At 37.1% G+C, this 72,089-nt stretch overlaps 2 protein-coding genes and 2 long non-coding RNA genes across 9 annotated transcripts; 2 read left to right on the forward strand and 2 right to left on the reverse strand.

Annotated features, from left to right (window-relative positions):
- Nucleotides 1-7,537: 7,537 nt before the first annotated feature.
- On the forward strand, nt 7,538-15,098 carry LOC114294757 (uncharacterized). Of its 6 annotated transcripts, none has more exons than XR_014342794.1 (6): nt 7,538-7,713; nt 9,053-9,251; nt 11,115-11,224; nt 14,069-14,138; nt 14,217-14,279; nt 14,361-14,820. XR_014342794.1 is itself a non-coding variant. In XM_082892656.1 (5 exons), the coding sequence occupies exons 2-5, from the start codon at nt 9,128-9,130 to the stop codon at nt 14,553-14,555; spliced, it is 300 nt and encodes a 99-aa protein (XP_082748782.1). In that variant the 5' UTR covers nt 7,538-7,713; nt 9,053-9,127; the 3' UTR covers nt 14,556-14,820. The 6 variants fall into 6 exon arrangements, 1 of the variants encoding a protein (XP_082748782.1); XR_014342792.1 differs by lacking the exon at nt 14,361-14,820 and adding an exon at nt 15,065-15,098 and having other exon boundaries at nt 7,542-7,713; nt 14,059-14,138; XR_003640600.2 differs by having other exon boundaries at nt 7,542-7,713; nt 14,059-14,138.
- A 6,730-nt stretch (nt 15,099-21,828) lies between these two features.
- LOC145800789 (uncharacterized) lies at nt 21,829-25,662 on the reverse strand. Its single transcript, XM_082890531.1, has 5 exons — nt 25,387-25,662; nt 24,667-24,835; nt 22,128-22,664; nt 21,948-22,040; nt 21,829-21,850 (listed from the first exon to the last, which is right to left on the reverse strand). The coding sequence occupies exons 1-3, from the start codon at nt 25,660-25,662 to the stop codon at nt 22,405-22,407; spliced, it is 705 nt and encodes a 234-aa protein (XP_082746657.1). The 3' UTR covers nt 21,829-21,850; nt 21,948-22,040; nt 22,128-22,404.
- LOC145801761 (uncharacterized) lies at nt 22,824-23,920 on the forward strand. Its single transcript, XR_014343408.1, has 3 exons — nt 22,824-23,038; nt 23,177-23,242; nt 23,606-23,920. It is a non-coding gene; the product is annotated as an uncharacterized LOC145801761 (long non-coding RNA).
- A 17,317-nt stretch (nt 25,663-42,979) lies between the features above and the next one.
- Nucleotides 42,980-47,712, reverse strand: LOC145801387 (uncharacterized). Its single transcript, XR_014342796.1, has 2 exons — nt 47,327-47,712; nt 42,980-43,651 (listed from the first exon to the last, which is right to left on the reverse strand). It is a non-coding gene; the product is annotated as an uncharacterized LOC145801387 (long non-coding RNA).
- Nucleotides 47,713-72,089: the final 24,377 nt, after the last annotated feature.

Here is a 72,089-nt window from a genome sequence, read left to right on the forward strand (position 1 = left end):
TAATACGAAAAAGCTGCAGAGGATATTTGTGTTGTGTATTGCGTACGTCTATTATGGAGAAACAAAAGGTAGATAGTATTCCTATAGTCTAAAATTTCCCAGATGTATTTCCCGATGATTTGCCATGGGATTTGATTGATAGGGAAATAGAGTTCACTATTGAGATAGTACCGGGTACACAGTCGATTTCCAAGACTCCGTACCGAATGTCGACTACTGAATTAAAAGAGTTAAAAATTCAATTGCAAGAGTTGCTAGATAAGAAATTTATCAGGCCTAGTACCTCACCATGGGTGCTCCAGTCTTATTTGTGAAAAAGAAGAATAACTCATTGAGACCCTACATTGACTACCGTGAATTAAACAAGGTGACCGTGAAGAGCCAGTATCCATCGCCCCGCATTGACAACCTATTTGACCAATTGCAAGGGGGACAAGTTTTCTCCAAAATTGATCTTAGATCCGAATATCACTAATTGAAAGTCAAAGAAAAAGATATAGAAAGACTGTTTTCCGAACAAGGTACAGCCACTATGAATTTCTTGTTATGCCCTTCGGAGTAATTAATGCACCTGCTGCATTTATAGATCTAATGAATAGAGTCTTTAAGCCGTTCCTAGATGAGTTTGTTGTTGTTTTTATAGACGACATTTTGATTTATTCCAAAAGTTAAGAGGAACATGAACGTCACTTGAGACTTGTTTTGCAAACTTTAAGAGAGAAGAAATTGTACGCCAAATTGTCTAAGTGCGAATTTTGGCTCGATAATGTGATCCGCAAAAGATAGAAGCAGTTGTCAATTGGCCTAGTGTAGACACCCCATTTTTGACCGCCCTTAAGACTTGGGCGTTACTGATGGTTTACTTGGTGATGAAAGATGTGCAGGGCAAAGGTTCAATTTCTTCGACAAGAGGAGAGTCAAATCCCAACTTCACACCCCTTTTTGGACCAAAAGTATTTTGAATGGTTTGTAGACCTTAAAACTCTCTCTTTCAAAACATTTTTGAAAATAGGTTCCTACGATGTCCCGACGCTCGTATGTTGTTAAATGTCACGCTTTTCGATAAACCGAGCAAGGACAAAGTTGAAATGAATGAAAGAGAGTTTAAATCTTTGAAAAATCTTTCAAAACACCTTGCTTAAGGGTTTGAAGTTGAAGAAAAGAGGAGAAGAGGGAAGAAACCAAGTTGGAGAAGAAGATGGGCATGAATCGCTAAGAGAGGGACGAGCAGTCCTCGCTAAATCAGGTCTATCTGTCTATGCACTTGGATTTAAAGTATGAGACCACCACCGTTGGAAAGGAGAATTTCGGGGCTTCATTTTTCAATCAAGAATCTCCTAAAGCCGAGTCCGGATGGAGGAGATATGATTGGTTGAAGTTGGGCATCATTCCGGTTGAACCGAAACTGAACAATCTTCAATAAAAGAGGCATAACTTTTTACACAGTTGGAATTTTTGTGCAAGACTGCCACCATTGGAAAGCTTACTTCCAGGGCTTCAGTTTAGACACAAGAATGACCTGAAAAGAAGTACATATGAAGGAATTATGCCCATTTGAAGTTGGACTTGCAGAGCAGAATTTGCTACCGGCCACAAATATGTGCTACCGGCCACAAAAGTAACAGATCGGCCAAAAAAGTAGCAGGCCGGCCATAACAAGTAGCAGGCCGGCACTAAAGATGGCTGGCCAGCCAAGAATGACCCAAACTCAGCTTTTTTGAAGATATTTCATCTCCAGCTGTTTTCAGCTTGCTCCAGCTGTCCCCAGCTCAGATATTTCCGACCTTAAGTGTTGCTTTTGCTATATATGATGATATATCTCCCATTTTCCAAGAGAGAACTTCCAAAGCAAGTTTTGGAGCTTCTCACTCTAAAAGGTCCTCTCTCTCTAGAAATTTCAGACCTAAAAAACCTCTGCCTCTCTCTCTAGAGCCTCTCTCCATTGCCCTTTTATGCATAGAAGTCCATAGAGGTAGAGAAATACTTCTTGTTTGCATATACATCCTTCATCAAAGTTAACCCCCATTGGGCTGAGGTTCTTTGAGGATCATTTTGAGCTTCAAAAGCTGGTCTTAGCTCAGATTTTGGGCTGATTTTGCAGTTGTGCATCAAGAGTAACATCTCTCTCCATTTTAGCTTGTTTTGCATACTAGCTTTGCCATAAGTTTTTGAACTACTTTGAGGCTATTTTTGGAGTGGTGTTGAACTACAAAAACCCTTGTTTTTCCTCTGTTTTTCAGTCCTAAAAGTCTTGGTTTGTGCCTTGGTTGGCTAGGGGGTTGTCCTCCCTTTTGCTCTTTGGCTTGTAAAGCCTTTTGAGCCAACTTCCTAAGCTTTTGAAACCAACTTTTCGTGGCCTTTTAACCACTGAAATTTAGAGGATTTTCAGTGGTAAAAACCCTATTTTGAAGGCCCAAATGGGTGGGGGTTGTCCCCCCTCCTCTTGTCTTGTTTACTTGTGTTGATGGCCCTCCAAAAGAGCATGTGTTTCTACTTCTTGGAGGCTTTGTTTAGCCTCATTTTTGTGACTTTCCAGACCTGCCATAAATCTATTTTGGGCTGTCTTGCTCATCTCTTGCATGCTTATTGCACTTGTAGTGTAAATCCCCTTTGCTAGCCTTGTTAGCCTACCAAAGTAGCATGTTTGTTAAGCATGTATGGGCTCCATTTCAGCATGTTTTTGGTCATTATTTTGCATATCATAACTCTATCTAAAGTTGGTTTGATAGCCCCTTGCATGTATCATGCACTTGTAGTGCATTTCCATGAAATTGCCTTAACATGCTTTGTGCTTTGAGCCTTGTTTTTAGCATGATTTTGGCTTGACCCAAAGAATATTTTAGCCTTGTTTTACCATGATTAAGGTCTGTTTGGTGTTATTTTGGTCATGCTTGCATTGTTTTGTATAGCCATGGTTCAACCTAGCTTGTTGGCTTTGAATGTCGAAGTCATTAGTATGCATTGCTAGGACTATTCTTATGATTTGGCATCATTCCATATGATATATCAGTGCATATTTCATGGTCGTACACTTGTATTTGTCACTCTTGCATTGCTTTGAAGAGTTGTTGTTTTGTGCTTCAAGAATGGACCATTATGCATGCCTTTATGCTTAGGCCTTTAGGATGCCATCTCAGTAGGTTTTTGGGCTTATTTTGACATGTCATAACTCTGATTTTCATTAGTTAAGCCATGCCATGTTTGGTTGTAATAGGTGTAGTGTAACACCCCTTTGTTGGCCTTGCATGCCTCATGTTTTGTGTTCACCTTTCTAGCATGTTTTGGCCTCATTCCATGCATGTTCTAGCCTTGTTTTGGTCTACCTTGGGACTGTTTTGGTTCACCTTGGCCCTTTGGGGCTTGGTTGATGTGGCCTTGGTACAAGCTCCTTGGCTAGCTTTGAGCTTTAAGTCCATTAGCATGCTATGCTTATCCTATGTGCATGATTCGACATCACTCTTGACATGATTTCAGAGCTTACTTCATTGCCACATTATCATGATTGTCCCCCCTTTGCTCATGTTTGGGTGTTGTGTCTTTATGCCTTAATTCTTGGGCCATTGCATGAACATGTTTGTCTCGCATTTCATGTCACCAATTCATTACTTCGGCCACTGATTTTGGCATGTTTGAGAGCTACCCATGTTAGTGTAAGTCCATCTCACTATGTTGTTGTATGCTTGTTTCATTTTGCATGTTGTTGCATGTTATACATGTTCACATGTTTAGGTTATATGCCTATTGCCTATTGCATGCTTGTGTTGCTTTGTTAAGTTCATTATACATGTATTACATTGGTCTAAGTATACTTGCCTTTGCATGTTATTAAATGTTAGCCTATTGACATGTTGTTGCATGCTCATCCATCTTGCATACTTGTTAAGTTACATGCTTGTTTGAATGCTTGTCTTTGCATATTGTTATATGTTAGTTGCCTTGTATAGCATTGTTGCTTGCATGCTCACGTTGCATTAGTTTGCTTGCATGCTTAGGTTGCATAGCATTGTGTGCGCATCTCTTGCCTCTTGAATCAACCATGATAGAGGTTAGGGCCCTTATGTGTTTTTGTGCATTTCATTTGATATCAAATTGCACACTTGACGCCTTTGGCCATCATGCATTGAAATACGTGATTGGTGGCCCGAGGGTCGAGAACCAAACCCCCTTGAGTTCATAGCATGATAGGGAGGATGGTCGTGCACACATTGTCTTGTAAATTCCTTGTCATGCACTGCCTGTCCTCTGCTGCAGGAAAAACAGAGTTCTGCAGGAACAGATGGCCGGTCAGCCCTCTTTAGTGCCGACCAACTACCAGAGTCCAGCCGATGGCCCCACTTTTGGTCGGTGACCACTTCTCAATGGCCGGTGGTCCTATCTTTTGGCCAGTGACATCCCACAATGCTCAGGGAGTAATTCAGAGGTATCTCAAGGATTTTCACAGTTCTCAGAGGTGTAGAACAGTACAAATAGAGGCAACATGTGGCATGACAACGGGTTTCCGAGCGAGGCAAATCGAGCATGCATGCATTTGACCGTCTTCTCGAGACAGCTTTACTGCTTTAGTAGCTTAATTAATTTGTTAATTAATTAAGGTTTTATAATATTTAATTAGCTAGAGTAGTTAATTATTTATTTGGTTTGTATTATTCTTTCGGACTCTCCGTCGAGAGGGCAAATTTGTAATAAGTGTGCGTGCGTGTGTGAATGTCTTCCAATCCCACGTCTTTCTCCCTTTTATTTACTAGCTTTTGATGTTTAGTTTAGGGCATGTTTCAATTAGCATACTTATGGTCGCATGCTTGCATCCATTCATTCGTATTGCACGCACCGGGCTCGGCGCATCATAGTAACTGCATTGTATTTCAATTCCTACTTGAATACATGTATCAAGTTGCATTTCACATGACATTTTAGAATAGCCGAGCCTATCTTAGTTGCATTTTGTATGTGTTGCATTAGCCATTGCTAACATGAACTAGGATCATGCATTTGATTACTAACTAGTTTCCTGTTTTGGCTCAGAGTACTAGGTAAGCATTTATGCTTTAGCATCTTGCATGTGTGTGAGTGTTAACATGACAGCATGCTTGCCATGAGGCTAATTGCTTATGTGATATAACTGCTTGAATGCCTGTGAGTGAAGGTTGGGTTGCTTGAGTTGGAATAATTCGTCGAAATCCGTGTTTTAGCCTACTTGCGAGTAGCAAACTTCAATTTATTTTCAAAACAAACAAATATGCGATACTTTGTTCCAACTTAGGCAATCCAGTCTATACTTGTATACTGTGTGCATCACATAGTAATTCTAGGCTAATAAACCGAAATAAGAGCACATGTGTTTTCAAAAACTCGATATCATGCTTAGTAGTGGCCAATCCTTGATCGGGCGAGCGGGGGTGCTCATGAAATGACCTTCCCCAATCGTACCCAAGTTCCCAAGCCGAGACAACTTTAGTGATGACGGACACGTGGCCTTAGGCAACGAGTCAGGGTCTCCTAAATCCCCCCAAAATAAAATATTTAGGTGGCGACTCTGTATCTGGCCAAGCAATCCATGTTTGGCACTTCTTTCTTAAAAATCTGTTTTCCAAAACGATTTGTCGGATTTGGACTCTTTGGTGATTTATCCGTCTTGCATTGCACTTTGCGAGACTAGATTCAGAACCGTGACTATTTGAGTCCGAACTGTAGCATGAGGCCCACGGGCGCGTCTACACCTAGACTGACCAATGTCATCGAAGTCTGAAGTCTCTTGGGTTTGGTTGGATATTATCGCAGATTTGTAAAAGATTTCTCCAAAATTGCCCTACAGCCTACTTAGTTGACACAGAAAAGGGTATCATTTGATTGGACTGATTTGAGAGAATCAACTTTTCAAGAATTAAAGACTTGGCTTGTGACTGCCCCAATTCTCACCTTACCCTCAGGTACGGATGGTTTTACTATTTTTAGTGATGTGTTTTATAAAGGGTTGGGATGTGTGCTGATGCAAAATGGAAAGGTAATTGCATATGCCTTTCACCAACTCATGATTTGGAGCTTGCCGCCGTAGTTTTCGCATTGAAGATTTGGTGCCATTACTTTACAACAAAAGTAACCTATGGTGACGAAAAGTAGTGAAGAAAATAAATTTCATCACTAAATAAGAATAATCTGTGACGAATTATAAAATTTGGTCACATATAATAAAAAAATAAAAATAAAAGGTGACGAAATTTATTTTTGTCAACAAATACTTCTTTTTAGGTGAGGAAAATTTAAGTTTTGTTACCAAAAGTTTTCCCGCTAATTTTTTTTTGTGGCGCCAAAATTTTGAGACTTTTGGTAAGAAAAAAATTTGTCACCAATTATAAAATTATTAGTGAGGAATATATTTTTGTCACCAATAATTTTGTGTATATTTTTTTTGAGAAACTTGATTTTAAATATTTTAAGACCATTTGGTGAGAAACATATTTTTGTCCCTAATAAATCTTAATATTTTTAGACTTTTTAGTGAGCAAATTATTTTGTCACTAATTTTGGAGGGAATATTTTGACATATTGGGCGGTAATGGAAAAAAATAGACTACTAACTTTTTCCTCCCTTTTATTTTTGTTTATCAATTTTCCTCTCTCTTCCCCGCTTTCTCTCTCTCTCTCTCTCTCTCTCTCTCTCTCTAAACAAAACACAAGTTAATTAGCTTTCTAAGTAACCTATGATGACGAAAAATAGTGAAGAATATAAATTTTGTCACTATAAGAATAATCCGTGACAAATTATAAAATTGTCACATACAAGAAAAAAGTAAAATAATAGGTGACAAAATTTATTTTCGTCAATAAATATTTCTTTTAGGTGAGGAAAAATTAAATTTCGTCACCAAAGATTTTCTCTCTAATTTTTTTGGATGGCACCAAAATTTTGAGACTTTTAGTGAGAAAAAAAAACTGTCACCAATTATAAAATTATTAGAGATTTCGTCACTAATAATTTTAAATATTTTTTTTTAAAAAAATTATTTTTAAATATTTTGAAACTATTTGATGAGAAATATCTTTTTATCGTCAATAATTTTAATATTTTAAAATTTTTAGTGACAAAATTATTTTATCACAAATTTTGAAGAGAGAACTTTGAGATTTTGGCGGTAATAAAAAAAGAACTCTACTAATTCCCCCAAAATCCTTTTTTTTTTGGTGTTTTAGTTTTTCTCTCATCCCTCTCTTGCAAAACAAACATTCTCTACCTTCAGCCCTCCTTCAGCTTGTTCTCCTCCTTTAGCGCTGCCACCGACGTCACCCGTTCTCCTCCTTCAATATCGCCACAAGTAAGACTGGGTAACGGATGTGCCAACTAGGCAGACCCGTCCGACTCGACATGTTTTCGACATGTTTTGGGCGGATGCATGACACGTGACAAGCAAATACGGGTCCAAAATTTTTAATTTCACGGGTTCAAATTGCGTGACGGATTGTTCGTCAATTTCAATCTCGTACCCGACCCGAAAACCCTCATTTTTTCTTTTCTTTTCTTTTTTTTTTCCTCCACCTATTTCCCCATTTTTCCCCTGTCTCACCCCCATTTTTTCATTTCACGTTTTTCTTGCCCTAGCTTCTTCCTTCGACAACTCTCTCTCTCTCACCTCTGGCTCTCTCACTTAAATGGGGGCGAGCAACGATCGGAGATTGGCAACAGTGGCGGTGAGCAGCGATCGAAGCCTCAATTGGAAGGTATTCTTCTCTTCTCTTCTCTTCTCTTCCTCATCTTCTTCTCTTCTGAACCTGTGTTCTATGTTCTCAACCTTCTCTTCTTCTCCTATTCTTCTCTTCTGAACCTATGTTCTGTGTTCTCGATCTAATCACAAATTCCTTTTTGATGGAGTGGGCACGTGATTGATAAAACTATTTGTAAGCTAATTGATAAAACTAGCAATTGAAAGCAATTGATAAACCTATTTTTAAAATCGGGTTTTGCAGATTTCAGTTCTAGTTCTTCTATCATTGATTTGGAGCTTTTGCAAATTAAGCTAATCTTCTTTCTTCAATTTTATTGTTTGATGATGATGGTGATGATTTCTGGGTTTTTCATTTGTTAATTTATTAGTATAAGAACTGTGATTTTGAATTTTCTGGGTTATTTGTGTGAATTGCTGGTTGTTCAAGTAAAGTTTTTTATCAAATGCAAAATACTTGTTTTTTCGGGATTAATAAGAGTTAACACTCTGTTCTTTTATTCTTTTCTTTTCTTTTCTTTTTTTTTTTTTTTTGTTTTTGTTTTTGTGTGTGTTTTGTTTAGTTAACACTCTGTTCTTTTATTCTTTTCTTTTCTTTTTTTGTTTTTGTTTTTGTTTTTGTGTGTGTGTTTTGTTTCCAACCTAATAATTAAAAAGTTAATGACTTGATGTCAATGAGAACATAGAAATTTGTTACTAAGAAACTGTGAATATATCGTTGTCAACAATTTGTAATTTAACTTCAGATTTGTTGTCAACTTGTGATTTAACTTCAGATTACAATGTGAATGTTAGAAACACAAAACTCAAAATAATTTCAAATATAAATAATTTCATAAATTTTGGGCCTGAATTAAAACAGTGAAGAACTACTTGAAAATTAAGTCAAAAAATGGCCCAAAATAGTTTAAATTAGAAAAGATTAACTAGCTCCTCAAATCCTAGAATTAGAATCTTTTAAGTGATTATACAATAGGATTTCACATACCCACTGATTGTTTGATGAAATGTTTCAAACTAATAATAATGAACAGAATACAGAATGCAAGAACAATTGTTTAATGAAATCTATTTGATGAACAGAATACAAATGCAAGTGTTTTTTATTTTGGTTAGAACTTATGTGTGAGGTAGGAATAAGAATTATCTATGCAAGTGAAAAATTATTTTGACTGGGAATAAGAATTATTTATTTTACATATTTATGTGTGAGTTTTTGGTTAGAACTTTTCTGGTTCTGTAATGGAGTTGAAGCTAGGAGACTAAGCTTCCTAATGCCTCGTAACTCGTAATGCCTCGTCAACTCGTAATGCCTTGATATGTTTATTTTTTTGCAGTTTTGTTGCTAGGATATTTGATCATGCACTTGAAGACTCAAATTCAAAATCAGGCCTTGTACACTCTTTATCTATATGTATATCTTTGTTGGATCCAAAAAGATCAATTCCTTCTATCATTCCTTCCGTAGTCAACACATGTACGAGTCACCTACACCTGTTAATCCTGAGACCGTTGGTGCAATGCTGCCCAAGCTTGGTAAGTGTGTCATAAAATTTTTGTATGTTTGCTTGTGATGTCAAGGTTTCTTTCTACCTTATTTTAAATTTGTTTCTCTACCCACTTCAGATACTTATAATATGAATTTATGGCTATAGCTTGTGCACAGATTGGATGTTTATGTACTTGTCTTAAATGGGAAACTTTTTTCCCCTTCTTTGTTCTGAAACTGATATTTCTGAGTTTCTCTTCTTTGGTTTGAGGTTACTTTGCTTTGCTCTATGTAATATCATGAGCTCATATGTTATGATAGACCATCTGCATTCTATTGATGTGAATTGGTGGTGGAAACTGTTGAACATTGTTTTAAATCTTGTTTTTGTTAACTTTGAAGTTAATTCGTGAATTAAAACACATGATATCTACACTCGTTACCGACATTGGTGGCAAGTTCCCTATACATTGATGGTTTTTGGGGACTAGCCTCCCACTTTTTTTTATGATGAGGATGAGATTATTACATAGTACAAAACGGAAAGATATAAGACAATCAAGAAGAAGAATAAGAAAATCGATGCTCTACCATGTCCCTTCTCATTTGTTGAGTTCATACATATTTATATATGCACTTAAACATGTAAGGTATATATTGAAACACCTTAACTTAGAAACTTGATTAGTTGAGCTAAGTTATTAGGATAGTGCCTTTGGATGACAACTTAATGCTGTGACTTTTGGCCAAAAAAATAGTGGTCTATTGAACATTGAGGGCGTGCCCCCTGGTCCTGACTGTTAACCAAGCTGTCAAAGTCCAGGAGTTGTGCAACAAACCTGAAAGACAAACTAAATCGAGATAAGTTTTACTTAAGATCCTTTTATTAAATTTAAGTTCTTCAAAAAGACAAAATGAACAAATTTTCTGAAGAACAAGTTGACCAAAAACCAGCAAGGTTGCAATTCCTTATTTCACATTCATTCTAGCTCCATTGAGAATTAAAATAGAAGCTAGCTAAATGTTTTCACATATTTTATAAGCTACTGTAGGCTAAGATTGATTGATAGCTAGAAAGCTTAATAAGTGTTGCAAACTCTCTTAAATAGGAAGTTAATGAAAGAAATCTACTTGATCAGAAATTAAAGTAAGATAAGATAGGGAAGTAAAGAATTGTCATAAAATTAATTTTCTTAATTATGATAAACTAGTAACGTAGACTTAAGATCTATTGTGACTCTGGGTAAACACAAACACACACACACACACACACACACACACACACACACACACAAACATCACATTTAGGACATGCTATTGGCATTTATCTTAGCTTCTTGTACTCCACATATTTGAGTCCCAAAGAAGCCAAAAAGCACATGAGAAGTGGATCACAGGATGCTAAAGTGGAGTGCCAATAGGGCAATCACATGCACACAGACACTTGCAAATTAGTCTTAAACTTATTAGTTGTGAAATGAATTAAACTCAACATTCAGCTTAAGTAAAGTGGTGCTCCATTCTGTTTTACAGAAGATAGCGGATTATAAATTTAGAGTTTCGAATCTTACTACAATAACTCTAAGAGCAAGTGGTTTTATTTTAGATCTCAATTTTCTTCTTTCTTCCTTCCTTTTACGTAGAAAAGTCAGTGTGAAAATTGTTATAATTCTTTCCATTTCAATCTGAAGAGGACATGCCCTCAAGCCAGCTTTGACCATAAGTAACTCCTTTTGCTCAATTTGCTGAGTAAAGTAGTGGATTCAATCCTCAGACTAGTTATGATGATAACTATAGTTGTCTAGTACTACTGTTATTATTATTGTTCTACTTTCTTTTCTTTTCTTTTCTTTTTTGGTGATGAGAGGTAATATAGTTTGACTTATTCTTTTTTTTCCCCCCTGATATAGAAAGTACGGGCTAGATGACAATACAGTTGACTTTATTGGCCATGCATTGGCACTCCATATAGATGATAGTTACTTGGACCAGTGCCATGGATTTTGTGAAGAGAGTTAAGGTGAAACATTTGGTTCCTACTTAAGTTATTTGTTTTATTTTTCCCAGTGTCTCCACTTTGAAAATCTTGAAATGATTTCTACCCTTTATACACCAATATTGTGTTTGATCTGTTCAATGCTCTACTATTTTCTGTGTTTCATTTCATATGGTGGTTTAAAGAAACATGGGTCTCATGTTACATTCCATTCTATCAATGGTCATAATCTTAGTTAAAGCACAAGACAACAGGTCTTTCTTTATAATCTCAATCCTAGTTAATTTAATTTGATGAGGTAATACGAGTTGGGAGCTGTAACAACCCTCATACTGTTTATCGACTTATGACTGATTGATTACCGATAACCATCGATTATCGTTAAACTGAATTGATTATGACTGATAATTGAACTGATTAAAGTACTGAACTGACTGATTGAAATTGGAAACCGAATTGATTGAGTATATGTTAGTTAAATTGCATTCTATCTGTTTGACTGTATGATTATCTGTTCATGCTTATATGTTTAAACTGCTAATTGAAGGCCTTATCGGCGGCCGAATTAGAAACCGATTGATGTTCCATGACCCTCGTAATTAATGTGATTTTATGGTGTATTTACCTGAAAACTGATTGGGTATGATTAAATTAGATTAAAATAAGCTAATTATAGAGTTTGACGTAATTGCACTTTTGCCATCTAGTGGGGCCTTTGTTTACTCATATTTGAAGCCTTGTGTATGCTTTATCAAAACATTTCATCAACCATTTCTTCTTGTTCTAGCCGAATTTAGAGAGAGAGGAAGTGAGAGTCTTGAGTTCACTTGTAGAATTGTTTGGAAATTGAAGAAATTGTTAAGGAGATTGCATATTTGAGCTCCCTTCTTGAACTACAAGACTAAAGGTAGCTTCATTGTCTTCTTGTTCATGTTTTGAGTTGATTGTTGCATGGTCCAGGTTAGATTGTAGAGCTAAGTCATGATTTGGGTCATTAATGGTGAATTGAAGCTCATTTCATGCATGCATGTTTGAATTAATGAGTTTTGAGTTGAATTCATGGTATAATGGTGCATGCATGTTCATAATTTTGTGGTACCCCATGAGTTAATCTTGTTTTTGAAGGTTTAAGCTCTTTTGAAACAGCATTAAAGCTTTGAAAATGATTTAAGATCATGCATGTTGCATGTTCATATTGTTCTTGGAAAATGGTTTGAAATTGGGTTTAAATATGGTTTTTATTGACTCACCTTTGGGGCTTGAATTCATAAATTGAGCTTTGAAACTTGTTATACATTGAATTTAGTTATGTTTTCCAGAATTTGGGCCCAAGAGGTCGAGTTTGGAGTGGTAGAATGCTTGGTTTGAGCTTGGGAGGCAAATCTGGAAATTCCAGATTTGGCTTCCTCGCTCGAGCGAAGGATTCCCCGCTCGAGCGAGCACCTTTGTCCAGGGCTCCGCTCGAGCGACCATCGAGCGACCATCGCGCGCAAAATCACAGCATCCAATATTTTTACTGTTTCGACAGACCGCTCGAGCGAAGGATTCCTCGCTCGAGCGAAGCCTTTGATTTTGGACTTCCGCTCGAGCGAAGAAAGTCTCGCTCGAGCGAGGCTCCTATTTTCAGCAAAGTTTGCAAAATGTTTTCTAAGTGTATTTTTGCATCCTCATCCCATCCTAGGCATTCTTAGGCCTAGTTTAAGACATCTTGATGAGGATATCGTTGTAGAAGAACACACCAAGGCAAATTAGGGATTAAGTTATGATATTTCCCAACTGTGTAGCTTAGTGTGTTCAACCTGTGAACTGTGTAGGGTTGGCGACTGGGGAGACACGCTCTAGCATACCGTAGCCCAAACTCTGTGAGTAACAATTGTGTAAAGATATGTTCAACTGATATCTTTTGAATACCGAACTGAACTGTTTACTGAACTGGTATTACTGAATGAATGTATGTCCTTTATTTCTGAACTGTACTGTGGCATCCTTAGTACCTACTGTTTACTGTTACTGTTACTGTTACAGAGATCTCTGTCGGTTCCCTCATGGAGCCACTACTGTTTACTGACTGATGGCCATCATTACTGTTCGGTCTTTTAAGACCTACTGTTATTGTTATGCTAATGGATGTACCACATATGACTGTTTACTGTACTGAACAACTGAAATACTGATTGAATTGAACTGTTTTCATTACCGTAAGGACATTCATTCTAAACCTCTTTACGCATTATGTTATTCACTGGGCTTTAGCTCACTGTTTATATATATATGTAGGTGCTCAGCCACCAGATCGGAGCTAGAAGCATGGGTTAGACTCCAGTTTTGTCAAGCCAGCCTTTGTGCCTCACTGCGAGGTTCCGAGTTGCCATGCTATGGCTTTGGGGTGTTTTGTTTGTTTTCCCCCGTCTGTCTCCCTACTGTTTGGATTACTGTATAGACTGTCAGTTGCTAACTGTACTGTTATCAAGGGATTAGGTCCCTGTACTGTGTGACTGTAAATTTTGTATAGACTGTACTGTTTGTATATGTATGAATGCATGAAAAATCTTTTTGGCATACAGACTGTCACAGCTCATTGGACATTGTTTAATCACTGTATTGGCTTCCGCCAGGCCCTGTACTCTGTTTTACTGTATTACTGTTAAGCAGGCCTTCGGTAATCTCGGATTACTGGCCGGTTACGGTGCTAAACCCATAGGGCCGGGTTTGGGTCGTGACAGGAGTAGCTCCTCTCTCCTCGTTTTCCCTCCTTCAAATTGATGTGAACAGTGAGTGAGGTTTTCCTTTTTGCATATTCTGTTTACAACAGTCAGTGTAATGACCAGCTAATTTACTCCAGCTTTGTTTTTGAAAAGCTATATGCAGAATCTTTAGCTCGCTTCCAGGGAGGATCTCCTTATATTATCCACTGTATGGACTTGAAGAACTACCTCAGGTGTGTTGTCATTGGAATTGCAAGAACCTTTTAGGGGCTATATAATTTATTCTCAACTTTCTCTAACATTATTGATAGGCATTTGCTCGTTTGAGTGCCATCTATGGTGGAACTTACATGCTCAACAAGCCAAAATACAAGGTAAATTTTTATGATTCTCTGATATCCTTGAAACCATATAAATAGCCTTGTTGAGCCTAAGTGTTTTTTACTGGATTGAAGGGCTAAAGGCAGCATCAAGTGAGTGATTCTTTCAACTGGAGAGGGAAAAAATGGATCATTCAGTTAATGCCAAAGATTAAATAAATTCTTTAATTTCCTACCGAGCAATCAGAAGTTGAAACTGATAGTTTTCATTATCTTTAAATGATTCCCAACAAGTAGCAAAAGAGGAAGAGGATGTTATGCATGGAATGAAAACAGGATGGGTAAAAGGACAAGTGCTTATGGATCATCAAATACCTTGCAAATTCAAGGAAATTTACAAGATGGCTGCACCAACAGGAGGCTATATAGACTAGCCAAAAACACAAAATAATCTGCTATTTCTGTAAACAAGTGTGGTTGATTTGAGGACCTGAGATGAATGTGTGGCAGCACCACATATGATTGATTAAGAAATGGTTATGAGTTGGGTTGGGCAAGGTGTTTAACAAAATGGGTTAAGTGGGTGCTCAGGAAGGTGGGTTAGAATGTTCATCACAAAACTTTGAACTGAATTATATATATGTATCAAATAAAATAAAAAATTGTGGAGTGTTCAATTGAACACCCAAGGGTGGCTGATGAGTTGCCCCTGCTCAAAACCAAGACACAAAATACATACAAATAAGCAAGAATTTTTTATTCATCTATATTCTGTATTCTATTTTGCGTTTGTAGCAGAACTAATCTATGTGTTTTTCTTTGATGGATCAATCAAGCAGATGTATTCAACAAGTTTAAAGATGAGAAAGGAAACTTCAAAGAGTCCTTGATTGGGGACATGATGGGCATGCTAGGCTTATATGAAGCCACACATCTATTGAAGCATGGAGAGACTACACTTCAGGAAGCCATGACTTTCACTACTACTCACCTAAGTCCCATTGCCATGGCAAATGATGACTTATTAAGTAACACTCTCACACCACAAATTATCCATGCACTAAAGCAGCCTATCAGGAAGGGCTTAGAAAGGCTAGTGGCAAGACATTACATTCCCATCTATGAACAAGATGGTTCACATAACACAGCTTTGTTGGAGTTTGCAAAGTTGGATTTCAACCAAATTCAGTCATTGCACAAGACAGAACTAAGTGACATATCTAGGTAATTAAGTTACCATACCATGTACTTAATCAATCTAATTAATTTAAGGGTTAGTTATAATTGTGCTTCTCAAATTATGCACTTCATTTTATTTTAGTTCTTAATAGTTTAATTGTGTAAATTTCATTATCAAAGTTTTTATGCATATGAAAGTGGTCTCCACAGCTAACACTGGTATCAGAATTATGAGTATTTAAAAAAAAAAAAAAAAAAACCTTACGTCCTTGACAAAAACAAATTAATTAGACTTTTGGTTTCTTAACTATCCACTTTGGGTCATTTTAATCTTCAATGAGTACATTATGATTTTTTTTTTTTTTTTGTTTCTTTTCTTCCAATTAAAGCTGTCAAAACTTTTATATTGGTGTTTACTTCTATTTATTCATTTTTTGATCGTCCATATTTGCCTCAAATCATGTTTGTCGACACTGCAGCTTGTCCCACTGAGCATATACTATCTTCTATGTTCTCTGAATCAGCCTGGCACTTTGCACGTCAAAGAAATCTGTTAATTTCAGCTGAAAATTGTGCATCCAATATAAATAAGGAGAGTTGTTGTAGTCCACAGCAGTTAACCTGAAAACCCAAACAATCATTGGGTAGGGTATACTATGAGGCATCATAAAAATATAGGCATTGATCATTGCTTGCACCTTTTAGTTAGTAGCATTTTTCCCCCCTTCTCTGGTTTTTTTTTTTTTAATTTTTATATAACAAAATTTCATGTGTTAATGACTCAACTGACCAACCCTCATTGGATTATTGAGTGCATAAACTTATTGCACACTGTTTTGTTGTCATGGGGAACATTAGATCACAACATATGTTGAATGTTAACTGTTGACTTGCAGACTCTGATTGAAGAAAACCCAACTTGATTTTCCTTGAATTCTTCAGAAAACATAGTTCAAGGTCAACAATAGAGTGGTGGATGGGACTCTGTTTTTTTATATATATATTTTAGCAACACATGTAGGTGGTTCATAGACCTATTATTTGGCTTTGGTGTTCTATATAGCTGGGTTATAGTGCATTAAGTAGGCAGGGTGAGCAATGAGCATATAAATTGTTTGGGTTAATTACAAATTACCCCATTTGTAGTTTTATCTAAAAACACTATACCCCTATCAGGTTTAAAAGTATACACATAATCTCCTTGGTTCTTGTTGGCATTAGTGCTAGTGATACATGGTATTTCTGTAATTTTTTGGCATCCTCTGTTATCCGTGTTGCTTATCATCAAGGATCACCTCAACTCTTTGAAGTTTTGGATTGTTATATGCATTTTTACTAAATTGGTTTATAAAATAAAATTATTTATATATGAGTTTAGATGTAATTGATAATATATTAATATTTTCCTTGTTTATTTTCTTTGCAGATTGGTTTTTGATGACATTTGGAAGCATACTTTTAAATGACGATCAACTGTTGAATTTTTTTTCCTGAACTGATACTTAATTCTAGTTGTAAATCAAGATCGAGTGTTATTTATATATATTTTTTTGTACTCAGCGTTAGTTCATTTTGGAATTTTCTATGATGTTTTTTTTTTTTATTATTGTACTTAATGGATTATTATTAAATTTGTTTGATGGATATATTTTCATTTATAATGTAAATTATTTAGTGAATTTTTTTGTGGAATGGTGTATAACAGCTACTGGATTCTTAGTACATTTAAAAGGCTATTGAGATATGAGCAAGGATATTTGTGAAATAATAATTTAAATTGAAATATAAAATATAGAACACGTTCAGTGACGAATTTTTTTCATCACTTGTACTTGTTATTATGACAAAGTGATTATTTGTACCTAATAAATATTTTTTGTGACAAAATTTATTGCAGTTTATATATGAAATATTTGGTTGATTTTGTTGTTTGGTGACTTAAAATTTTGTCACACATATACATCTTTGCCACGAAATATATTTCGTCACCCATGTATGACTTTTGGAGGTGAAAAATGTCGTCATCTTTACATCTTCTTGTGACGAAATTATGAAATTATTTCCTCATCAATGATTAACATGTGTGAAAAATTTATTCGTCAACTAAAATTATAAATATAGTACTGAATAATTATTTGGTGACGAAAATGAAGATTTTTGGTGACAAAATATTGTTTTGTTGGTGATAAAAAATTTCGTCACTAAAGTAATATCATTGGTGACGAAATTATTTTTCGTCACGGTGGTTTTTAGTAACAAACATTCAATGATGAAACTGGTGACGAAAATATTTCCTCACAAATATTTATAGTGACGAAATTAGCTCTTTGGTGACAAAAAAAAAATTCGTCATTCAAGACCCAACTTGTTGTAGTGTTGTATGGGGCGACATGTGAAGTTTATATGGATCACAAGAGCCTCAAATACTTTTTCACCCAAAAAGAGTTGAATATGAGACAACAATGATGGCTAGAATTAATCAAAGATTATGATTTACAAATCTTGTACCACCCAGGAAAAGCGAATACTATTGCAGATGCCCTCAACCGAAAATCAATTGGGAACTTGGCTTGTTTACTCATCGGACAAAGAGAATTGCTCCAAGAGATGGAAAAACTTGAAGTTGAAATTGTTTTGCGGGAACAAGGCGGGACTTTAGCTACTATTACTGTGCAACCGACACTCATTGAAGAGATTAAGGAGAGACAACAACAAGATGAATTCCTAAAGAAAGTGCTTGAGGAAAGAGAATCTAAACCAAGACCGGGTTTTATTTTTGAAAGTGGGGTATTGAAATTTCAAGGGAGGTTGTGTGTACCCAATGATGTTGACTTGAAGAGACAAATTATGCAAGAAGCCCACAGTTCAAAATTTTATGTTCATCCGAGGAATACGAAAATGTATCAAGACTTGAAGCTCGATTTTTGGTGGCCGGTAATGAAGAAGGACATTGCCGAATTTGTGTCAGCGTGTTTACAATGCTAACAAGTCAAAGCCGAGCATCAACGACCTGCGGGACTGCTCCAGCCACTTCCAATACCGGAGTAGAAAATGGAAGCACATTACTATGGACTTTATTGTTGGACTACCTTGCTCTACTAGAGGTATGGACTCAATTTGGGTTATTGTTGACCGTTTAACCAAATTTGCTCATTTCTTACCTGTGAAAACATTTTATAATGCGGATAACTAGTTACAATCTATATTAATGAAATTGTGAGATTGCATGAAGTTCATGTGTCCATTGTTTCAGATAGTGATTCAAAATTTACTTCAAGATTTTGGCAAAGCTTGCAAAAGGCATTAGGAACTGAATTGTGACTGAGCAGTGCGTACACTACAACAAGTTGGGCCTTGAGTGACGAAATTTTTTTGTCTTCAAAGAGCTAATTTCGTCACTATAGATATTTGTGAGGAAATATTTTCGTCACCGGTTTCGTCATTGAATGTTTGTCACTAAAAACCAACGTGACGAAAAATAATTTCGTCACCAATGAAATTACTTCAGCGACGAAATTTTTTGTCACCAATAAAACAACATTTTGTCGCCAAAAATTCTCATTTTCGTCACCAAATAGTTTTTCAATACCATATTTATAACTTTAGTTGACGAATAAATTTGTCACGTATGTTGATCATTGATGAGGAAATAATTTCGTCACAATAAGATGTAAAGATGACGAAATTTTTCGTCTTCAAAAGTCATAATTTTGTCACCAATAAAACAATATTTTGTCGCCAAAAATTCTCATTTTCGTCACCAAATAGTTATTCAGTACCATATTTATAACTTTAGTTGACGAATAAACTTGTCACGCATGTTGATCATTGATGAGGAAATAATTTCGTCACAATAAGATGTAAAGGTGACGAAATTTTTCGTCTTCAAAAGTCATACATGGGTGACGAAATATATTTCGTCACAAATATATATATACGTGACGAAATTTTTAGTCACCAAACAACAAAATAAATAAAAACTTTCATATATAAACTGCAGTAAATTTTGTCACAAAAAAAGTTTATTGGTGACGAATAATCACTTTGTCATAATAACAAGTACAAATGACGAAACAAATTCATCACTAAACTTGTTCCATATTTTATATTCAATTTAAATTATTATTTCACAAATATCCCTGCTCATATCCCAATAGCTTTTTAATTGTACTAAGAAATCCAGTAGCTATTATACAGCACTCCACAAAAAAATTCACTAAATAATTTATTTTATAAATCAAAATATATCCATCAAACAACCTTAATAATAATCCATTAAGTATCACAAAAAAACCATCAAAGTAAATCCCAAAATAAACTAACGTGGAGTCCACCAAAAAAAATCAACACTCAATCTTAATTTGCAACTACAACTAAGCATCAGTTTAGGAAAAAAATTCAACAGTTGATCTTCATTTGCAAGTATGCTTCCGAACGTCATCAAAACCAACCTACAAAAAAAATAAACAAGGCAAACATTAGCATAGAATGTATATATATAAAGTTTATTATAATAGCAAAGTTTTATTATAAACTTAAAGCCAAATATCAGAAACTTAACAAATATACAGAACTGTTCTCAAGATCACAAGCTTGAAGTTATTTGAATAGAAATTAACAGAGATTAACTAAAAAGATGAATACCATGCTCATTCCCACCCATGGGCTTTGCAATGATCACCTTAACATGGCAATTCACTGTATCCCTAGAATTATGCTCGGATCAAAAACAGGCTGTGACCCACGGACAGCAGCCAAACCAGTTATAACACTACAACATCTCATGGTAAGAACCAAAGCATGCAGTCAATGAGAATGGGAAGGAACAAATATTGTGGCTGCTGCACAAATGGGATTTAAAAAAATTTTGAAGAGAGAGAGAGAGAGCAACAACCTACAATGCAAAAAATGGAAAACTGGACCATTAGCTCGGTGAGTTGTGATAGCAATGACCAAAATGGATGTAGATAATAAGCTTATTAATTTTAACATTAGCATTAAAAGGCCACGCACAAAACCTAAAAACAGCTCCCTTCTAAATTTAGAAAATAATACACACTGCTATACGTATTATTTTGTTTTAACATTGATTGCTTCCTTTTTTTTTTTTTTTTTGATCAACAAAAACTTTATTGATGAAAGAACCTTACAAGAAGGAGAAAATACATCAATAAAGGGGACAAGAAAGGACAGGGGAGAGGGGGATGATGCACAGCACCAAAACCAAACTGTTGGTGACGGACCAACAAGAACACAAAAAACACAACAGACAGCAAGATAAAATGCACACAGCAAGCTACCCATCCCAGCAAAGGTATATAGAAAATATACATCACCAGGCCTACAATTAGATTCACATCCAAAACTGAAGCAAAACTGAAGCAAAATTACCCAGACCAGCTGCCCAGCAGATCTGTCCACTCACACAGCATAGAGATACAACCAGCAAAGCAGAATGATACCAACAGCAGAGCATACAGATACCAACAGCAGAGCATACAGATACTTGTGACTTAGGCTATATAGATACCAACATCCACAGATAGAAACACACCTAACAGCAGGCTATTATCTGACTTAGTTTTGTCTCTACTTTGGTTCGTGTGTATTTTAACTAGAGTCATGCTAAGTAAGAATTTTGATAATGAATCTATTTTCATTAAATACATCTTCAAACTTGTTAAATCTTAGTTAATAAGTAGTCAAACTATTGTACTTTAACTAGTATATACTAACCAACATGAGAAAAATAAAATGATAAAGCAAGCGAGACTTACCAAAAAGGCGATGTACGAGTGCATGGGATACCTCATCCTCTAAATTGTCCTTTGAAACCTTGCTTCTTAAGAAACTCCATGATGCTTGATGTGATCTCAAAATGCTCGTCAATCGACCCATTCATCTTCCCTATCTCTTTATTTTGTGCTTGAATTTCCTCTCTTTGTACTTGAATTCATGTTTCTGTGCTGTAATTTCCTCTTTATGTGACTGAATTTCCTCTTTTTGTGACTGAATTTCCTCTTTTTGTGACTGAATTTGCTCCTTTTGCTCTTATATTTCCATCTCTAGACGCCTCACATAGTCACTGTCAGTCGAAGCACTGGTAGTCCTGACAGAGAAGGAACGCCTCAACCCGAGTCCTTTAACATATCCCGACCTTGGCTTTAGCACCTTCACAGATAGCTCCTCCGGAGTAATTGGAACCACACCAGGTCGGGAGCAATGTTCAGCTTGGATCTTTATCATATTATCCTGTCATTTAAAAAAAAAATTAGAAAAATGAATAAAGATACAATTAAAATTGCAATCATCCTAATACAAAAGGTAAATATACATACATAATTCTCTTCGCACTCCGGAGAAATCCACTGCTTTGTGACATCATTAAAGTGTGTTGATTTGTAAACACATGGCAACTCTGACAGTTGGCCCCCATTTGCAATTGTCTGATTTTTTTTGTTCAACTAGTAAGTTAAATAAGAATGATGGTAGTAGAATCATCTTTAAAAAAAAAAATCGAAAAAAAAATTAAAGAAGACCCACCGCCTCGTGTACCCTAACTGGGAGAGATTTTGACCCACACCTATGCTTCGTCTTCAATTGATTTCTATTGTCAATGTTAGCATTTGATTGCTTCTACAAGGGGGAAGTTCCAATAGAAAAATATATATATTAGGAAGACAAGGTAATTGTCAACAATAAATAAACATAAGAAAAGTTTACCAGCCAATTGGCATCATTCCACTTCTTGTCAATCAAGTTTTTCCATTTCTCGAGGTCACATTCAGGCGGTGGGTGGCTTCTAGCATACTCCTCTCCCTTAGCACTTTTAAGGTTCAGGTATTTTTTTCGTAGTCTGTAGGTGTAGCTGCTCAAGCTCCGTCCACACTTTGTTGCCACCGCTTTGCTAACATTTGTGGAGTCACCTTCTATGTCAAATTGATCCTAGCAACAGCCACAAATCTTGTAAGTCATAATTAATTATATTACATTAATTCAATCAATTATGTAAAACTTTTACCGTTAGACGCTGAAACATAGGTGCCGTAACTTCTTCGTTGACATGTTTCCACCTGCGAATGCTAAAGTCTGGCAAGTGTGTTCGGACCTCAACACCAATTTTGGAGACTAATTGAGAGGCATGATCCCCCACTGGTGCACGATACTCCTGTGGTATAGGAACTTTGAGCTTTCCATCTTTTTGAACCATTGCTTGAACCTTCAACCCGCGTGTCAAGCCACGAGGGTGTCTAGTAGGCACTGTTTTAAAGACATAACATTGACTGGTTAGCAATTAATTAAAGCGAAATCATAAAAGCAATATAAGTAACTTTTTTTACACATTGAACGGTTCTACACAAATACAAGAAAAAGATTGCTAAGTTTGCATTAAAGATAATGTGCTTCTTAGGTACGTAGAGATGAGAGGTTGTCTTCAGCTTTGAGGCAGCTCCCCGTTCCTGGTTCTCAAGCCTCAGCAGATGAGCAAATAAAACTGTATCAGATGTCAAGTGGGGTTTTGAAGAGAAAGGAGCCTGATGGTGGGTGGGATGGAGATAGGATTAGCTACAAACAACCCTCATGGCAGTAGGACTACAGGGTTATGGAAAAATTTGTCAATCTTTTAAGGCCTGGTGAGCCATCTATTCAAACTTCTGTTACAGTAATTGAACTTTGATGCTGATGTAGTTTCACATTATGTATATATAGGATGCACTCCAAAATCTTGTGAAAGTGAATCTTCAAATGTGTTTTTCTTGTGACACATGTAGGCATAAAGTGCTATCTACTAGACTGGGGCTAATTCAGGAAAAGGGGCCATCAAATTACACATGATTGTAAGAATTTGAAACTGACAATGTTTTAATAGGAATCCTATACATGCAAAATGAATGATGCTTAACTGTTTGCGAAGGCAAAATGGTGTGTATTTGAAAGCCATGCCAAAATGCACAAAATATTATCATTGTTTTTATGGGGGTGCACGAGTGTGCTATGCATTTAAGCCTTTGTTATTTGGCAATTGTGGGAACTGTTCCTTTACTCTCTTGCTTATTGTCTGAACATGCTTTCTCCCGTGTGTACTGTGCATTTTGTTTTTAGAAAGCAGCAGTAATGTCTCTGTTTCTAATTCTTGCAAGTATTGGGGTGACAACGTTGCTTTAGAATTTTTATCCTTGACTCGATGAACTCTTTTGCAGCTGACAAATCCTAGCAGTGTTCAACTAACTGGTCAAATTTTGGCCGTCAGACGAGAAAAAGAGCTCCTTGTCCTGAACCAATGAAGGCTGCTGGAGTCCTGAAGGAGTCGTTATTGCTTGAATCTGTTCTTACATGGCAGTCATTGCTGATCAGTTCCTTGTGTAGATATCGACTTTCGAAAAGAATATGTGGTGGTGGTGGCCTTGGGAAGTATGGACTTTGGGCCGGCTGGTGCACTTGAAACTCAAATCTGTATCCAATCCTTTTAGATATAAAGAGAGTATTGAGGGTCTGAACTGCCCAGGCACAGTATCTGGTTTCTCATCTCTATCGTGTATCAGTATTTTGATGGTGTGGCAAAAGCAGCAACCGCTTTTGCTGAAGATCACAATTGGCTTTTCAGCTCCCAAAGCCGACACGGTAGCCATTGTTGGGAAGGTGTTGGATGAGAGATGGTTAAAGAATGCTTGTAGTGAAGAGAGAGTTGAGATTTGGCTGTGAAGAACTTGAGGTATGATGAGAAGCTATATATAGAGAGAGGACTAAGGTGGTGGGAAAAATATATTCTAAAAGATAGATAGTTCATTATTAACATTTCCAAAACAGTAAAGCATTTATCATTGTTTGAGAGTGACCTCACATATGTCCATGTAATATCTATGTACATGGAATAGCAAGTTGAACATAAGAAGATCCTTAATATATATGATAAACGTGATCATCATGCAATGGTTTTACATTCTCAAATGGCACCATTTAACACTGATTGGTGACGAGTACTATCACATAACAATAGCATGCTATACCCTTTTCTATACCCAATAATTTCTCCTTCTTCAATGTTTTTGTTCAAAGAACTAGGAATGCTTGAAAACTAAGAGCATCTCCAATAGAGATGTTAACTTTGTGTGTTATATGACAAAAAATTACAAGTGAGACCAAAACTAAAATAAAAAATAAAAAATCAATCCCTATGAAACAAATTGCTTGAAATTTTTTGCACCATAGAATTATATTAAAACAGAGAATTTGTTTAGCTTAGTAAAATTCAGTATCTTACCGACACTAGATTGGGGGGTTGCCTCCCTCGGTGCCTCCATATCGACATCAAGTGGCTGTGAGTGTTGGGTATCCACATTGTCATGTAAATCCCCATTTGGAACAACAATTGCCTCGTGCGAAGGTTGAAGAGATGACTGCGCCAATCGTTTTGGTGGCATTGGTAAGCCCTAAAAAACATAATACAAAAGCATAAACAATAAATACATAAAAATGGATAAGTAAAGATATGTATATGGAAACCCATCAAGGCCACTGTTGATATTTGTAATATGATCCAGTCCACTCCTTTTCTTCCCAAGACTGGTCCTGACAAGTGGTTGCTTTGAATATTTTTAAAATGGTCAGGTAAAGGGTGTTGTCACTCAAAAACCTGTAGGCAAGTTGAGTGGTTGAGTGGTTGTGAGCTACCAGTAGTTCTAATATCTTTAATTGGCTTTTCCTAATTGTGTGCTTTGCAAGTTGTCAATCTGGTGTTTCCAACATGGTCAAATTATGTCTTATTTCGTTATACATTTGTGTTCCAGCTAACTTACTCCTATAGTTTGTTTTGGTATGCATATTGTTGTATGTAGGATGTATATTTTCTAGTTTTATTTTATGACTTATTCATCCAATAAAGTATACGGAAATATAAAGATAGTATTAACAAAGCATCGTTAACAAATATATAGCTATCGGTGACATAATAAAAAAAAATGAATGGCCATACATATAGTACCTCATCGTCAACACTTTCAAAGGACTCAGCATCAGTGTCATCCTCATGATCTGACGGTATGTAGTCATCATCATCTACCCTAATTTTCTTACCCTTTTGATGAACACGATTGGGCTGAGTGGCACCCATCAAAGAAGTTGCTATACGCTTCAATTGTAGAGCATCCATTTTCTTATTATTCTTCTTGATTGTCTTATACCTTTCCATTTCGTACTCTGTTCGCTTCTGTTTCGCTAGAAAACCTGGTTTGATCCATTGTTTCTCCCCTTTGGCCATTTTGGTAACTAAAAAGCATAAATTGATATCAAACATGAAATATAAAGCATAATTTTACTTGAAGAGACGCAACAAAATATAGCATAACCATGTAATGCATTAAAAACATATGTCCATATAGAAACCTAAAAAAAACAAAAACTACATATCGTAATCCATATCAGGTTCAAAAACTACATTATGTTTGAATTCATTTGTGGCCGGCACAAATCAAGGCAACGATATCTAATAACATGCATTTGAGACCTTTCAATCAGTATCGATGAGAGAATTACACATCAAAATTCACACGCACATGGACAAGGTGAGGGGAAGTCCTTTTGCAGTTTCTACTCTCTGGAGAATTACAAGCGTTCATAGACAGAAGATTATAAATTTCAGCACGCAATGAACAAAATCATCTTCATAACCTGAGCATATTTGAGGCACCATACAGAAATTTTGGTAGGAAAGTCTACATTTGTGGGGAGAGAAATGATCTTGTACTAAAAAAAGATACCTCAGAAAGTAAATTTTCCCCAACTATCAATTCCATCACCAGTAATGGTCCGCCCAATGCAAGGTTTCAGCAAATACGAAACACCAAAAACCTTACAGAATCTAGCAGCACCATGACACGCTAACAATAATAAAGCTGAAAGGCAAACTCCAAAGTTTGATTATTGCTTGTGTAATTTAAAAGGATATGTGTGAAATAATTAAGTTTTTAAAGGACTGATTTTTCAGGAGATTGGGGGGCAGGGGCATCTAAGCAATTCATACTACTAAAAAGAAAAAAGTAACTAACATGCTCTTATACTTTGGATAAGTATCACCAAAAACAGGCAATCAGTAGGATGAGAAGGAATTGGGTCATTCACTACCTCTATGTTCTTTCTTAGTTTCAAAAGAGGATGGAACATAAGGGATCTTTAAGCTTGAAGTAACTAAAGATAAATTAAAATAATTAAAAACTTAATTAGCATTATAAAATAGGATGTATTTCTCTGTCCTAGACTAACGGCAACTTAGTAAAGCATCACCTCACCATGGCCAAATGCCAAACATAAAGGATTTCTTAACCTAGATAAGATCAATTTGAAGCTAGCTACCTTAAACGGATTTCCTCTTTAACAGAATCTTTTACATCATCTGCAGTAGTAACCAAAAACTTTGATGGCAATTTAGATCTCACAGCATTCAACAGTTGAACATGCTCTCACAGCATTCAACAGTTGAACATGCTCTGCAGCAACCTGCCATGCACAGCCAGAATAACGTTAAAATAAAAAATAAAAAATTGGCAAAAAGACTAGCTAAATGGTAGAAAAAGTAAACATATCACATTCCATATGTAGAATAAACAACATAACAAGCTACATTGAGATAGACAAAAGAGTAGAAAACTGATGCATTCCAGTTGCAAAGCATTAAATTATTTGAGTTACTTATAAATTAGAATTAAAAGTCCAATTTGTCAATGAGATGTAGCGTATAATGCCTATTGTATGAGCATGCATTCAAGGTTAGTTAGAAGGCCAAATGTAGATGCTCTCACTTCTTCCTCCCCAAAATATGGTTGCATTATTATTTTTTGTTTACTCTACGTGCCAAAAAGTGACGACCCAAATTCAATCATTTATCTTCTTCCTCTATATATGCTATATGCATCTTTAATAATGAGAGCAAGAGAAGCAAATGAAATACATCCTTCATACTAGATCCCAAATTTTCCAAAGATATAATCAGAAACACCTGATGAATTGACAGAGCTCGTGATAACTTACAATCAGCATTCCAATGAGAGTGCATCAGGTTGATACAAATTTGAGGATGGTGAAACACCATAAAACTTTGATGGTCATCAAAAGAACTTGGCCACACTTGGGCAGCATACCATGACCTGAGTTTGGGAAAGAAGCCTTATTTTGTAACGGAATGAGCTTGAGCTTGGGCAAGTTATATCTACTTCAGACTGATCTTGGTTTTTCCAAGGCTGCATCAGTCCTGCCTGATTGACAGGCCTACTGGTACCAATACGTACCATAAAACGAGCAAAAACAGTACAATGACAGGTACAACTGTGCAAGATTGATAACTATGGTCTTAAATCATAGTACCATTTAGTCCATTTCTCTATTACCTTCCCAACAAACTATTTGACTGTGAATATCAAACTTCAAGCTCAACATGGGCCTACAATATCAGAGACAAAACTAACCCTACCTACATATCTGAGGGGAAGAGAATGCCCATAAAAAACTAAAAGGCCATTTGTCTTACACAAATGCGAAAAATAGCATACTCTTCTATTAGTTAAACCAACAATTTAGTGTTTTTAACAAAGCAAAATTGCCTTACCTCTATCATCCCAGTCTTCATTTTCTTATTAACTGACTCACTGGGCCTAGGCCGAACAACACCTTCCACAGTAATCACAAACTCGAGCCTCAGGTCATTAAAAACTGAAATGAATCTCTCAAACTTATCCTAAAGAAACATATAAATCATGGAATGGGTACAAAACAACACATTATTCAGTTATTTATTTTTATTTTTAAATTATTCAATCATTCCAAGCATGTACAAGGATCAGGCTTGTACAAGGATGATAAATTTAATTTCAATCTATATTTGTTTCAATAGCCAAATAGAACACATTTGAAGATTTTCCTAGTTTAGAGCAACTCCAACCACACTCTTTATTTTTCACTAGCTAAAGTACAAAAAAGGGACACTCTTTATTTTACCTAATTAGTTTAGCTATTGTATGTTTCAATCATACTCTTTATTTTAACTAGTCATTCAAACTAATTAAACCAATTTTCAAAACAAAAAATGCCATATATATTACTATCTTTTTCATAAAATGCCACATACGCACCAAACGCTAATATGATTGCCAATGTGACATTTGCGATAATATTTTTAAAAATAATATTCTTTAATATTAGTTTTAAAAATATTATAAAAAATAATGTTAAGTAATATTTAATTTTTTTTATAAAATTTATAGTACGTGAATATATACCAACATATGAATTTTGTGAAACCATCTTGAAGAGGAGGGGAGGGGAAGAATAAAAGAAAACAATAAATAATTTTTTTTAAAAAATAACAATACAAAGGAAGTTCTTCAATAATTGTAATTTATCAAATTAAATTAAGAACTGAAAGAACACAAAATAACTAATCAAAACCTTACAAAGGTCAATGAATAAAATAAATAAAAAAAATCATAAATAGCAAAGTTAGGAATAAACTTCAAAATAAATAAACTATTTCTAATTCAAGTTGTTACAAATCTCCATGTAGATGTCACAAATGCTCAACTAGGTCTGCTTGGAGTTGAGAATGAGTTTGTCTATCTCTGATGCAATGATGATTTTGAATGAATTCATAAAGTTCGGGTGCACGCTCATGTGACACTGCTAGACGGAGACTTTCTTCGATTGCATCATAATTACGGTCTATATTTTGTTCATTTCGCTCATCTTCAACAATCATGTTATGCAATATTATACATGCCTTCATAATAACTTTGAGGGTTTTGTTGCTGACTCATCTATAGACAAGGTAAAGAAAATTATAGCAACATATATTGGGTTGGAGAAATGACTAAGATTCGCAATTGGGGGCAAATTAATTAATAAATGGAGATCATGCATGCTTGTGTCTGTGTTGACATGCAAGTACAGGCCATTTGTACTTCATATGAAGCTAATATGTCATTCATACAGCTGTGCTTGCATGTGTTTGGACGTTTGTGTCTGTCTCTCACATTTAACTACATTTCCAATTCTAGTTCTTGTGAATGTCAAAATTGACATGTTTATCAACATACCTTCTTTTTAATGTTACTCATTTTTCCATTTCATTGGAAGTAGGTGAAACTCATGCACAATTACTGCTACCTATTTGAAATCCTATGTATCTAGGAAGCAAGATCCAAAAGCAAAAGCCAAAAAAAAAAAAAAAAAAGCACAGATCAGCAGACCAACACAGACATTCAACTAGGATAGACCAGCAGACAGCAGCAAACTCCCCAGACCAGTAGCCAGAGACCATCCCAGCAGACGACACTACACTAGAGATCATCACAGCAGGCAGCTACACACTAGCTCAGCCACCATTTGTAAAGCAAAACTAGACCTAGTCTTAAGTATGCTGTGCAAAATCAGTGGTTAATATCATAACTCCAGCCACACATGAATCCAACTTGAGACTAAGGCCAATCTTGTCACAGTAGCAGAGCTTAGCAGACTAACAGATCCCAACCTCAGAAGCAAAGTTAGCACAGAATTATCAGAATCAGCACAGATAGATAGGGAAACAAAGAACCAACAATCTGAGGAAAGACTAAGACCCAGACCTCCTTATAAACCTCAGCAACCTGATGCTAATACACACTCTACAGCTTCCTATTTATCAACCACCAAACAGCAATGAAAACTTGAACTTCATTGTGGACCCAACAACACTTTCTAAAGTAATGTTTTCTAGTGGTTATATAGCATACTTTGTGATGTGAGGTCTCATATTCAATTGTTATTAATAATTTGTATGAATGGCAACAAAAAAAAAATGTCCCTTTGCTTTTTATAGAAAACAAAATAAAAATGATCCACAAATGTAATTGTTAGTGCATTTTAATGTTTGACTATATATAAGGTGTATCAGAAAAATCTATTGACAAGTTTTGGCTAATGGCATAGAGGAAGTACCCTTGATCATATGACACATCAGAAAAATGCAGTGTAAGAGTGACATTGTGTGAGACAATGAGATTCAAGATCCTATAAGGTGCAATGAGAGAACGGTGAGAAAGTGAAACACCAGGAATCCAATTATAAGGAGCACCTAATAGGGTATAGGCAATGAGATTGAAATCAATTGGGATAGAAGCATAACACTTATCTTGGGGATAGTCACACACAAGAGGCCGTTCGCGACCAAGAATATTAGCAACAATATCCGCATTAAACTCAAAACTTTTACCCCTCACATACATCCAAAAAGATGATGAATTAGAGGATGAATGTTGCAATAAAATTCTCGAACCCAAGACCTATTCACTATGTCATCAAAATTCAACACAGCATTACCACCCAAACAATCAAACCAATTCCTAATAGAAAGCTCATCAAATGTGTTGGGTTCAACATTTCGTTCTAGTAACACTGCGATCAGTGAACTGTGCATTACACAGATTTTAATGGTCTTTAGAGCGAAAGGAATATGAATCAAAAGAGCCTTTTTTAGCTGATTGCTTGGTTTTCTTTCTAGAAGAAGATGAAGCCTTGAAACAAAATTTTTAAAACTACTGAGATGGACGAGACAAAAAATACCAAAGAAACAAGAAAGGAACTAAGAAATTTACCACCTACAAATGATATGGAAGAGACAAAGATATGGAAGAGACAATGATATTTCTTAGTTCATATCAGCTACTAAGAAATTTTTATATCATAGAGAGAAACCTATTGTGTAGATATAGAGGGAGGGAGAGTGAAGCATTGTCCATATTGTTTCCCTGCAATTATTACTAGAGTCTAATTTTCAAGGCAATATCACAGCCAAATCAATATTCCTCGCAGAAAATCATTTTCCTAACTCATTGCGCTATACAATTACACACTCTCTCTGTCTCTCTCTCATACGAGAGAGCAACCTACCTAACCAACATGTTCATTTGCCATGAAATTTCAGTGAATTGTAGCTCTGCGGGTCTTTATCTAAGTTCAATAGTGACTGCATCCTAACATCTAACCCCACCATAAGTTCGTATTGACAACACTACTCTTTCTAGCGGCCTCATTTAAGATGAAAATGCAGTGTTGCTATTTTGAGCACTTATCTGTAAATAAAAAAATATGTGATTTTAGAATTACTGATTTTGCAGAACAAAATTGCATTGCTTTGACCCATAACTTCACATCTTACTTATCTTAAGTTTTAGTCTACTAAAGTGACTTCTGTTTGAGTTTTATAAACTTGACTGTTAAAATAATGAGATTTTTCTAGTAAAATTTGATAAATTTAATGTTTTGGGATTTTAATACTTGATTTGGTGTGGCAGGAGGTGCATGTGGGTATGGCAATTTGTATAGCCAAGGCTATGGCACTAACACCGCAGCACTAAGCACTGCTCTGTTCAACAATGGCTTGAGCTGTGGAGCATGCTATCAAATCAAATGCAACAATGACCCACAATTGTGCCTCCTTGGGACCATCACTGTGACTGCTACAAACTTCTGCCCACCTAACCCTTCTCAATCTAATGACAATGGTGGATGGTGCAACCCTCCCCTCCAACACTTTGATCTGGCAGAGCCTGCTTTCTTGCAAATTGCTCACTATAGAGCTGGAATTGTTCCAGTCTCTTTTCAAAGGTAAGGGTTGCTCTCTAATTACCCTCACAACTTTGCTAGTTGCACTGAACACAGATAAGGGTGTGGACCCAACACCACTCTCTATGTCTCTCATGTCATGTAGAACTTTTTATATTTATTTTTCTGCAACTAGTATTATGTACATATGCCCTCAACATTCCTAAAAGTCAAACAAATTAGACAGTTTAGTTGAAGAAATTTCATGTAATTATTAGAATAAAAACATTAGACAGATCACACAAGCTTTTCTTAAACTCAAGTTAGAAAATATAAGTTCCCAACACAAATTCTTTTAACATTGCTCCATTATGTTATCTGGGAATGAGAAGCAGAAACTTATTGGTCTATAATCAATAATCCTCTTGGGCTCTTTAAATGATGACATGGGACAATTCCACTGAATAACGATGAAATTTCTTTTTGAATGGGTACAGATTTCAATGGTCTAACTCAATAAGCTCAAACCAGAAAGTGTATTTCTTTTATTGAATGCTGTTTGACTGATGAGAAAATTGAAGAAAGGAAGAATTGGTCTTCCATGACTATAAATTAGGCACACGAAGTTACATGGTCTTCCATGGATTATTTACATGGATTAAATACAGCATTAATTCTGAAAATTAATTTCAAAAATTAGGGAAAACATTAATTTTGAAAATTAGGGAAAACAAAGATAGAAAAATAGAGAAATTAAGTGAGAGAGAGAGAGAGAGAGAGAGAGGGAGAGAGAGAAAGAGGACCCATACCTGATGGAAGAGAACACAAAGCAGTAAAGGAAATACGACGTCTGTAGCGACAATGAAGGAGGAGAACAGGGACTTTGGCAGCGGCGTTGGAGAAGAACACACTGAAGGGACTTGTGTTTTGAGAGGGAGAGGGAGAGGGAGAGGGGGGAGAGATAGAGATTGAAAACTGATTCGTCAATAAACAAAACACTCAGCCCTTGTGTTTTGTTTTGAGAGGGAGAGACAGAGATATACAAAAACTGATCCAAAAAAAAAAAAAAAGAAAGAAAGAAAGAAAGAAAGAAAGGAGGGAAAAATAATTTAGGAAAACTGATCCCAAAAAAAAAAAAAGGGAAAAATATTAGTGATAAAAATACATTTCTCACCAAATGGTCTTAAAATATTTAAAATCAATTTTTTCAAAAAAAAAAATAGATTATTGGTGACGCAAATATATTACTCATTAATAATTTTTTAATTGTTGAAAAAAAAAAATCTCACCAAAAGTTTCAAAATTTTGGCACCATCAAAAAAAATTAGTGGGAAAAATTTAGGTGACGAAACTTTTTTTTTTCCTCACCTAAAAGTAAGTATTTATTGACGGAAATAAATTTCGTCACCTATTATTTTTATATTTTTATTATACGTGACAAAATTTATAATTCCTCATGGATTATTCTTGTTTAGTGACGAAATTTGTTTTCTTTACTAATTTTCGTCACCATACCAATACAGAGAATAAGAGAAAGAGACACTACAAAAAGAGCAAAGAGAAATCACGTACCAAATCACCGAGTGAAGAAGATGTGGCGGTTACCGACAAGCCAACTAGTGGCGGCGTCGATCGGCAAGGCTAATAGAGGCGACAATGGTGATCGGCGTGGTGGAGGAGCAAGAGGTAAGACAAATAAATACGCTATTTTGAGAGAGAGAGAGAGAGAGAGAGAGAGAGAGAGATAGAGATGATAAACAGAAAAGGGGTAAAAAAAAATTAATACCCTATGTTTTTTTCAATTGCCCCTCAATATATCAAAAATTTCCCACCAAAATTTGTGGCAATATTATTTCCTCACTAAAAGATATCAAAAATATTAAAATGTTTTGGTGACGAAAATATATTCCTCACAAATAATTTTATAATTAGTGACAAATTTTTTTCTCACCAAAAGTCCCAAAATTTTGGCGCCACCAAAAAAAGTAGCGGGAAAATTTTTGGTGACGAAACTTAATTTTTCCTCACTTAAAATGAAGTATTTATTGATGAAAATAAATTTTGTCACCTATCATTTTCATTTTTTTATTATATGTGACAATTTATAAATTCCTCACGAATTATTTTTATTTAGTGACGAATCTGATTTTCTTCACTAGTTTTCGTCACCATAGGTTACTTTTGTTGTAGTGGTATCATCCACAGACCGATGGGCAATTTGAAAGGACAATACAAACGTTGGAGGATATGTTACGTATGTGTGTGCTAGACTTCCAAGGAAATTGGAAGACTCATTGGGAGACTCATTTGCCCCTAGTCGAATTTGCTTATAACAACATTTTTCACTCAAGCATTGGCATGGCGCTTTATGAGGCTTTATATGGCAGAAAATGTCAGTCACTAATTTACTGGGCTGAGGTTGGAGATAGACCTTTGTTGGGGCCCAAAATTGTGTAAGAAACAACGGAAAAAGTGAAGTAGATTCATCAACAGTTAAAAATAGTACAAAGCCGACAGAAAAGCTACTTGGATGTGCGTAAGCGGGATAGAGAATATGAAGTGGGCGATCATGTTTTCACAAAAGTGGCACCGATAAAAGGGCAAACTCGTTTTGGAGCTAAAGGCAAGTTAGCACCCCAGTACATTGGGCCTTATGAAATCATTGTGAAGATTAACCCAGTAGTGTATCAAATAGCACTCCCCCCAAGTATGGAGCACATGCATAACCTGTTTCACATGTCCATGTTATGGGATTATCTTCAAGATCCTTTTCATGTGATTGAGCCGACTCACGTTCTTTTGACTGATGATTATACATATGAAGAATGGCCCATTCAAATTGTTAACCGCCGGATCAAGAAATTGAGGAACAAGGAAATACCGTTAGTGAAAGTGGATTGGCAAAATCATTGTGGCACGTATGCAACCTGGGAAAGAGAAGATGATATGAAACAAAGATACCCGGACATCTTTCCATTGGACCCTACATTTTTCACGAAAGAAAGTATTTAAGTTTGGGGGACCAAACATCCTAAGGAGGGGAGAATGTAACATCCACCTCCGTAATTAATTGTTAAATCATGTGATTTGCCATAATTATGTGTTTATTATGTCAAATTATATGTCATGTGTTATGTGTGCTACGTGTTCATTGTATTGAATTAGTGGGAAATAAACCTGTCTGAATCAGTAAACCATAAAATTAAATTAAAGATTTGACATAGGCAACTAGAGTCTGACTCACAGTAATACGTTTCAATTTAGTGTTAATTTAAGAGGCTTGTAATGAGAATTGAGTTAGAAAGAGAATTAGACCTAAACAAGGCCTAACTATACTTATCAAATAAGAGGTAAATAGAGATAGATATTTTGGAAGAATTCTAGAGACAAAAAGAGAAAGAAAGAAAGCTAGGGTTCAAAGAGAAGAAAGGGGGAATTAACCAATCTTCATCAAATCATCAACTTGAGGTAAGAACTTTTCCCTCAATCTCACGAATTTGGGTTGTCTTTATCATGAAATTAGAGAATCTAAGTTGAATTAAGAAGTGGAGTGGTGTAATCTTGTTAGTATGAATGCTAAGGAGGGAAAATAGAGGAACTAGTGCAATATATGAATCTCCATGGCATTCTTCATGTTTTACCACTTGCTTTTGCATGGTTTATGAGCTATATGGAGGAAAGTCCATGAATTAGAACTAACCCTCCATGTTTTATGAATTCCATGTTTTTCATTTGTGATGACTTAAGTGTGAATTGGTTATGATCCATATTGAGGTTAGATATGGTGAATTCAAGTTGTTTTGATACATTTTGGACCTTGATTTTCATAAAATTGAGTTTGGGTTTGAAAGGGAGAAAGTTCCATTTTCAGCAGAATTTTAGCACTGATTTTCACCCAGACCGCTCAAGCGGCCTGAGCCACCGCACTAGCGGCCAACCTTGATTTGGCCAAAATTACATTCTGAAGTTTGCTTGCTCGTGCAGCCAAGGCCACCACACAAGCGACCAGACCACCGCACGTGTGGCTGGGGCCACCTCATGTGCGGCCAACAAGGCCAGCCCAGTTTGATTTTTCTTTTGTTTTCTCTGGCTTCCAGGCCTCCAATTGCATGATTTTCACCTGTTTCCATGTGCATGTGCATTGTATAAACACAAGAGGAAATGAAAGAATGAATAAGATCGGATTAAATAATAAGTAACGGATCAGCAACCAATAGGTTAGTGACTGTATATTGAATCATCGTGCTTACATATGTCTATGTTGGTCAAACGTCGTATCCTAGCCACGTGCTACACGGAACTAATTGTGAGTGACAATGTAGTAAAGCTATGTTTGAGTCATACTTCTTTCTAGTTATTATTGTTCTTGTTAAAGTTATTCTACAATGATATGATTTACTGAATAAATGAGTCTATTCCATGCAATATGCTCACGTGACCCATGCCCAGGGGTAACAATACCGCAGTTTTATTCGTATGGCCCTTCCCCGGAGGGAATAATACTGTGGACTATATTCACATGGCCCTTACTCGGGGGTAATAGTATCGTGGTCCATGTTCACGTGGCCCTCACCCGGAGGTATCAATACCGTGGCCTATATTCACGTGGCCCTCACCTTGGGGTAATAGTACCATGGCCTAATGCATATAAGATATTGAGTTATATAATTATGAGTGAAGGACTAACATATGTGCCTGTATATCTATGTGATGGCTATGTTTTAACAAACATGCTACTGTTATGTGACTTGACTTTAATGTTCAAATGGACATTATTTCTAACCTTTTTACACATTGTTGTTCACTAGGCTTTGGCTCACAGTTTATATCTATCATGTAGGTGATCAAGCACAAGAAAGGACTTGAGGGTGTCAACCTATCTTCTAGTTGTCAAGCCACCCATTTTGGGTCTAACTCCAAGCTTTTTGGGTGGTGATGAATTCACCCTTTTGTTTAATAATTACGTGTCTCATATCAAAGATCTTTTGTTTTATGTATATTACGTAAGGAAATAACTCCCTAAGTATTGTATATGCTTTTGGTACATGTATATGATAAGGTAGTGGATGATTGTACAGTGATGCATATAGAGTTGTTTGTTCATTTTAGTTTCACAGCTCATTGGACGATGTTTTATGATATTATTGGCTTCTGCCGGCCCCTTATACTATTGACTGTTAAGTAGGCCTTTGGTAATCTTGGATTATTGGCCGGTCACGTTTCTAATCCCGTGGGGCGGGGGTTGGGTCGTGACATAAAATAGCTCAAAACAGTGCTTGAAATTACATGGAAAAGCTTGAAAAAGTTAGATAAAATAACGAGGAAATTGAGCTAGTAAACAAGCATAAGGAGGGGAAGCTAAACCCTCCATTTTTGGGACTTCAAAACAACATTTTTAGCCTCTGAAAACCTAAATTCAATGGTGAAAAGATCAAAAAAAGGTTGAGAAAGAAGTGGGAAACACAAGTGTAAAATCTTAGGAGACAAGGTTCAAAGAAGGGTGATTAATCCCTCTACCTTTAATAGCTTCAAACCACTAGTTTCAGCCCATAAAAACAGTATAAAAACAATACCAAAACAGCAAGAAAAGAGAAGGAAGAAATAGTGTAAAGATAGTCAAAGTTATACCTCTCGAAGAGGAGTAACTCCTTTGTTGGCAAACCAACAAGTTTTCACTCTCAAGTAGGGCTGCAAACGAGCCAAGCCGAGCCGAGCTTTAGTATGTTTGGGCTTGTTTATTAAGATTTTAACGAGCTCGAGCTCGAACTAAATAAAAATTTAACGAACCGAGCTCGAGCCGAGTTGGCTTAGGCTCGACTCGAGCTCGAGCCTGTTCACGAACCTTAACGAGCCAAAAAATTTATAAATTCATACTTGCATGTGAGACTAAAGTTACAATTAAAACTTTGATTATACAATTATATATACAATATATATATAAACATACTAAAAAAAAGTTCATATTTTACTAAAATAATAATATCTACTACCACTATTATATAAATATACTATCTATAGTTAAGTATTATTTACATTTATATTTTTTAAATATATAAATAGCATATTTCTCTTATTTTTTATACATAATTTTATATTATTTAATATATAAATAATAAATATTAAACGAGCCAGCTAACGAGCCGAGCTTTAGACTGTTTGAGCTTGTTTATTAAAAATTTAACGAGCTCGAGCTCGAACGGCAAAAAAATTAACGAACCGAGTTCGAACGAGCTCTTACCGAGCCAAGCTCGAGCTTGTTCATGAGCGGCTCTGTTCATTTGCAGCCCTACTCTCAAAGGTTGAGATTTGAGCCCAAGAACCTTAGCAAGAAGAGCAAAATTTTTGGTTTAAGAAGTGCAAAGGCAGAGTGTGTAGGTTGCAAGATAAAGAGAGAGTGTGCTATGCAAGTATTGGAGTTTTTTGGAATTTTTTCTAACCTAATTTCAAGAGGGGTGGTCATCTATATATATAAAAACATGTGCCTCAGTCGGAAATATCTGTATATAGACAATTAGTGCAGTGCATGCACCTGTGTAGACAGTTGGCACAGCTGGCAAAATGATCTGGTTTTTTGACATAAGTGGCTGGCTGGCAACTAAAGGGGATGGTCGTACACTAATTTGTGGCCGGCCGGCTGGCCACTAGTGGGTCTATAGGCCTCTGGGTGGTCAGGCTTGAAAAACTGCTGTTTTGGTCCAAAAAAATGTGCAAGGTTTGGATTTAGAAGTTCTTCTTGCTGAAGAAATCGAACGTTTGTACAGCATAACTTTCATCATCGAGTGATCAACCTGAGGTGCCCAAGTTTTAGGAACGGTCAAAAATGGGATGTCTATAGTCTCACTTTAATGTCGCGAGTCTTTCATTTTGTAGGATTTTTTGGATATATTATCTATTGAAAAAATAATAATTTATATAAAAATTGTAATTTTATGATTTTTATCATATTTGATTTTAAAAAAATAAATGATAAGCATAATTTTATAATAGAATGTTCTTTTTTTAACGATAAACATGATGATATTAACTAACTTATTTTTATCCAATTGAAACCAACGGTAAATCCTACGAATCAAATTACGCCTTTCCAGTTAATACCAGGACTGAAGTGAGCTGCTATGGGTGTAATTTTGTGTTTTTACTTGAAGGAACATCTCAAATAATTGATTATTATGCATATACAATTATGTCATATTTTATCAAATTGAAACCATATTTTATCAAATTGAAACCAGTGGTAAACCCTACAAATCAAATTACACCTTTCTAGTTAATACCAGGACTGAAATGAGCTGTTATGGGTGTAATTTTGTGTTGTTACCTTAAAGGAACATCTTAAATAATTGATTGTTATACATATACAATTATGTCATATGGCTTGCTTGCATAATGCTTAAAGGGCCACCACTTTCATGGGCCCAAATTGAGTGCTTAACTCATAAACTTGTTTTTTTAGAAAATGGTATTGCCATTTTGACCTCTGCTGCGGGTGAAGAAATATATATGTAATAGTAATATGTGTCAGGTTAAATCTAGTTGTATTTGATATTGGATCTAATTTAGTCGATTCAAGCCCAATTCTAAAAGAATTTTTAAATCTCAAATCTGTTCACTTAATACAACATACATAGATTATTATTTTTTATTTTTATTGACTTGAAGGGATATTAAATTATTTAAATTGCATTAATTTGCATTAATAATAGATAATATTAAATTATTGACTTGAAGAAATAATATTAAATTATTTAAATTGCATTATTAAATTTGAAACATTAACAAAATTTAATAATAAAATAAATATAAAATTTTAACAATTATTTTAATTTAAGAAACAAGTATATACATACTTTTCTTATCTTTTATATTTTTACTGCTTTATTTTATGACTAAATAATATGATATTAAGATTTTATTAATGGGTTGATTAGGCTAACAAAAACTTCTTATCTCAAGCCTATCCCATATATTAAATGGGGTTTAAAACTAAAGCCAAACCCAACTTTAAGGACTAAATATTTTTCTTAAATCTTAAAAATATCAGGCTACACTTTGAGGGTTGAGCGGACTATTAAACACAAAGCCACCACTAACCTCAAATCACTGTTTGAAAACTTTGTATGGTTCCAAAAAAAAAAAAAGTGAACATTGAAGAATGTGTAAGTCGGGATAAGTTTTCGTCCATACCTCATCTTTTTATATCTCTATACCTTTTTTATGGATTTTAGTTCGAGCTTGCATTGATCGTAAGCTCGTAATGAAGGGCACTCGTACTAATGATCTAAATCGTTTATCTTGTAAGTCCGTAATGAAGGTTATTCATGCAAAAAATTAACTCTATCAGACATTATAAATATGGAAACAAATCGCATTTTATTTTATAAAATGAAATGCGATTTATTTTTATATGGATAAAGCTTGGGAGCTCGAATGAGCTCCCCCCCCCGAATCCCCCGAAAATGGAAACAGAGAGAGAGAGGGAGAGAAGCCGTCGCAGCAGCTCGGCCGATCGTCGGCCAATCGCCGATCGTCGCAGCAGCTCAGCCTCTGCCTCGCCTCCGCCCCTGGTTTATGCCCCCTCCTGTCCAGTTCTCCCTTCTCCCTTCCCTTCTTCTTCTTCTCCCTTCTCTTCTTCTTCTTCTTCTTCTTCTTCTTCTTCTTCGTTTCTGATTCAAAAAAAAAAACCTTTAGGGGGATTCGGAGGGGCCATTTTCGAGCGACGTAGCATTACTCTTTTTATATTTATAATTTTCTGATAAAGTTGATTTTTTACATGGAAAAACTTTATTACAAGACCTACGAGATGTACAATTTGAATCATCGATATGAGACGGAATTGAAATTTATAAGAAGAATATAAAAAAATATAAAGAGATAAGATCTGAAAGGAGCTTATCCCGTGTGAGTCACCCATTTTGTATGCATAGAGTTTTTGCAGTATGTGATCATGGGTTTTTTATCATTATAATTTTGATAAGAAATTTGTCTGAAAATGCTACAATCATAACAAATTACAACCTTAGGAACTTTATCATCAAGTAACCAGCTGGGTACACATGATCAGTTGAAACTGTAGAAACTCAATCATCAGGCAACCAGCTGGGTACATATGATCAGTTGAAAGTAGCTTGTAATTAGTACGTAGACTCTTAATTTCTGTTAAATAATAAGTTATAATAAAATCGTCGTTAAAAATAATTTTTATAATAATTTTTTATATATGTCGCTAAAAATTAATAATTAATGACTTTATTATCACGATTTTTATAAATTATTACTAAAACTTATAATTAATAATTTTTTTGTGACAAATTTTTTAAATTATCATTGAAAGTTGAAAATTAGTGACATTTTTTATAACAATTTTCAAATTATTATTAAAAATTAATAATTAATGACTTTTTTAATAATATTTAATAAAAATTGCCAGGACCTATTGGGAAGTCCCGAAAAATGTGGATTGCTCCCCATCCTTTAGTGACTTCCATTTTTACTCACTCAAAGCAGGTGTGGAGCTACCCTTGCAGCCAATCATACAACAAGAGATATAGAGACTTTTGGCATTTCTAGACTCTTTAACCATCATTTTCCTCCAATAATATCCTTGCGTAGGGTTTTTATTTTTTTAAATCGACAACTCATTAATCCGTGCCTACTCAAGCAAACTTGTGCGATTTGAGAAAATGACTGAATTGGGATTGAGCAGGTGGAATGATAAAAATTGATGGATCCATTGACCAATATAAAATTTATCAATCTAATTAGGATTCGTTTGAGATGTGGGTTGACTTTTTAGCTTTTTAATTTTTTAACTATTTTAGTGTGGGGTTAAAAAGTCTCGTTTGGGATAAGTTTTTTGTATGTCAAAAAAGTATAGGCTTTTTAATTTTTTTGGCTTTTGTGAGATAAAAAATGAAATTATTATGATTTCAATGTGACATTTTGTCTTATTGAGTTAAAAAATCTATTTTATCTTTTTGTGACTATTTTAGACAAAAAAATCTCGTTTAACTCATGTCAAACGAAGGCTTATAAATTGATTTAATCTATCTATATAGGATATGTAAGATTACCTTATTTTCATTTTCATTGCATAATTTTTTCCTAATGTAAATATTTTGTATATTAACTTGTGAAATATGATTTTGAATAACATCATGCATTCAATTACTCTCTACATTTTTTGGTTAGAATTTAGAATAAATAATAAATTTTTTTGTCTGAAATTGAAAAGAATTAAGTATGTATATTCACTGATATTTCTTCTTATATTGTATTTTGGGTAAATTATGCAAATGGTCCTTATCATTTACACGATATATCAATTTGCTCTCTGTTATTTCAATTTGCTCGATTTTGCCCCTTAATTTAACAAATTGTGTCATTTTAGTCCAATAAATAACGGTTGTTAAGTTTGATAGACGGAAAGTCTACACAATGTGTCAGGTTGGCCCCTGTAGTTTACACAGTGTGTCAATTTGGTTCCTATTATTTTAATTTGCTCGATTTTAACAGGGACCAAATTAATGCATCGTGTAACTATATGGACCAAATTGACACATAGTTTGTCTTTCCGTCTACCAAACTTTAACAACGTTATTTATTGGACTAAAATGACACAATCCGTTAAATCAATAGGCAAAATCGAGCAAATTAAAACAACATGAACCAAATTGACACATCGTATAAATTACAGAGACTATTTATATAATTTACCCTTGTACTTTTAACCTTTCTTATCAATTCAAATTCGCTAGTTTGAAACTGCTAAAACATTCAATGAACTTGTCAATTTTGAAGATAAATGGATCAATGTCAAGTTGAAAAATTATCAATCCACTATCATTTAGGATGGTTCAGTTGATTATTTTTTTCCTAATCAACCCAAACCCAACACTTACAAAAATATACAGAAAATAAAATGTATCTAACATAGGTACATCTTATGTCACTTTAAATTTAATAATATAAACTATAATTTGAACTTTTAAAACATTTTTATATATATATTATTGGGTGAATAACATTTTAGAATTAAAAAAATAATCATGATCAAACTTTACATAATTCAAGGTTTGACAATCCACATACAAACCCTTTTTGTTCCTTGATTTCTAAGGAATTCTCATTGGGAAAAGGGTCTACAGCCCTAGATCTCTCTCTCACCCCCCCCCCCCCCTCTCTCTCTCTCTCTCCTATTAAATAAGCTTATAAACTTACTCACAAGTCTCACATGGAAGCAAACCCCTCCCAAATTCAACTCTGCTCTACACATTCAAGCTGTCAACCTTCCAAAATTCTCAATCTCCTTAAAATATCTCTCTTTGCCCCTCCTTTTATTGCTCCATGTTTCCACTTCTCTCTCTTCTCCTCCTCCTCCTCCTCCTCTACCATGGCATTCAAGACCACATCTCATGTATTCCTCATCATTCTTTGGCTCTCTCTTTTTATACTATTGTTTCATGAGCTATACACTACCAAGTCCAAGATCAATCACAGCACAACAATCCCATCGCTCTATCACCGCCATCCGATCAGTAGAAAATTTCTAGCAAGCAAGTTTGACTTCACCCCATTTCTCAAACACCGTCATCATCATTACCACCGCCGCCACCACCATCACCACGAGCCGGATGAAAGCGCGGTTGATCCAAGATATGGTGTTGAAAAGAGGCGTGTTCCGACTGGTCCGAACCCATTGCACCATTGATCAGTTATATACATATGGGGGAAAAAAAAAATGGTGATACATACACAAATGGTTAGTGAGAGCTTTTATTAATTCATATAATTGCTTGTATGATTATTAAAAAATTTCTCTTTCTTTATTTGCGTTCACATTGTAATGTGTCATGCTATATGATCTAGTAATTTTGTGTGTATATAAATGTGTTAAAAATCATATTGTTGTTACTAGGTTTTATGTTAATCATTCATCTTTTTTTTACTATGATATTGTTGCTTATATGAGGTTTTATTTTTATTTTTTTTACTATGATATTGTGCTTACATGATCAAAGAAATATTTGAGAACCTTTTATTACTATTTTTTCCCACCATAATGTGTTTTGATGAGATTTTGAGTAGCTGTGACGGCACGGCAAAGAGTAGGGAATTTTTTTTTTTTTTTTTTTGGATATTTGGCTAATGGTATTAATGGGGTTGGTTAATGGAATGTCATTGGTTAATCAGTGTAGAAGATTTACCTTCTGATGGATGACAATAGGGTGGGATACACTTAGACGTCAGGGGTTTGTGCCATGTGTCAATCCTTGTTCCCATTATGTAGCGGTAAATTGTAAATTTATAGATAGACGGGAATTCAAATGCACACTCATACTCCTAATATTAGATATGATTTGTCTAAAAGATTTGTCTTACTAATTTTGTGTGCTATTATCCAAATGACTAGCCTTAATAGGAGCCGAACTCGGGACTTAGGGTTTAACACCACAAGTACTTACCACTTGAGCAACTCTAGGTGGTTATCATAAGCCTAAACTTGGTTATTTGTTTGTATTCTTTTCTTGTTTTTTTTTTTTTCAGTGGTTTTTCTTTTTTTAAAAGTTGTTTTTAGAACAGCAAACGGATCAAGATATTTGAGTTCTACTTCTATTTAACTTAATAAAATTTTGTGAAAAATTGAATGTTTTATAAACAATTTAAGTTAAATATTATAAATTTTGTTAAAATTTTAATTCAAATTTAAACATCCTATTACTTAGCTCAATAAATATTTACAAACTATAATAAATCAAGCTCAACTCAAGTAAAACTCGTGTGAGATCATCTCAAAATATAAATAAATTACATTTTAATACACTTTGATCCTTCTTAAGTTAGCAAGTCAAACTTAAATAAACACTCAATTTTTTTTTTTTTATAGGCAAAAAATAGAGATGTTATTAATAGAAAAAATGATAAAGCAATGACACATAGGAACAAGCAAGGGAAAGATATTATATATCACGACCATTCAAATATATCTATACAGACAGCAAAATCATATGCAATACAACCCCTGATAAAACAAGAAGCTTGTGGAAGAAGTGCATTAGTTTGTAAAAATAACAAGAAACAATTTGCTTGGTTTGAATTTTTAGAAAACACTTTTCAGATAATTTTACTTTTTTTATTTTTGTATATTTTTGTTTTCATTGATTTTTTTAATATCTTAAGTAATTTTTTTAAAATTTTAAGCACACCTAACATAAATATACTTAAAAAGTATAATATTTATAAAAAAAAATCTTCAAAAAATTCGCTAAATACCAAAAATATAAAAATTCAATAAATCTTTCATTTTTTTGTGTATTTATTAATTTTTTAAAATATATTTTCATAAATATTTTACCATTTAGATACATCTAAATAAGGTGCATCTAAAAAAGTAAAAAAAATACTTAAAATTTTAAAAATATTCACTAAAAATTAAATATATATATATATATATATAAAATAAAAAACTTAATTTTTAAAAATTAAACTCAGAAAATTGAAACTAAATCCACTGAAATTTTTTTTCTTAATATTTGCTTATTGATTTTACTTTTGACTAGAGGGTAGGGGGGACAATGTAATGAATTGTTATAATTGTGGAGCATAAAAAGTTGAGGACCCTTCTTCCCTCGAAAGATGATTTTCTTAATTGTTTGACGGTGACGTGGGGCATGAGTTTCAATTGTTTGGATGCTGTGATAAATAGGAGTAATTAAAAGCTGCAAGGTAGTGCCAAAAAAATCCTGACCCTTCGTTGATGAGAGAAAATTTTAAGTATAACAAATTGTACACTGTGATAGTAACATTATGTAATTACACAATCAATTTTTTTAATTTCAAAAATAAAAATTTTGTTATAGAAATTATTTGAAAATCAATTTTTGTTGTCACGAGGGGCATCATCTTGAAAGTTTAAAAAAATAAATAAATAAATAATAATCAGTGTGTTTTGTTTTAGTTTTTTTAATTAAATTTTTTAAAAATTGAGTTTTTTGGTTTACGTATTTTTTTGTTTTTAGTGAATATTTTTAAAATTTTAAATATTCTTTTTTACTTTTTTAGATACACCTTACTTAGATGTATCTAAAAAGTAAAAAAATTGTAAAAAAATTTTTTTAAAAATTAATAAATATTTAAAAATACAAAAAAAATGTACTGAATTCTCATATTTTTTTTATATTTTTCGTATTTAGAGAATTTTTAAAAGGTTTTTTTTTATTTTTTTTTTTACTTTTTAGGTATATTTATGTTAGGTATGTCTAAAAATTAAAAAAAATGCTCAAAATATTAAAAAAATTCAGTAAAAACAAAAAAACACAAAAAACAAGAAAGTAGAATTTTCTGAAAAATGTTTTTAAAATTTTTAAAATGTCGGTAATAAATATACATAAAATAATTTGGTGCTAAAATAATGGGTTTTTTTTTATACAAAAATTTTGATTCCAAAAAGAATAATAATTCATCACTAACTATCTAATTTCGTCACTAAAAATAAAATAATGATAACTAAAATATTTTGTACCTGAAAAATAACTTTATTCTTAAATTTTTATCTCTAAAATCTTAATTTGTTATAACATTAAAGTAATAATAAAAGATAAAAAATGCCTACTTATTCTATATATGATTTTTATTAGCCGACAACTCAACATAAAATGGTTTCACCCACAAATTTCACTCAGCCCCGGTTTGGTTTTTTCATTGGGCTAAATAATTATATATGGACCAAAAAAAAATTAAAAATCAAAAAATTAATAAAAAAATTTGTCATTTACGAGGCAAAAAGTTAAAAAAGTCAGATAAAAAAATCAAACAATCAAAAAAGTCCCAAACTAAAAGAGTTAAAAAACTAACTAAAAAAATCATTGCGAAACGATACCTCCGCGTTTCTATGTGGGGTAGAAATTTTTGAATTTAATAATCATGGCCAGTGCTATTAAACTTTAAATAATTGTACATCTATTACTATTTTTTTTTCTGATAAAAAAAATAAAAATAAAAAACACACAACTCACTTAGTATGAACAATTTTGTCACATAATTTTGATTTCTAAAAAACTTACAATAATATTATATTTTTTCAAATATCTAACATGTCTAGTTATTACTACAAGGCAATTTAAAATTTTCAATTTTTAACCCATTTTGAGGGATATCACTTTTCATATTTTTTACTTAAAAATAATTTTAAAAAAAAATTAAAAAATTAACTTTTAATCAACTTTTTAAATTATTCTATAAGTACCAAACAGTAAAATCACTAAACTAATAATTGTTATTCTCTATGAGTTTCTATATGCACATCAATACACATCATTTTATATTTTTTTAATTACAATTTTATCCTTCAACCAAATTACCATTAAACCCAGCCGTCGCCACTAGGCCCCCACCTCCGACGTCGCATCGCCATCCTCTACTCGTCCCTCGCCCTTGCAACACCTTCCCGACCCTAAATCTAGGGTTTTCGACACCAGAGAGGAAGCAGGTTCGCAAGTTGCAAGTGATGAGTTCTTCGCAAGTAGTAGAGGGCGTTGGCGGAGGGGCGTTCGTGAGTCACAGCTAGCAGGGGATTTCGTGAGTTGTAAAGGCAGCATAGTGTAGGGAGGGCTTCGCAAATTGCAAGTAAAGAGTGACCGGGAGGCTACTAATGATGGAAGAGGCGATCATTGAAAGCTGGAATGGGAGGAGGTCGTGTTGGGGTCGGCGAGAAAGGTTGCAGCAGTAGGTGTGGCTGGTTAGAGTTAGGGTTTGAAGATTGAAAATGAGGGTATTATAGGAAGTATGTGGTGCGGATTAAGAAAAAACAAAAATTAAAAATTGGATGTGTGAACTCAACAATTGTGTGTATTGAGAGGATGAATCACTCTGTTTGGTTTTGATTTTCAAATCAAAAATTTACTTTTTAAAAAATTTTACTCTTTTTTTTCGTTTTTTTTTTCACTGATATTTTTTTAATATTTTAAGTATTTTTTTAATTTTTACACATACTTAACATAAATATACTTAAAAAATATAATATTTGTGAATAAAAATCTTTAAAAAAATTATTAAATATTAAAAATATAAAAAATTCGAAAATTCAGTATATTTTTCATATTTTTGTGTATTTATTAATTTTTTAAAATAACTTTTCATAAATATTTTAATTTTTAGATACATTTAAGTAAAGTGCATTTAATAAAGTAAAAAAATTATTTAAAATTTTAAAAATATTCATTAAAAATATTTAAAAAATCATGAAAAATTAAAAAATCAATTTGTAAAAAGTTAAATTCAAAAAATTGAAATCAAACATACGCAAATATATAGTTTCCTTAGGAAGAATGTACTCTTAAAAACAAAGTAGATGAAGAGTGTACAATAATATATTGTTAATCAATATTAGAAGAGAACAACAAAACTCTTCTATCCTTTTGAATAATATCATTAATATTGGCATGTCATTTACAAAGGTTTATATTCATGAAAATGTTTGTAGTACACACCAAATTAATATAACCAAAAAAAATTCGTCCACTTTGTTTTTGTTTAATGAAAGTGACTCCCATGATGGGTTTAAGAGTGAAAAAAATTTCAACAAAAATCACCGGTATTGAGGATTCGAGTTGATGGAGCGGTAACGATTTCTTTAATTATAATATAACTTTGTTAACAAACTAACATTCTACAATTTTGACCCAAAAATAAATAAATAAATAAAAATAAAGAAGAAGCAGTAGAAGATAAATTTGAAAAGTAATTATGGTTAGAAACCAAGTTGGAGTCTAAAAAACGTTTATTGAGAGCATAAGTGAAGGGAATAGAAGCCCATTTTTTTTCTTTCTTTTTTTCTTTCTTGTTTCTTTTTATTTATTTATTTTATTTTATAAATTCATAATCAAAATACAATCTAAATATAAAATAATAATTAGATCAAAAATCAGGTGCCAAACTTCATTTAAAAAAAGGATCTTAATTATAAGAGGTAGTCTTTATTACTCCAAGCTGAAATTTTATTTTATTTTTTTACCCACTCTAGGATATGGAATGTCATGATGCTGAACTTGATTTCCTGGGACCTAGTGTCTATGTGAGACCTGCTATGTACTTTGGAAAAGTCAGAATTAAAGTTTTAGAATTTATTCACAATGGTTAATAGTTGTAAAAATTAAATTGATGAAATATATATAAGATTGATGAATGAAATGAATTTGAAACATTAATTGTTATTTTTGAATAAATTTTGAATAAATAATTCTAGATTTATAATATTGGTGATGTACTTTACCAATTAACTTCCTAAAGTTTATTTATTGAGCCTCCATTTGGGAAGTGGGTTGGCTTTTTAGTTTTTTGACTTTTTTGGCTATTTGAGTCTGGGCTCAAAAGCTTGATTTGGGAAGGGTTTTTTAACTTTTTGGCTTTTTTAACTTTTTTTTTGAGAGAAAAGTGTAATGATTATGGGTTGGATGTGATGTTTTGTCTGTTGTGGCTCAAATAGTCTATTCTGTCTTTTGTGGCTCAAAGAGCCAAAAGAGCCCAAATGAGCTCTTCCCAAACGACAGCGGAATCTTTCAAACCTACTTCTTATTCTCTTTGTTATACCATGTGGATATTCCCATGAATTCACAACTATCATCATTAACCTCATTGACTCTATTTAGACACAAGTTAAAGAGGAAAATATTACATTAATCCAAAGCCTATTAATTTGACAGATGAAGCAAATTAAATTTATTCCTAAGGGATTTTGGTGTCTCTCTAATCATCATTTGACATGAACCTTATCATGATTTATTTATTTATTAATTTTTTTTAGTACCCTATTCACTGCACTTCTATCTTTCTAGCAACTCTTTGTTACAAGAGACTTTGTATGTTGGAAATTCCTTTAGTTCTAATTTTGTTTGACAAATGATGTGATTTGAATACAGTTAGTCGGTATTGTTGATGCACCATCGTGTAGGTTACATGGTGTTTCAATCTCGCTTATGGACTCTGCTAATGTAATTACCTGTCGTAGCAGTAAAACAATGGCTATTTTGTATTAATTCATAACAAAGAACTATTTTGTCACCAGACAATACAAAAAGTAGGCACAGAAAACTTTAATTATAGAGATTATGATGGCTAACCAACCATATCAGCATAATAATGATGAGAATTCCACTCCATAATCAATTATAAAAACACTGCTATCCTCATAATGGGTTTAGCTGTGTGATCACTAACATGATTTCATAGTCCATTCAAGTAGATTTTTTTAATTTTTTTTTTATAACTAGCTGTTCGAACTATTTTACGTGTATCTCAATTAATTTTGAAATTTTAAAATTGGCGACTAGGTAAACCTCTAGTAATTCCTTGGGATGACTCGAACTATCTTAAATTTCATCCTCAAGTCTTATTGCTCAACCAACATCTTGATTTTCTATTGTCATATGACATTGGAAATTTTTTTGTCTAGAATTTTTGCACTTTATTATGGAAAAATATGTACTAAAAATTTGATGTAGACATTGTATTGTCTGGCTATATATTTAAAATTTAGAGAAAATTACAATTCAGTATAAGTTTTCAAAACAAATTGTAAATCAATGGTAAAGCGTATTGACTTTAATAATTAAAGTGATAAACATTTTACAATTTATTTTTAGCCTTACCACTGATTTGCAATTTCCCTTAAAATTTATAAATGAATGTTAATTTAGTTTGAAGCGCCTAACATTTAAAAAAGACATTGGGATTGGGAGTGTAATTTGGGCGGGCTCAACTCAACCAACCCAAGATCAGCTTGAATTTTTTTACAGCTTGGAAAAAATATTTTTAAATTCGATACAAGTTTAGACAAAAATTCAAAAATCCAAATTAAATTTGAGCAATTTTGGGCGAAGATATCAAATAATCTGAGCAATTCGAAACCTGAATTATATATAGATATATAAAATATTAAATATACATATAAATTATTAGTCATTATATGATATTAAAGTAATTTGGATTATTAAATCATATTGAATATATATTATATACAAGTGACAAAAAATCTTACAATTTTTTTATTTTTTTTATTGTCATTCATAAATTGTAAAGACTATCATAGAGACATCTCTCTTACATTTTATAAATTATTTATTTTGATATTATTAATGATTTTCTATAAATATATATATATATATATAAATAGAGTATAATTTTAATAAATTAATAATTTAGCTGCAAAAAAAATGAAAAACTGAAATTCATGTACAATTCAGGCAACTCGGGTTTAATTCGGGGTCAGGTTTGAACAAATAACCTCGGGTTACAATTTGGGCCTAGGCAAGGGCAGGTCTTAGCATAACTTAAGTTAGACTTGGACAACTTCCCAACCGAATCGAACCCATCCGAATTACACCCATGATTGGGGTGTGGTTCAATGGTCTAGTAACTACACCTTAGGGTGTGGTGAGTGGAGGTCAGGAGTTCAAGCTGATAGCATAGCGGTGCACTCTTAAGTTGTAATTTAATTATACTAACATGTTACCGCTATTTTTGATAATAAAAAAATAATAATATTAAATTAAAAAATTTAAAAAAAAAACATAATATTTAAAAGATATATATAATTATTTTTAAGCACCTAACCCATCAAGAATTCTAAAAGATAGGTCTTATCACCATCGTTCATCATTATCTTACACTTAGGTTGTGGTGTAATTAAGGTGCACCGTAGAAATCCAATCACTAGTCTCTATATGGGATCCCCGACATGCCTTAATGGACTTAGCAACAACAATTTTTATTTTTTTTTATTTTTTAAAAATTTTATTTATTTGTAAATCTTAAGCAATTGACATATTAACCCAAACTAAGAAAAAAAAATTAAAATATGACTCCAATTAATAAATACTATTGGACGCTATCTTTTGTAGTTACAAGAAAATTTTATAAGAAATATAATTGTATGGAACATTTTCCCTGTAGTGTGATACTTCCACCAGAAAGCTGGAGGCTTGACCTAATTAAGATAGCACAGTGAGCCAATCTAACCAAAGGGCCTACCGACTAATCTCATTAGGGCAAGACATTCACCACTATAAAAAGGAGACTCTCCGAAGAAGAGTATGCTTAATTACGAGTGTACACAGTCTAGGTTAGTTCGGTTTTGGAAAAATTCAAGAACAAAATTGATTTTAACAATTCTATGATTTTGAGAATCAGATCAAATTATTATATTTGTAAAATCAGACCAGAACCAAACCGAAATAACAGTTCGGTTGCAATTTGGTTCACGGTTCCAAAAATTTCTATTTACAAGAATAAATTGTTAATATTAGCAAAATAATTACTCAAACTGATTATATCTAACTCATGATAAAAATTAATAATATTAAGTCATTACTCAATATTACATATCTATATCATCTTAATATCATTAAAATTACAATATATATTGTACGGGGAGCAAATATTCCGGCAAGCCCGTACTCCTTTCTTCCGAGTTCCGTCGATGTCCGATCACCTGCGAGCAAGAAACGGTGAGCTACCCGGCGGTGTGTGGCCGGAAAGACTCTCCGACGATCAAGTCAGCACACACCTTAGGATGGATAGAGAGAAGGGAGAGAGTGTTTGAGTGTAAGAATTCTTTACAGAGATGTTCGTGTGTCGCGTATGGGGGCGCAGACATGCTTATATACCCTCTGTGCCCCATATCCACTCCCAGTCATCTCCTGACACGTGGCTCCGCTATCCCATCTGTCAGCATAAACCATGCCATTCATCACCTAATCTCAACTGTCTGTCATCACAGTTGGAGCTCGGCAGCCGAGCTGCTTTATCCGTTGTTGTGCCGTGCCGTGCTTCATACCCCAGCACTCCAATGGCTAAGGCCGAGGAGGACCGGGCTAGGCGACATCTCGGCAAGGCCTAGCCCGAGGCTCCTCCTAAGGTCGGCCTTCCTGCCGGTCAAACAACTACCTCGGCTGACCACGCCTTTCCGGGCGCCGGTCACTCGGCCTGTCTGGCTTCGACCATCCTCGGACCGAGCATCCTGGTCCGACCGAGCACTGCCTTACCGAGCTGCTTCTTTACGGTCTGGGGCGGGACGCACTCGGCCCAAGTTCTGCCCGGCCCAAGTTCTGGCAGCCCTTCTCTGGGCGAACAGTCGACCATCTCGGCCCAATGCACTGCTGGGCTCTCAACCTGCTCGATCGCTACCTCGGCCCAACTCCAGATCATAAATCACCCTCTCAATTGCCCCTTAATTCCGTCCGCGAAAGCGTGACTGGGATTACTCACTTCGACCAAGATAACATTTCTCCGGTCTTCAAGACGCCGAACCTCGACCGGGCTAGTTAACATAATTGTCTGCAACCTTGCCCGGTTATATTCCTCGACTGACATCCTCTTCGTCGAAAGTAGCTCGGTTGGCTCTTCGTATTTGCAACCCGTCGCTTTAGTCCTGTCGTAGCCATAAATGGGGACACGTGGCGGGCTGCCATTGGTCATCGGGCAGCCAACCCGCCGTTTTTGCCAGAATTTGAATTTGGGCGGTCTCCTTCGCCTATACATACATGCCCTTCTCAAACTCCAAATCTTCCTACTGCCACTTCGATATTCGACCTCAGAGCTCTTGCATCTTCATCCAGACTTGCTGCCATTCTTCGTGCTTGAAGGATTAGGTCCTGCCCTTCACTGGTAAGTCATTCCACCCTCACTTTGTTGCTATTCTCTTTCATATTGCACACATTAGGGCACAAAAACATAGCTATTAGGGCATAGGTCGTAGAATCCGCACTTAACCCTCCATTGTTCTTGGTGTTCTTCATCTTCATGAAGAACACTGAAAAACTGGGGTGAACCGGGCTCCTGGTCCTGTTTTGATCCAAAAAACCAACCTGACCGAGCAAATATCATGTTTGTCTCAAACCCAGCAAAAACCGAGATAATCAAAAGGACTTGGTCGCTCAACCGGGCTAACATCTGGTCTGCTTGGGCGACCGGGCTCCTTAGATAGAATAGAAACCGAGGTGGTTTGGCACCCTTAATGACCGAGCTAAAATCCAGCTCCTTTTGCGCGACCGCGCTAACACTTAACACTTGCCCTCCTTTTCTTGCAGAGTCCAAGGGGACCACTGTCATTCCTGAGGCTCTCAGGACCGAGCAGCATCCAATAACCAGTGCCAAACCCCTCAGCCGGGATACACTAAGCCGGCCACAAATGGGGAAATTCCGCTTCCTAGTGGATACTCCGGCTGCACTAGCTGCTTTCAGAGAGGATTATGGCATTCCGGCCGATGTTCATCTCGAACTGGCTGAAGAGGAGACCACTCCCTGGGGAAGAGTTGACCAATGCCCCTTCACCGTGCTCTCAATTGTTGAAGGGGGCCTCCGTTTCCCACTCAACCCTCTTATAATCGAGTTCCTTCGCCGCACCGGGCTGGCACCCACCCAAGTGTCCACCAATAACTATAGAATTATCAACGGTGTTCACGAATTGAACAACCGGCTAGGCACCCACTTAGGTCTAGCCGAGATATTAAGGCAATACACAATGGGCCACACCGGGGATGGTTTGGCTTATTACTTGAAGATCAGACCGGGCAAGGAAAAAATTGTGACCGGCACCCCGGATAAAGATCTTCACGACGATGATTTTTTCTGGGTGTCGGGCAATTACGAAACAGCCGAGGTGCCGGGCTGGTTCATAAACAAGGACTTCGGTTCTTCATGTAAGCCACTCAAACTTGCTCGGTTAGCTTAACTCTTTACTTTGTAACTAACCGGTTTTCCTGTTTCTTTTGCAGCAATCCAAGCCTTGCAAGCCAACTATCAATTTCCCAACGTCGAAGCAATTCAGACTGTGCTTAGGTACCGTCACCGAGATTGCAACGATTTACTTGGCTACACACCGACCTACAGATATTCTGCTCCGCGCCGGAGTAGAGTAACCGACTTCCTCCGCGCTCCTTCGCCGCCTCCAGATCCTTCCCTTCCTGACGTTCCCCTCATTCGCTTGACCGAGGAACAAGAAATGGCCAAGCGCAGCAGAATCAAGAACCTGCTCACCGCCACATCCGCCGAGGTGCCGAGCGTAGTAACTCGGTCGCCAGCCACTGGTCAATCCAGTGGCGCCGTGGTCGCCCTAGCCACTCAATCCGCCGGGCAATCCAACCGAGAACCCTCTGCACGACGTGCCGGTAAAAGAGCTCGGACAGACCTGTCCGCCGAGCTAGTCACCGAGCTTACCACCGAGCATCCAACAGACGCCCCCGCCCCAGTGCCGGCCTGGCGCCCACATTTGAAGCACCGGGGTCAAGACATCCCGGCGACGGCTTCGATCAAGGCTGATAAAGAGCATCTGCTCGCCTTTGATCTGTCAAAAGTTCTGCTACTACCGAGCGACGTGGTCGGCAGCGACCACGTCCCTGACACTCGGTTGGTCAAGTCGTCAGTGAAGTCTATGGCCAGGGTAAGTTGATGTTCCTTTTAAAAATTTCACAAGTGTTTGCTCGGTTCCCTTTCTGCTCGGTCCCATTTCTGATCAACTTTGCTTCTTTGTGCAGGCCATTCAAAAACAACACTTGGTTTTGGAGCGCATCCACCGGCTTAGGCAGAAAGCCAACGACACAGCCAGCCAGGATGAAAGCCTTCAAGCCGAGCTCGGCCGGGCTAAGTCTTCGCTTGAAATGGCCAACTCCGACAATAACAGACTGCTCGGCCAGCTGGATGCAGCCGAGAAAAAGCAAAATGAGCTCCAAGCCGAGGTGGACACTCTAAAGAAGTCGAAGAAGAAAGCTTGCCGGGCTGCAAACACCGCCGGCTTTAACGAGGCCGAGGAGAGCTACAAGAAGCAGGTCTTTGCAACGCAAGACATCTACTTCAAAGCAGGCTGGAAGTCTGCCTGCGAACACCTCGGCCAAGGCTCCGACACCGACGTATTTGCCAACCCTCCTCCAGCTTCGCTACCGGTCTACCTTGTGCCTTACGCAAACGACGTGTTCAGCGCTCTGCAAGCGGAGGCCGAGGAAGGACTTGAAGATGGAGAGGATGACACAGATTCTGAGGTAGAGGAGGCCGAGGTGCAAGAGCAGCCCGGCAGTGCTGAGCCCGGTGCCCAAGACGTCAGTCCTACCATCAACCTTGATGCTGGCGAGGACGAGTTCACCAATCTCTCCCCCCTAGTTTAGTTTTCTTTTTCCTTGTTCTTGTATTTTTGCTTCCAACTCTTTTGATGTAACCGGGCTCTGTCCCCACCTTTTGTAATGATTTTCTTTTCAATGAGAAACTCACATTTTTCTAAGTGTTTGCACGGTAGTAATCAATTCCATCTTCAGCAAAATATCTCGGTATAACTCATCGTTGAACAAATCAGCATTTCCAACCGGAGTACATCATCTCGGTTGGGAATCCTAAGTTGGACAAGACCCCAACTCTTCCAACCGGAATACATCATCTCGGTTGGGAATCCTAAGTTGGACAAGGCCCCAACTCTTCCAACCGGAGTACATCATCTCGGTTGGGAATCCTAAGTTGGACAAGACCCCAACTCTTCCAACCGGAGTACATCATCTTGGTTGGGAATCCTTAGTTGGACAAAACACCAACTCTTCCAACCGGAGTACATCATCTCGGTTGGGAATCCAAAGTTGGACAAAACACCAACTCTTCCAACCGGAGTACATCATCTCGGTTGGGAATCTTAAGTTGGACAAGACCCCAACTCTTCCAACCGGAGTACATCATCTCGGTTGGGAATCCTTAGTTGGACAAAACACCAACTCTTCCAACCGGAGTACATCATCTCGGTCCGTAACAGTAAAACATCAGTCCAAGTGCTAAAGCAAAATTACTTCTATAAATTGACAAAAAGAATTACATGCTGTGGTGCAAGCCAAAAAATTTCTTTGCACAAGACAAGAAAGCAGAAGCTTAAAAATAATACAGTTTCAAGTTGGCCGCATTCCATGGCCGGGGTATTGCTCTTCCCTCTAAATCCTCCAAGTGGTAAGCCCCCTTGCCCGCCAGACCAGTGATCTTGTAGGGTCCTTCCCAATTTGCCCCTAGTTTGCCTTCTCCTGGCACCAGGGTGTTGCCCATAATCTTCCTCAAAACCCAATCACCAACTTTGAACGGTCTGGGGTGCACCGTCTTCTTATACTTCTTTGAGAGCTCCTGTTGGTAGGCGGCCACATGGATGAGGGCCTTTTCCCGACGCTCGTCCACTAGGTCCAGCTCCAAGGCAATAGCCTCGGTGTTCAGCTCGGGCTCAAAACTCTCGCTTCTGAGGGTGGGCATGTCAACTTCCAAGGGTATGACTGCCTCCATGCCGTAAGCCAAAGCAAATGGAGTTTCCCCGGTGGAACGTCGCGGGGTTGTGCGGTATGCCCAAAGGACGCTAGGTAATTCCTCAGCCCATTTGCCCTTGGCCTTTTCCAGTTGTTTCTTCAATCCATCCAGTATAATCTTGTTCGATGCTTCGGCTTGACCATTGGACTGCGGGTAAGCCGGGGTGGAGTTATAGAATTCTATCTTCAAATCTTCACAAAATCCTCTGAATAGGCGACCGTCAAACTGGGTGCCATTGTCAGAGATCAAAATCTTGGGGACGCCAAACCGCGTGACCACGTTCTGCCAGACAAATCACTTCACGTCTTTCTCTTTAATGGATGCCAAGGGCTCAGCTTCAACCCACTTTGTGAAGTAATCTGTGGCCGCGATGAAGAATTTCCGGTTGCCCGGTGCTGTTGGCAGTGGTCCCACTATATCTAGCCCCCACATGGCGAAGGGCCAAGGACTGGTGAGGGGAAGAAGTTCCCTGGCAGGCTGGTGGATCTGATGGGCGAATTTCTGGCATTTTTCACACTTGCAGACATATTTTTGTGCGTCGGCCTGCATGCACGGCCACCAGTATCCCTGCGAAATAGCACGGTAGGCCAAGGACCTGCCTCCTATGTGGCTGCCACAAATGCCCTCATGAATTTCGTACAAGAGGGCCTCCACACTATTCGGGTGCACGCACTTTAAATAAGGACCAGTGAAGGATTTCTTATATAACGCGCCAGATGAAGAGAGCCAAAACCGCTCTGACTTCACCCGGATTTTGTGTGCTTCTTTCTTGTCGGTTGGAAGAGTCCGGTCTCTGAGGAACAAGATCAAGGGGTCCATCCAAGAGGGACCGAGCGCGGCGCAGAGTACATCCGTCTACCTGGCGTGTTCAATGCTTGGCCGCGGAAGAAAGTCCATCAAAAGAGGGTGTGGAAAAGTATTATCCACCATAGACGCGAGACCGACCAGTTCATCAGCTCGACTGTTGTCTTCCCGGCCAATTTGCTGGACTCTAATTGCCTCAAACTGCTTGATATGCTCCCTGACCAGGGCTTGGTACTTCGCCATCCTTTTGTCCTTTGCTTCATAAATCCCAGAAACTTGGTTAACCACAAGCTGGGAATCACTGTACACCAGGAGCTCGGCAGCCTTCATTTGAATTGCGCTCTTGAGCCCGGCGAGAAGTGCCTCGTACTCAGCCTCGTTGTTGGACGCCGGGAAGCCAAGCGTGATAGAATGTTCAATGGTTAGGCCATCCGGGGATATAAGAACAATACCTAGGCCGGCACCATGGCGGTTGGACGCTCCATCAACAAAAAGCTTCCACATGTCCCCCACAAAAAGCTTCCAGCAGTCAGATGGGTCCTGAGAGTTGCGAAAGGCAATGGGATCACAACTGCTGGGCTGTGCGGTGCCAAGTTCGGTGTTGACCGGTTCAAATTCAGTGCCCCTTGGTGATTCGACACCGGACTCAGCAAGTTGGTCTGTAATGCTCAAGTCCGTGGGCGAATCATCAGGTTGCGGTGTGAAGCCGGCCGCAGGTTCTGAGCTGTGTGGAGCCATTCCTCCCCCCCTTGATGATTCGGCACCGGACTCAGCAAGTTGATTCGGAATGCCCAAGTCCGTAGGCGAATCATCAAGTTCTGAGGGGTGTGGTTCAATTTCTTCCCCCCTTGGTGATGCGGTACCGGACAGAGTGGATGGGTTGGTGATACACAACTCCGTCATCGTATCACCGGGTGGTATGACCGTGCAAACTGTGGGAACTTCGATGGTGCGCGCCAACTCCGCGGCGCTACCTCCTTCAACTGGTTGTTCCTCGGTTGGCATTGCGTGCATCTCATCATCTGCCTCGGCAATGTCGACCGGGCATACCGGATGAGTGCCAGGTGAGAACTCAGCGACAAAATCTGCCAAGGTTTGGGCTTTGATTGCGGTGCGCGGCTGGAACTTCACATCAAACTGTCCCAACTCGACCGCCCACTTTAGAATTCGGCCTGAAAAGTCCGCGCGTTCAAACAAAGCCTTGAGAGGAAACTCGGTCAGTACGATGATGGTATGGGCGTGAAAATAGTGCGCCAATTTTCTTGAAGCCATCATCAAGGCCAGGGCAAGCTTCTCAAACGGCAAGTATCTTGATTCTGCTGGTAACAAAGTTTTGCTGACATAAAAAATTGGTAGGTGCTTGATTCCTTCAGCCCGGACTAACACCGCACTTACTGCGTGCTGGGAGACGGCAAGGTAAAGGTAGAGTTCCTCACCCGGCTCTGGTGTAACCAACAGCGGCGGAGAAGACAAATAATCCTTGAGCTCGGCCAAAGCTCGGTCACACTCGCCATCCCATGAGAACTTTGACTTCAATGCTTGAAAGAAAGGTCGGCAGCGATCTGATGACCGGCTTATAAATCGATTAAGCGCGGCGGCCATCCCGGCCAGATGCTGCACGTCCTTAGCCGAGCTGGGCTGCTTCAACTCTTGCACGGCTCTGATCTGAGTAGGGTCTGCTTCGATGCCTCGGTTCGTGACTAAGAATCCCAAAAATTTTCTGGATCCCACGCCAAAGGCACACTTTGAGGCGTTCAAGCGCAGCTTGTGCTTCTTCAGAATGGCAAACATCTCGGCTAAGTCGGACAAATGGTTTGCCTCATGTCGGCTTTTTACCACCATATCATCGATGTAAGCCTCCATTGTTCGGCCGAGCAGAGGAGCAAACATTTTGGTCACCATCCTCTGAAAGGTTGCCCCGGCGTTTTTCAAACCAAAGGGCATAACTCGATAGCAGAAGAGCCCCCTTGGAGTCGTGAAAGAGGTGATTTCTCGGTCAGGCCCATGCATGGCGATCTGGTGATAGCCGCGGTACGCATCCAAGAAACTGAGCCTATTGTGTCCAGCCGTCAAGTCCACTAGCTGGTCAATGCGCGACAGAGGGAAGCTGTCTTTGGGACAAGCTCGGTTGACTGTCTTGTAGTCGACACAAACTCGCCACTTCCCATTCTTCTTAGGCACCACTACTGTGTTGGAAATCCACCGAGGATAGTGCACTTCCTGAATTGCTCGTGCCTCAAGCAGGTTCTTTACCTCCTCAGCAACTACCTCGGCGTGATGCAACGCCGATCTCCTTGTTCGCTGGATGACTGGCTTTGCTCCAGGGAAGACATTGAGGTAATGGCAGATAAAACTTGGGTCGAGGCCAGGCATGTCGTAAGGCGACCATGCAAAGACTTCGATATTCGCCATCAAAAACTCAATCATCTCGGTCCTCTCTATGGCCGTGAGACTTGAACCGAGCAAGAAGAACTTGTCCGGCTGCTCGGTATCAATCCGCACTTCAACCAATTCCTCAACAGCCTTATCCTCGGCCTTGGTGCCCACATCATCCAAGGCACCCTGGTCCTCCGGTCCCTCAATCATTTGAACGAATCCTTTGGTAGCCCGGCTTCCGTTGACCGCCACGAAGCACTGTTTGGACATGACCTGATCGCCCCAAATCTCCTCGATTGCCCCCATAGCCGAGGGGAATCTCATTACTTGGTGAAAGGTTGATGCCACGGCTTGCATGGCGTGTGGCCATCCCCTTCCAAGGATAAGGTTGTACGTCGAAGGCACTTGCAGCACCCAAAACTCAACTTGCTTGACCACGGATCCCGCTTTGACCGGCAGGATTATTTTTCCCAAAGGCCACTCCGGTTGCGAGTTGAATCCAACCAGTGGCGAAGTAGCTGGTGCCAAATCTGTCTCACGGAGTTTGAGCTGCTTGAACGCATCATAATACATGATCTCGACCGAGCTTCCCTGATCGATCAAGATCCGTCTAACATCAAATTCTTTGACGCGTAGTGTTACTACAAGAGCATCGTTATGCGGCGTCTGGATACGCTCTAAATCCCTTGAGGTGAAACTGATCACATCATTTTCTTCAGTCTTCCCCCTTTTTATGGCAGGCTGTACCGACAAAACTTCCCTTATATGTTCTGCCTTCTTGATCATGCCCCGGAGTTCGCAAACTCGCTCCGGTTCCACAATGCCGTGGATGACATTAATAACTCCCTGTGGTGGTGCGTCTCGGTCATCCTGTCCCCTGGGATCGACCGGAGCCTGATTCGGCTTCACGCCGCCATCAATGTAAAGGTCTAGATGCCCGGCTGCGACCAGCTCTTCCAAGTGTTGCCTCAAAGGCAAACAATCCTCAGTCCGGTGGCCTCTCTCCCGGTGGAACGTGCAACGATACCGCGGATTATAGCCCTTTTGTCCATCACCCAACTTAGCAGGAAACCGGACATACTCCTCGTCTCGGATTTCACTAAGTATGCGATAGATAGGAATCTTGAAGACCGTGGTTATGCCAGTCCTTGCCTTCATCCTTCTGTTCGCGTCCGCTACATCATCTCGGGGGTAGTCATCCCGGTCATTACGACGCCCTCTACCCCGGTTCTTATGATTCGAACCACGGTCCGATTCCTCTGCTCGGTCACCTGAGCGACTAGACTCTTGCCCAACTGCATGCACTTTGCCTGCTGTCTTCTTGTCTGCTGCTACCGGAGTGGCCTTCACGGTAGAGGCTGACGCGTCATCCTCTACTCGGATGTGCTCATTAATGCGCTGCATGAGCTGGCCCATGGAGGTCGGCTGGTGCATGGTAAGCGAGTCCCGCAATCTATGTCCGACCAGGAGACCACGCTTGTATTGCGTGATTGCAAGGTTGACCGGGCAGGCCAAGATCTCGTTGAAGGTTTCCCAGTACCTTGAGTTGTATACCTTCAGTGTGTCGCACGGTTCCATCTTGACACTTAGCAAGTGGTCGACTTCTTTTGGTGTTTTTGTGTTAGTTTTGAAGCGTGTAACAAACGCCTCGGCCAACTGATGCCACCTTTGTATGTTCCCTTCAGGCAACCGCTCGAACCACTTTAAACCCAGCTCGCCCAAACTTGACGGGAAGATTAGGCACATAAGTCCGTCATTGCGCCTATGTCCGGCCATAACCTGTCGGAAGTGGCTCACATGCATGTATGGATCGGTTTTTCCGTCATAAAGTGTGAACTTAGGCTGGTGGAAGCCTGCCGGAAGTGGTGTTGTTTCAATTTCCAGGGAAAAAGGAGTGGCACTCAGCCTGGCCAAGTCCATATCTTCAAGGAGTGGCACTGCTTGGCGGGGCGGAGGCATTCTGACCTCCTCGCTGGCGTGAACCCCGTAAGATAGTCGCTGGAAAGCTGGTATTCTCTGGGCTTCACGCCGGCGGGCCCGCTCCTTTAAGACCGCCCGTAAATCCTCTGACTGAGCAGAGTAAGAGTACCTCGACGTCGTCTCCGGACGTGAGGGTTTGTAGGTGCTGTCTTGCGCGCTAGACTTCCCTACACCCACGTCGGAATCACCAACCTGGTAACTTCTGGTAATGGATATTGACTGAGTACGTCGCTGACTCTGACCGCCTGAACGGCGGGATGGGGTGCGCTCACTGTGGTCTCCCACTCCAACTACACCCTTCCCTTTGACATGCCGCTTGAGATCTTCCATCTCCGCCGCCATTCGCAGGATGACAGCATCTTGATCCCTCAACTTGCTTTCCAGTCGCCTGGCGTGCGAGTCTCTCCTCCGCCGGTGACCGTCTGGACTCCGTGAATGTCCATGACTTCGTCCGCGCTTGTCCCGCGCGTCTCCTGGCTGTCCACCAATGGGCGTTCCCAAGTCAGCCATTGGGTGGACAGCAGGAGGTCCCTCTCTCCTTCGGGTATACTCCGAGGTGGCTCCGTCGATGGCGGACAACGGAAACTCATCGTTATTCGCCATAGACGGCGATCAGATGAACCTGGAAGACAAGGTTTTGTCTGTCAAGGTTCCCACAGACGGCGCCAATTGTACGGGGAGCAAATATTCCGGCAAGCCCGTACTCCTTTCTTCCGAGCTCCGTCGATGTCCGATCACCTGCGAGCAAGAAACGGTGAGCTACCCGGCGGTGTGTGGCCGGAAAGACCCTCCGACGATCAAGTCAGCACACACCTTAGGATGGATAGAGAGAAGGGAGAGAGTGTTTGAGTGTAAGAATTCTTCACAGAGATGTTCATGTGTCGCGTATGGGGGGCGCAGACATGCTTATATACCCTCTGTGCCCCATATCCACTCCCAGTCATCTCCTGACACGTGGCTCCGCTATCCCATCTGTCAGCATAAACCATGCCATTCATCACCTAATCTCAACTGCCTGTCATCACAGTTGGAGCTCGGCAGCCGAGCTGCTTTATCCGTTGTTGTGCCGTGCCGTGCTTCATACCCCAGCACTCTAATGGCTAAGGCCGAGGAGGACCGGGCTAGGTGACATCTCGGCAAGGCCTAGCCCGAGGCTCCTCCTAAGGTCGGCCTTCCTGCCGGTCAAACAACTACTTCGGCTGACCACGCCTTTCCGGGCGCAGGTCACTCGGCCTGTCTGGCTTCGACCATCCTCGGACCGAGCATCCTGGTCCGACCGAGCACTGCCTTACCGAGCTGCTTCTTTACGGTCTGGGGCGGGACGCACTCGGCCCAAGTTCTGCCCCGCCCAAGTTCTGGCAGCCCTTCTCTGGGCGAACAGTCGACCATCTCGGCCCAATGCACTGCTGGGCTCTCAACCTGCTCGGTCGCTACCTCGGCCCAACTCCAGATCATAAATCACCCTCTCATATATATATATATATATATATATATATATCTTTTAAAATTCAATCGGTTCGGTTCAGTTCGAATCGTAATTTTTTCATAAGATCCATTAACCGAACAATTTTTACGATTCTCAATATTTCTTGAACCAAAACCAACCGGTTCTTAATAAACTCGAATCAAACCGTACGATTCGGTCTAGCACACTCCAAATTACCGGTTTGATTAGATTTTTGAGCAATAATACTATTGATTGTCTATCTCTATCTCATATTACTCCTTAACTTCGTTATGGAAGAGTTTTTTTATTAAAACTATTGATTGGTTGTTGATTCGCTATCTCTGTCTCATAATACTCCTTAACTTCATCATTGAATTGTTTTTTGGTTGAAACCATTGATTGAATGATATTAAGGAGTTGTTTGGGATGTTCTAAATAAATATATTTTTTATCTTTTTGAACTAAAAAGTTGAGGAAAAAAATATGGATGTTTGGGTTAACTTTTTATCTTTTTACGAAAAAAATGTGTAATAAAAAATTGTATAAATAAAGTGTATAGTGGAAGAAAGTTGAATGGTTGTACGCTGCCTTGCTGCCCCAGCATGTCTTACACAGAAAATAACTGCCTCCTTCGGGGCAACGTGTTTGGACAGTGATGGTCGATCCGTGGGGCCCACCATAGATCCCATTTTAATAATCTGAACCACTCAATATGTACAACTCACCGAATATTATATGCTTGTAAAAAATCACGTTGATCGAATATCGATAGCTATATAATCGGATTAGTTTTTTTTCAACAATTAACTATCACACCATCCGTTTTGTTTATACAAAACTGATTTGATCGTATAATTAACGATATCCGATCAACGTAATTTTTTACAAGCATATATTACTCAATGAGTTCTACATATTGAACAGTTCGGATTACCAAAACAAAATCCTTAGTGGGTTCCCAAGGGCCCAACATTACCATCAAACTTTGTGGCTTTACATATGTATTTTTTTTTTTTTGGCCCAAAAAGTGTATAATGACCTTCCTGTTACACAAGTACGACTGACAGAGTTATATCAAACTTTTGTATTATAAAATATATAAAATATTTTTTTAATATTTTTTATTTGTGAAAAATAATGACTTCTTTATTTTTTGTATAACTTTTTGACTTGTTAAATTATTTTGGACTTACCAAACCAGCCCTAATAATGTTTTTGTTTTGCAAATATGCAAGACAAAGATCATTTCGTTATGAAATGTCTGCATCAATCTATATGAACTAATTTTTATGCTTACACTTACTCTTCTTTTTTTTTTCTTTTTTTTTTTAAACATCGTTTACACTTGCTCATTGAATAGTATATTTCAGTGTAAATTGCACTCACCTTCTCTGTGAAAACAATAAAATTAATTTTATACTTTTGACATAATTACATTCACCTCTCTTTAGATTTTAATTCACGTAATAATTAGATCTTTTTTCATTAATAATTTGTTAGATTATGAATGAAAAATTAATATTGTCATATATTTTCAATTAGATGTATAATTATTTTTGTTTATTATTTTTGTTTATTTCAGTATCTACACATTATCTGATTATTTTAGTCATACTAAAAAGAAAATTAATATAATTATATTAGTATTATGAGATAAATTGTATTTGTTTAAAAACCATAAAAAAAGTGAGTGTAATTTGCCATACATTTTATTTTTTTGGTTATACCATATTAAAGGGTTTTCCATCTACTGCGCGTTTACAAGCTGGGAAAGCTAACATTTGCAATTGGGGGACATAGAGAGCCAATTTCAGCAAAAGTAGTTGTACTTGCCATAGGCAAACGCTTTCTCTGCATAGACGGTAGTGTTTTAGAAAATTGATAAAAGGATGATTTTTTTATTTTTTGATTTTTTTAGTCTATTTTATCAGTAAAAAATGTGAGAGATGATGTGATCTATAATGGATAAAAAGTTAAAAGCTGACTTTTTATTTGATTGCCAAACACCCTGCAAATTGCAACATTTATAATGCTGAGGAGAGTTAAAGTCCTACTAAGATTATACCAGGGAATGTGATTGCTAAGAGGACTCAGGAGAGTTAGAATCCTACTAGAATTGTGTCAGGCGGATTCTATAAAAACTCATGACAAGACCTATGCATAGGTATTACAATTCTTACTCTCAAATACAGAGAGCTTATTATCTTTTGTCTAATTGTTGACTTAGGCATCGGATGAGTTCATGTCATACACCCGCCGCTTAACTCACGTTTGTGTTTTCAAGTAATAAAGTGACGACGTTTGGATGAGTACAAACTTGATTAATAGAATTATACGAGATGATTATTCTGCGCTCGTACAGTTTAAATAGTCCAATCTTTTGTAATAGCTGATATTAATGCAAAGTTGCTAGAAAAAAAGGAAAAACATATATATATATTGGAGGAGTATTCCTTTGCGTCCATAATTTAGATTAGACGGTGGTGTATGATTTGTAGGCTTATCATAGATTTTGTTTTAATATTTTGAACTGTTTATTTTGTTAAGCACTTCATATATTTTATTCACAAAAAAAAATTAGATTAATCTGATGATCATAATTTATTCAATTTGTCACATTTATTAACAAAAAAATAGGGGACAATTGTATTTTTAAAAATGAACCATTCATTTTTTTATGACATACATGATAAATTGAATATGTTATAATTATTGGATCAATCTATTTTATTTTATTTTGTAAATCATAAAGTATTATAACGCAGCGGAAAAAACATTTAGATCATACCTTTAGGTGATAGAACCGCGCGGGTAAATCACGTGCTTCCAGAATCTGAACAACGAACCCAGCCGTGGAGTGATACTACAAAATGAGTATCACTCACACAAGTCACAGTACAAAATGGCTTGATCGTTGTTTTTGGGAGAGAGACAGTATATAGGAAAAACATAAAGCATACGTTGTTTTTCTAATTAACCATATCCCATTTCATATCAGATATATAAGATATCTATATCATCTATCCATATTAGTTGATATGATAGATATTGATATCCTGCGTGGTTATCCAAATAAGTTTTGAATTTGAATTCAAATTCAAACTTACATGAATAAGGTTCAAAAGGTTCAAAGGGTTATGCCACATAGGCGCCCAATTTCTAACATCTCCCACTCGCACATGAGTTGGCATGACACTGCCACATCTCTATCTCAATCTCCCCAAAAATGAACAATCTCATACTAGCCAATGCACCGTGCGACTGCTGAGAACACCTGCATGTGGGAGCTCTATACTAGAAACTTAAAATGAGCCAGCATAAAGACATCAACCCAAAAAGAACAGAAACAGTGTCTCATATACCCCAGACCCATCTAATTACACCGGTCCAAAAAAAACATCTCTAACCCCTCAAAAAGAGCATGTTTGACCCTCTCAATTCTTGCAATATATTCACACTCAATCCGTCTCTCATACAGAGCGATGTGAGTTGCCGACAATGAATAGACAATAGTGGTGTAATACTAGATGATCTTCCATTGGCCCTCATGCCATTTAGTTTAGGATTAACTGCTTTCTCAGTGATGTTCCTTAAGGCCGAATCATACATGACCGCAGGCAACATACCAAAGTAGCAGAACATCAACCCCTTACCTTATGACATAGTCAAAAGTCACAAAAGGGTACATAAATGAAAGTCATATCAATAATGACATGTAAGATTCACACGGTGAGGAAACAGGGATCCATTCTCTCGCCTCATTACTCGGTCGCCAAGCACATATAGTATGAATACATGTTACGGTGGAGTAACTCTTCCAAAAGAGTGACATCATACTCGATACACCGTACAGATCTTAGTCTAGTCGCTTTCTAGCGCCTTACCCGAATTCTCTATTTGCTCGCCTTCTAAGCACCAGATGAGATCTCGCATCTGGCTAATCATAACAGGCACAACATGGAAAGTGGGTACTAACATCCATGTTTGGTCCTTAACATGACCTTATCTTGGTTGTAACCAAGGCGACATGCATAGTGGATAATTTAAGCCTCTCTTGGCTCCAAATAAAAACTAAACCACTAGTCTCATCCTTGCTCGCTCCCAAGCGCCAAGGGCGATTGTTCGTGTGAGTAAGCCAATCTTACCTGCTGACATCATCATCTGCTAATCATTATGACACAAACCATAATAGTGTCAACATCTCATCATCTCACAACAAATAAGTGATCGATCTAAAAAACATGACCACAGCTTGCGCAATTCTAGATTCCAAACATAAGCCTTATCAGCATCTCTTGCGATAAGCATATACAACGGAATCTTCCATGTGCGCCTCACATGAAGTGATTCAAGATCACTGCCTCTTGCGCAAATAACCTCTCTAAAGATATTTTGGTGACCAATTTGCATTCATTCTGGATGCGCCCAACTAGCGCATTGAATCGTACAAGGAGCAAATTAATATACTTCTTAGTAAAGCATTCTATCCACAGTCTAATGAGCAAGGTCAATGTCTAAACAACTCAGTCGACCATTTACCAAAGATAACATTTATCATGTCGAATACACCCACATAGCGTACTTTAGGCTCCCACAACAAAGAAAAGATCAAGGAATATAGGTCATCTGTTTCTCCGAAAGACAATCCGAGGATTCACTCAATAGCTAAGGCTCTTACTTTTACCGATAGGTAAGTCAATGGGTTTGCGATTTTGCATCTAGAATCGTTCTAGGATATTCCTTATGTAAGTCATCGAAGACAAAACAGGAATTCTCTCAAAACAATCCCTAAGGATCGTACATCCGAGCATATAAATTACATCACCCATGTCCATCATATCTAAAACAAAGGACTGCTCACCCTAGGTGGCGACAACCTTATAAATTCCTGGCTCATAATGACTAAGTAAGGAAAAACTTCTTTTGGACCATTGATGATGCCTCAGTGGTCTTTATCGATCATCGTTGGCCTATCATGGCTTGACGAAATCTAAGAACCACTATTTGGATAATTGTTTTAGGTTGTAAAAGATTTATTGGAACTAGCAACCTTTTTGCGCTCCTAACTTTTCACCATAAAAGCAGAAGGTAAATCCCTACGGATCTACTTATCCAATTCTCTAGCGAGAAAGTTGGGTCACAATGTCCACAAATCAATGTTCCGAACTTATGTCAATCATAGCCTAAGTCAAAATAACCTCACTCCCCAGGAGGAAGTCTTCTCATGGTCTACACTTTCCTCAATGGTGCGACTTTTCGGTATCTAGCGAGCTTTATGCCTCAACAATGACTATCCAAATTACGCATAACTTTAGAACAGTTTCGCGTCATAATGGAAAGTCAACCAAATTATAGAAATGGTTAATCCTCAAAGACTTTGTCTTAAACTGCGCAACATTGATCTACTTTCTAAAAAACAGGGGACTAGAGCCTTTGGCATTATCCTAGGCTCTTTATCATCTTGCGGAGCAATCATGAATGTTTCCTTCTCAATTACCCAGTGATAACGTGGAAAATTTTCACATTCGCTACCACGCAACTAAGAATGTAGAGTATTCTTCTCTAATAGCGTAATCCATTAGTAGGCACATCGCTCCCATTGTCCCTAGGATATTGAAAATTTCTTTCCATTCTCAACTAGGCTACATAAAAGCGCTATGCTTAGAATTCTGTATCTTATAGAGTTCTAAAACTCTATTCACGTCACATTTACTAAGAAAACTTTATGTGACTTAGTTACACTTCCACAAAGTTACTTACCTATATGCACATGACCCGGAGGGTTTACATGACCGCATACAATAATGCGCCACACAACCCTATGTGTTTACAAGACAGCATACAATAATGCGCTATAGAACCCTAGTTCTTAACCTCGCAATCTTATGAGAAGTAAAATAAAGATAAGCTGCTTAACGGTTACAGATCGCTCATAGATGGCTCTCCACTAACCCATTACTTAAATGGAGTGTAAAATCTGATATGGAGGGCACTTAGTTAGGGATATAGGCAACAAACTACTGCAATTTCCAATTGGGAAACATTTTGGGCCATTATCCTCCTAACATTAACAATATTTAATTCCTTATCTCTACTACACCATTGTGTTGTTGAGTACTAGGAATAACCAATTTTCTAAGCATCCATTTCTCTTCACAGAGCGTTCTAAAAAAAACTCAAATAGATACTCGCCACCTTGGTCAAAACTAAAAGCACAAAAGCTCTTATCTAATTGATCTCGACAATCATGTCAAAACTTTTGACTTATGAGAGATCAAATAGTCTTGACTCAAATGCGTATCGTAATCTATAAATGTGTCGAGATTGAGGCTTAGCTATCATACCCTTACACATATCTAGTCACAAATATCATACTGGACTAAATGCACCAATACAAATGACCTTTTACGGCTTTCCTACTTACTTGTGCGCAACCATTGCGAACAAAGTTACACATTCATATGAGAGCAGGATGTCACAAGCGAGTGGGCCCGAAAGGGCCTACTCAAACGATCCATGTCATCTTCTCATTAATGTGATTAAGTACAACAAGCCACCGGTTTATGTCCAATGTCATAAGCTAACTTCAATCATCTTAATGTGTGAGTTCTCGAAGACAAGTTTTAAAGGTGTAGCCCTAACTACGTAATGACTCACGACTAATTCATATTCACTAAATCATAAAAGGATGTCATGGAGATATCAAGTGCGCCTAAGTCGCAAAGTTAACTAGTAAGTGCTAATCCCCTGCACCTTCAAGTCAATTTTATTCTCCATACACTTTACTGCATCTAGTTGAAAGATGACGATACTCCGCTTGCCATCTCTGTTTCTCGCTTCATAGTTACTTACAATTAATTCTACTATCCACAAAAAGGAGAGAATAAGCTATCAATCTATGACAACTCCCGAAGTAACTTAAGCGCGAATTAGGCTAAAGAGTCTAATTCAACACAATGCTCTCATGAGCCATGCGTCGAATTTTAGAGTCATAACAACCTTGTTGGCCTTGACCTTTTCATTACTATGCTGCAACGTTTGCGCTTAGTGGTAAATGTTATTCAAAAACGTTAGCCTAGCTAAGGAATCATACAAAGAAGCCCCTTCTCATGCCTCACACTCAAGTGTGGAAACAGTAAGTGTGCAGACTTAGACAAGTTGGCAATGCTAATAGATTTTGCAGCCACTAAGCGCTAATCTTTTCACTTAGTGTTAATAGATTTTGCAACTTCTAAGCGCTAATCTTTTCACTTTGTGTTAATAGATTTTGTAGCTTCTAAGCGCTAATCTTTTAACTTCACGTGATATTTCAACGCACACTATTGTAGTGCATGAAATTTTGCTCCATCCACTCCCAATAATTGGGTAGAGAGCAAAACACTGCTCATATTGGCTACTCATCTTACACTTAATGACTAATTTATTTAAGCTCGCATTTCTTGGATGACGTGACTCTTGAATGTTACTTCATCCAATGATATAACATTATTTACAAGTCAAATTACAAATTCAATCTACGCAGCTCAATAGTCAAGATCATATACAGATCTATTGAGGGCTTACTAATTTCATAACTCCAAAACTCGCCAATCAAAACTACGTAGTGTGCCGCTAACCATAGCGCACACATCAAATTTTGTTGTGCCAAACAAGGCAACAAATCCAAGGCGACTTTGAGTCATGTTTCCTTACTTTGGCTCAATTAAGGTCTGACATAAAGTCTCCAAGACTTTTGCTCATCTAAAGAATATGATTACATTGTTCACATTTGAACATCTCTACTAAGTCTAGGTCAACCAAATTAACTTCCATAAGTTAAGTCAATTTAGAGAGAAATTCGCATTAGGATTTTTTTTTTTTTTTTTTGATTAGCATAATATAATTTTGCCGCAAAAATCTAAATTAAATAGTGACAATATTACACAAGTCGCAAGATCGAAAATCCACTAAGCCCGTAATCATCTCTTGCGCCAGAGGTGACAATTATCCAAAACTTAATTTAATTTATGCGCAAAATATTGATTTTCGGGAGTAAATCTACAAAGATTTCTCTCAACCGAATAACCTCCCACTGACTATGGCATGTCTAAAAACATGATAAAAAATTTTAATTCCATATAATAGCATCATAATGTAGATTCACAACCAACTCATGCTATGTCACAATTAATAATGGAATTTAAACAAATAACAATTAATCATGC

Source organism: Camellia sinensis, chromosome 10 (genome assembly GCF_055761805.1).
Source record: "Camellia sinensis isolate YWXY chromosome 10, ASM5576180v1, whole genome shotgun sequence".
NCBI lineage: Eukaryota > Viridiplantae > Streptophyta > Magnoliopsida > Ericales > Theaceae > Camellia > Camellia sinensis.

What these genes read in the sequence shown, in the direction of transcription:
- LOC114294757 (XM_082892656.1), top strand. Translation starts at nt 9,128, where the DNA reads ATGTATATCTTTGTTGGATCCAAAAAGATCAATTCCTTCTATCATTCC. An exon ending in TGCAATGCTGCCCAAGCTTG is followed by an intron (nt 9,252 to 14,058) that starts GTAAGTGTGTCA and finishes GTTTTTGAAAAG; the next exon opens with CTATATGCAGAATCTTTAGC. An exon ending in GACTTGAAGAACTACCTCAG is followed by an intron (nt 14,139 to 14,216) that starts GTGTGTTGTCAT and finishes CATTATTGATAG; the next exon opens with GCATTTGCTCGTTTGAGTGC.
- LOC145800789 (XM_082890531.1), bottom strand. Translation starts at nt 25,662, where the DNA reads ATGGCCAAAGGGGAGAAACAATGGATCAAACCAGGTTTTCTAGCGAAA. An exon ending in TTGAAAGTGTTGACGATGAG is followed by an intron (nt 24,836 to 25,386) that starts GTACTATATGTA and finishes TATGTTTTTTAG; the next exon opens with GGCTTACCAATGCCACCAAA. An exon ending in AACCCCCCAATCTAGTGTCG is followed by an intron (nt 22,665 to 24,666) that starts GTAAGATACTGA and finishes TCTTTAAAACAG; the next exon opens with TGCCTACTAGACACCCTCGT.